The sequence below is a fragment of the Callorhinchus milii genome, unplaced genomic scaffold, assembly GCF_018977255.1.
Source record: "Callorhinchus milii isolate IMCB2004 unplaced genomic scaffold, IMCB_Cmil_1.0 Scaffold2, whole genome shotgun sequence".
Classification (NCBI taxonomy): Eukaryota; Metazoa; Chordata; class Chondrichthyes; order Chimaeriformes; family Callorhinchidae; genus Callorhinchus; species Callorhinchus milii.
Window position 1 is genome coordinate 11,540,221 of NW_024704743.1, and position 69,964 is coordinate 11,610,184.

The 69,964-nt window shown below is 43.8% G+C and overlaps 1 protein-coding gene across 1 annotated transcript; it reads right to left on the bottom strand.

The window, feature by feature from the left end:
* Nucleotides 1-6,048: 6,048 nt before the first annotated feature.
* On the bottom strand, nucleotides 6,049-41,794 carry LOC103190033 (xylulose kinase-like). The gene is made up of 5 exons (XM_007910639.1): nucleotides 41,710-41,794; nucleotides 32,767-32,825; nucleotides 31,039-31,126; nucleotides 28,805-28,890; nucleotides 6,049-7,290 (listed from the first exon to the last, which is right to left on the bottom strand). The coding sequence occupies exons 1-5, from the start codon at nucleotides 41,792-41,794 to the stop codon at nucleotides 7,222-7,224; spliced, it is 387 nt and encodes a 128-aa protein (XP_007908830.1). The 3' UTR covers nucleotides 6,049-7,221.
* Nucleotides 41,795-69,964: the final 28,170 nt, after the last annotated feature.

Consider the following 69,964-nt stretch of genomic DNA (forward strand, 5'->3'; position numbering starts at 1 on the left):
CCACCTCTCAAAGCCAATCAGGAACCTCGGGGTTCTGTTCGACCCTGAGCTGTCCTTTCTCCCTCATATCCGCGCCACAACTGGCACCGCCTTCCATCACCTCCGGAATATCGCCAGACTACGGCACTACCTCACCCCTCACGCGGCTGAAACTCTGGTCCACGCCTTTATCACCTCAAGGCTGGACTATGGGAACTCTCTCCTCGCCGGCCTTCCCGGCACCTCCCTCCACAAGCTGCAGGTCATTCAGAACTCTGCAGCTCGTGTACTGTCCTGCACCAGGCTTCGCGACCACATCACTCCCACCCTCGCTCGCCTCCACTGGCTCCCCATCCCCCAGAGGATCGAATTCAAGATCCTCACCCTCACCTACAAGGCCATTCACGGCCTTGCTCCCCCCTACCACTCCGACCTACTATCCCCCTACTTACCTGCCCGTACCCTCCGTTTCTCTGGCTCCGGTCTGCTCCACGTCCCCCGCCCCAACCGCCCTACCATCGATGGCCGGGCCTTCAGCCTCTCAGCCCCGAGGCTCTGGAACTCCATCCCCCAGTGCCTTCGCCGCCTCCTCCCTTTCCTCCTTCAAGGCCGGTCTCAAGACCTTTCTCTGTGACCGAGCCTTCAGCTCCCCTCTCGACTCTCTACCCCCTCCTCACTCCCTCCCTTCCCTCCCCTCACCCTGACCATTTCCCCCCTGCTCGGGTCCTGACCCAACTGTACAGCGCCTTGGGATGTCCTCCCGACGTGAAAGACGCTCAATAAATGGAATCTTGTTGTTGTTGTAAGTGAAAATTTATTTTGTCCCGGATTAGTCTCTAGAAATTTCCCCACAACTGACGTTAGGCTGACTGACCTGTAGTTCCCAGATCTTCTGCCTCCTTTTGTACAGGGAGTAACTATTCCAAAGCCCTCCTTGCTGGTCTGTAGTTCAGTGCCTTGGGAAGTCCTCCCGTTGTGAAAGGCACTACACAAATGTAATTTTGTTGTTGTTTTTGTTGTTCATCTCCCAGCTCCACCATACACAAAATCCAGTTAATTTAGAACTCTGTTGCATGGTTTAGAACCTGCACGAAACTCTGTGCCCCACCTGCTGCCTCCGCTCAGCCGGCTCCAGCCTCCTGTTTGTCCCTTGTGCCCTCCGTTCCACCATCGGTGGCCGTGCCTTCAGCCACTGTACCCTGAAACTCTGGAACTCTGTCCCTTAATCCCTCCATCTTGCCTCCTCCCTCCCAACCTTCAAATCCCACCTAAAGACCTTCCTTTTTGATGGTGCTTAGTCTCCTCCTCTCTCCACCATCTCAGTCTTGGTCAGACTATCAAGCGCTCTGGGACGCTACCCCATGTGAAGGGCACTATATAAATGCAAGTTGTTGTTGTCAACAACTGAAGCGTTACTTTCCTTTCTCCATAGATGCTTCCCCACCTGCTGAGTGTTCCCAGCGACTTCTGTTTTTATTTGTAATTTATCATTGTTGAGTTTGTGAGGCCAGAAGTTTTGATCTGTTTTTCCTGTGTTTGTGGTGCTTGCCAGTGACATGAGAAGTTGCCAGATCCACGAGGATGATCCAGGCTGACCTTCACTATGAAGGGTTTCTAACTGAGATGCAATTGCTCCAGCTTTATTGAATGCTAATCCATCTGGAATACTGGGAATCAGTGCGTGCTATTAATAACACTCAGCGTAAGAGTTACAAAGTCAATATATATTATTTAATAACATGAATCACTGTAAAGAACACGTCAGCAAGCCTCTAATAGTACAAATTGTGGATCAAAGCTCTCTGCCTCCACCTAACAGGTAATGACACATGGAGGGCAAACATCTGAAAGACCTGAATGTACATTCGTTCCCAGTTATATAAAACAAAATAGCACCACAGGATCTTTAAAGTCGACCAGTACCAGCAAATAACACCTTGGTTTAACGTAACATCAGAAGGATATGAGCAGACAGATCAAATCCATGTCACATTAGTGCTCCCCATCGGGTTACGGTTCCCCCTCAATACGGGCTCCTGTGGGGTGTTGATTGGGAAACGCTGAGGTTTTCAAAATTTGAAAGGGTAAACAAGGGATTTGATAAGGTGAACAAGGAGAAACTATTTCCACTGGCGGGTTGGTCAATAACCCGAGGATACCGACTTAAAATAGTTGTTGAAAGAAACAGAGAGGAGGTAGGAGAAATGTTTTCACACAATGAGTTGTTCGGATCTGGAATGCATTGCCTGAAAGGGTGGTGGAAGCCAATTCAATAACAGCTTTTAAGAGAATTAAATAATTATTTGGGGAGGACAAATTTGCGGGGGAGTGGGATTGATTTGGATAGGTCTTGTCACAGAGCCGGCAGACACTGTGGGCTGAATGGCCTCCTTCTGTGCTATATAATTCTATGATTCTATGAATCCAAGAGTATCAAAGTCATGTCGGGGTGAAAAACAACCCAACTAAAGCAAACAGCTTAGCTACAATTTATTGGAGCAATTATTCAGCATGTTGGGACTGAACAAACACTGAGCCGCAGAGTCCGACACTCATTACAGAAACCTGACTCGTCTCTCTCTCAGCCTCAGAACTGCTGTGCGCAATTGGCCCACAAAATATAGTCAATTCAACAATAATACCTTGCATTCATATAGCACCCTTCACGCGAAAAGGAAGGTCTTCAGTCATGATCTAAAAAAGGGAAAACAGTCGGCAAGTTGGAGGGATTTAGTCAGAGATCCAAAGCTTCACTTTACAGTATATTATGTGAAGCGCTTTGAAGTGTCTCAACGACATGATAAAGCGCGAAATCAAATGCAAGGATTATTATTATAGAACCGTTTACAATTAAGGCACAATTCAGAAGTGCGGGGCTCTAGAAAAATTCTTAAATTCAGTCTCAATCCCCTCGCCATTTCTTTCTCCCCGACGTTTTTAAAATGAACCAACCTCCGAGTTAAAGCTGAATTAATTTTTTTTCCCGATGTCTGCACAATGTTAATTTTTAAGATGATCCATGATGATGGATTGTCCTGGCCACAATCCCAAAGAGAAAGGAGTTTCTCCCTGGTGTCCTGGCCACAATCCCAGATAAAATTGGTCATTCTCTTGGTTCTCATGGTTGTTTGGGTCACATTGCTGTATACAAATTGTCTGCTGCATTCATCCAGATTCACACATCACTATACTTTACAGTAAATACTGTGAAGTGTTTCGAGACATCCTCCTGATGTGAACGACGTGTAGAAAGGTAATCTGATTGTCCAGCAAGGGTTACTGTACCCATTAGGGCTTTGGCTTCCATTGTGAACAAGAGCTGAGTAGGAAGAATCCCTGTCCCCAGTGAAGATTGAGAACCTGATGAAAGTTCACATAACTTTCAGCATCAAGCAGTCTCGATACAGGTGACACCAATTAACAGAAACATTCCTTTATTGGGAGATATTTGCTCAAACACTAATCGATATACCTGCTGCCTTTCCATCAGCACTGTCGGGAAACAATCTGATAACTGAGACAATTTAATTCTCTGCCGTGCCTGCCAATTAGTACACTTCAACCCTATGGCATGCTATCAGCTCCCAGTTACCTCGTAGCAACAACATGCCTGTCACAAAACTAGAGGCTTTTACATTGACGAGCATTTTACACCTAATGCTACATCTGAGCTGGGAACTCTGTCAGGAGCTCCAGCTACACAATTAACACCAGGACATAAAACAACATATTGATCAATTGAGAACACATTAATTACCACTGTTCTAATGCACAGGAGCATACCTTCATCAGTCCGGCTCGATTCCCAAGTGAACTTGTCAGTTCAAATAAGCTTCAGACTGCATTACGCCTCCATTCTAACCCTTTTATCGACTGGTCTGGGCTTACATTTTGGGCTTGGCTGAAGTGTGGCTTAAAACAGACTGTTAGACAGCTTTCAATTTATTAATGACAAACATAAGGGATGTCAAGATACTATTCAAACCATGATGTTTCTATCACCCATATATGATCTATGGTGGTTAAGTGACTGTGATTTCTTGTAATAATAATAAACCTAGCATTTGATCTAGCGCCTTATCACATAGTAATAAACTTATATAATAATTACATCTCAAATTATTATTATATACATTTATTACTACGTGATAAGGTGCTATGTCAGTAAGACTGATTTCTTGTAATCCTGCAAGACTCTGATTTTTGGTAATCCAGTGAGACAATGATGTTTCAAAAATTTAAGAGACTGTGATTCCTATTAATCCAGTAGACTGAATTCTGGTAATACAGCGAGACCGGTTTCAGGTAATCCAGTGACTGTGATTTCTGGTAATCTAGTGGAGACCTTCTGATTTCGCACAGAAACCATCCGGCATCCAGTAAAATTGATTTTTTGATAATCATCCATTTTCTAGTATTGTAGTTTCAGAAAATTCCCCCTCATTTTCCAATGATGCTCTGCACTAGTTTCCAACATCAAATTGCATTTATATAGCATCTTTCACCGGGTTAGGGTCTTGGAGCGTTTCATCTACTTATTATCCAATAATAATAATCCTTACATTTGGTACACAATGCACCTTTCCAGTAATGGTCTGCGCCGATTTTTAATGAGGTGTTTGTGTGTGTGTGTTGTTGCAGGGGAGTGTTCCTCATTTGGGTGTAGGTATACCACCAGTCTCAATAGTTGAGGGTTGTGAGCTGGATCTTTCTATGTTGCCGTGCAGTTTATTGGGAATTTATCTGAATTTCTCCCAATAGCTTCATGACTAGAATGTGACATAGTTCACTTACTGTCAGACCTTGATATCTGACAGCCAAGCAGTTCTGGAATCAGTGGACCTGGCAATGCATCACCTCACAAACGTGTGCAGATATCACCCAGCTGATCGAGGTACATACAATGCTGGAAACTGATTTGACATTATCACTGACCTTGGCTCAGATGAAGGCCCTTCGACCTCATCCTTCCAGAACACCATTCATACCATCCCATCACAGCATCAAGCTGTTTTTTGAATGAGTCCAGTGTTCTGGCCTCAGCCATCTCTCCCGGCAATCTGTTCCAGTCACTGATTACCAACTATGTATATTGTGAAAGTGAACATAGCCATTAACTTCTAAAATGTGGAGTCATTCCAAACTATTGCATATTAAATGATATACATGTATCTTCACTAGTGTTGCGTGTTTTTTTCTTAATGCATGTTCGGCTTAATGCATATTGTTGCCCTTCCTCCCCTCCTCACTTTGTGTCTATGTGTCATTTGTGTGGATGCTTGATGCACTGCACTGCTCTTGCCTGCGTTTAGCATTCATTGAACATTTATCTTCATCCAATGTAAACCATTTTAACACACTCTATTTCTTAGCTGGGCAGCAAATCGTAGCAGATCTTGTAAGTGCCCAAGAAAAATAGCCTTTTTAAGTGGGAGGAGCAATGGGTGAGAGAGTTGTTCAAGTAGCACAGATATTGAGGTGAACGAGAGACAGGCAATAGCAATAGTAATTTAGCTCAAGGATCTGGGTCTGTAGAATGATATAACATAAAGCATTTGATCATTCATCAGAACACCACCAGGGTCAACCGGACAAAGAGAACAGTAGAGGGCCTACGAGATATGAGTCCTGCATTCAAACTGCAGAGTCTTAACTAAAAGAGAAATTGCTGGAAAATATACATATGAAGGATAAGATTCCGCATTGTTATCATGATAATAATAATCATTGCATTTGATATAGTGCCTTATCACATTGTCACGACATCAAAGCGCTTCACATGATTTTACTGTGAATTGTAGTGACTATTTGTTGTCAACCCCATTGCTGCATGGGATGCCTTGGCAAAAATGGCCATTGAAGCCAATTACATAACATTCAAAAGGGATACAGGGGTATAGTATTATATCATACACAATGCATCCATACATAAGATGGATTGAATGACCTTCTTCTGTGCTGTATCGCTTCTATGATAATAATGATCTAGCTTTCATATGGAGTGAGTGCTTCTGCATGTCCATAGGCAACAGGAAAATTTATCACAACCCACTACAAATATTGAGGCCATTTCCTTATTGAGATGAGGGAGTTTAATGTTAAAAATAACTACAAAAATCTTTTCAGCTAGAATTTTTTAATTTAACAATAAATTGAAAATAAATCATGTGAAACAACAGCCAGTTAATATAACACTAAAACATTTTAACTTTCAAGCAAGAACCATAAAATCTGCTCTTAAATAAGTTGGAACATTAGTAAATGTCCAGGTCATTTTAGTGACCTTGGAATGTGATCAGTCATTGAAACAAGTTTGCTTCAGAAGCATGTCTGGTTGTTCCCCAGTGTCATTTTGAGTTGCTGCAACATGAGAATTCTAGATAAAGGCAGGAAGCAAAGGGTGGTGGTGGGCTAATCAGATTGGCTGTAAGAATTTAATGTGTGTGTATACATAAATTTAGAACTGCTCATCATAATGTATCTTGGATTACACAGTACTAAAAGACACAGCGAGGGTTTTACTGAATCTCTACATAAAGGGGAAAAGTGTGGTCCCTCAAGTGGAAGTAATGGATTAGTCTAATTGGCATCTTGCAAGTCATTCTTCTATTTTGATTCACTCTTGCTGAATTCAACACACCATGAAATATTTGGGACAAATCTCCCTTCTTTCAAATGAATTTCATATTTTAAGTGTAATTTTCCTTGATGTCAGGATATCCAAGTTGTTACAAGTTACTCAGGAGTGATTAATTGGTAGCAAGAAAGCCACCCCAGTAGTCTGACCAAACATGTTTAGTGTTTAAAATCATTAAGATGCCTTAACATTAGCATCCGCTTCTCTTGTGACTGTCTGATACACAGGTTAGTATTTTGCATCGATGTTCTGTGGATAATGGCTCCCTTCACCTATTGCAGAAAACAAGGATCAAGGCTAATATTCTCATGCAGAAGGAAGAGAATGGGATTTCATGTGGAAAATGTAACACGGCATATAGCATCTCATCAACTAATAAACTGCTGTGTTATTCGATAAAGTCTGAATAATAACCAAGTTAAGGGCTGAGCTTTTCCAAGGGTAGAAAATATACAGAAAATGTACCAAGGAAATACCAGACAAAACATAGCGGAAAAATATGTAGTGTACAGGAATGTATTATCTAGAAATGCTAAATTGAATTCTCATTTAACTATAGTTTAACTATAATTGCATCAAGTAAACAATGAATATTCTCACAGAAATCATTCTGGCATATCACAACTGTGCATAATTGAATGCTCCAACATTTGAAACCGGCTGACACAATATGCCTGGATAAAAAGGGAAACAAAGGGGAAAAAAAATTACTTCCTGTTAATGATACAGTATTCCTTTTGCAACATCTTTCTAGATTATTTGCTCACTAAACATAAACTTACATTTATATATCACCTTTCACAAAAAATAAATAGTCTTTAATTGATAATGTATAGTTTGAGTTGGGGTAATTTTATTTCTCCAGCTATAGAACAGAAACCCATCACCGTGTTAAGATTAAGAGTCCCATGGAAATTCCTGCATATTGAAATGAAATGTGCACTCAAGAGTATTAGCTGCAGTTTGGCAAGAGCCAAGGTTTGGAGACCCTAAATTGTGCATGGGGCACTGCTATAGTCTAACCATCTAAAACGGCATAGTTTGTAATGGCACTGTCCCGCAAACTTTCCTACTGCTTATCCAGTTAGGACCACCCGACCTGTTAGGGCTGTAGCTTGCAAGGTTATTAACAGGAGCTGTAGGGCGCTATATAAATGCAAGTTGTTGTTGTCCCAATGACTAACAACAATAATAATAAATTGGTAATTTTCAATTGATGACTGTTTGTGGGACACTGCTGTGCGCAATTGGCTGCCGCTTTCGCCCACAAATATACAGTCAATTCACTTTACAGTGTGTTCTGTGAAGCGCTTTGGGACATCCTCCCGATGTGAAAAGCGCTATATCAAATGCAAGGATTATTATTATTATTATAATGTATATTATCTATGCCACTTTGAATGCTCTTCTAATAAAAGAGGAAGATAGTTTAACATAGCGTATATCAGCATGGTCCAACTGTGTCCAAAAGCATGTGGGCACCAGCAGCCTGGCAGATGATTTTATGGGGCCCGAGACCATTTCCACCAATCCAACTTCTACTCCCTCCCAACGTCCTCCCAGGGCAAATGGCAGAAGCCGGCGGTTGGAGGAGGGGGGAGAGAGTTGGGGGAGAGAGAGGAGGGGTGAAGAGAGAGAGGAAGGGAGAAAGAGGGGGAGAGAGAGGAAGGGAGAAAGAGGGGGAGAGATAGGGGGAAGATGCTGGGAGAGAGAGAGAGGGGGGAGGGGAGAGAGAGGAGGGAAGGGGGGGAGAGAGCGTGGAGGGAAGAGGGAGTGAATGTGAGGAAGAGAAAGAAACAGAGGGGGAAGATTGAGAGAGAGTGATTGAGAGAGTTTGAGATGGTGTGTGAGAGAGAGAAGGGGGGGAAAACAGAAGGAGGGGAGGAGAGGGGGAGAGAGGAGAGGGCGTAGAGGAGAGGGGGGAGAGAGAAGAGAGGAGAGGGGGGAGACAGGAGAGGGGGGAGAGAGGAGCAGAAGAGAGAGGAGAGGGGAGGAGAGAGAAGAGGGAGGACAGAGGAGAGGGGTAGAGAGGAGAGGGGGGAGAGAGGAGGGGAGGAGAGGAGAGGGGGAGAGAGAGAGGAGGGGGGGGGGGGAGAGAGGAGAGGGGAGGAGAAAGAGGGGGAGAGAGAGGTGGGCGAGAGGAGAGGGTAAGAGAGTATAGGGGGGAGAGAGGAGAGGTGAGAGGGGAAGGTGGAGTATGAGAGGGAAGAGAGAATGTGAGAGAGAGTAATTGAGAGAGTGTGTGTGAGGTGAGAGGAGCCTGAGAAAGAGATGTGTGAGAAAGAGTGTCCTCTCCATCCCTGTGTAGATGAGATGCATAGAACTCTCAGCCAACTATGGTGATAACCATCATTTTCCAGAAATGCCAGACATCTGGCTGACCAAAAAAACCTAGGATAAAGGAGATATAGCTAATTCATGATTTCTAAAGGTATCCCAGATTCAAATAATTATATTTAATGTTGCCTCCCTATTGTAACACTTCCCTATTGCTTGGTTACCAGGGAGTAAGAGGACGCCATGCATGCCAGGCTGTGATTGTCTGTGTCATTTGCCACTTACTGGAGTTTTCCAGGGATGATGCACAAATCCTTCACAATATTTCAGCCCACCTGAATTCCCTCTCCCCCAATATCCAACTCTATTATTGTTCGTCTCCTGGAATTACAACCCCCACTGAACAAACTTTCAATAGGAAAAAGATATAAAAAGGACAAGTAAAAATCTTTGACCCATTAGCCTTTAGTAAGTTGAACGTTCGCCCACAAATATACAGTCAATTCACTTTACAGTGTGTTCTGTGAAGCGCTTTGGGACGTCCTCCTGACATGAAAAGCGCTATATCAAATGCAAGGATTATTATTATAACGTTCTGTGACTGTTGAAATATAGGTTAAAAAGTCATGATCTTAAAGCCTTCTACGGTCATGCTCCTCCCTAACTCTGTGATCCCTTAAAACCATACCAACCTGTCCGTTCCCCCATTCAGCCAGCACTGACCTGCTTGATTTTCCTTGCCCTGCCCGCTGGGCCTTCAGGTTTTTTGTCCACCACCCTCTGGAACTCCATCCCCAAATCCCTCCGCCTCTCCCCCTCCTTCGCCTTCTTCTAGGCTTGTCTCAAGGCCTTCCTCTTTGACCGTGCCTTTGGCCACACTACCCCCCCACCACCTCCCTCCTTATTACAACCCCCAGCTCAGGTGCAAATTTTTAAATGTCCAGTGCCTTAGGATGTCCATCTGATAAGCGCTATATAAATGTAATTCGTTATTTTCTTATCAGGTCCATAACAAAACCCATTTCAGGGCAAAAAAGGCTTCAGTTGGGCCAGGGAATGTACTTCACTTGGAATGTAGTACTTGTAATGTTTACATACTGTCAGTGTTTAATATTATTAAAGTTCTTACTTTTAAGATTTTTTTCACAATATAGTCTAATGGAAATTCACTTCTGAAATATTTTTAGAGGACATACACTTTGTATTTTACAGGATATTCCGTGAAGCACTTTGAGACGTCGCAAAGACGTGATAGGCTGCAGATCATCCAGAATTCTGCATCCCATGTCCTCTCCCGCACCAGGGTCTGCGACCCCATCCTTGCCCGACTCCACTGGCTTCCCATCACACAGAGGATACAGTTCAAGATCCTGGTCCTTACCTTCAAAGCTCTCCGAGGCCTTGCTCCCCCCACCTTTGCAACCTTCTAACCCCCTACCATCCTGCTCGCTCTGCTCAGTAGGCTCAGGCCGGCTTCATGTCCCCCGCTTCACCCACCCCACCATTGGCAGGCAGGCCTTCTGCCACTCTGCTCCCACACTCTGGAAATCCATCCCATAGAACCTCCGCCTTGCCCCCTCCATTGCCTCCTTGAAGACTCATCTCAAGACCTTCCTCTTCAACTATGTCTTCCATCACCCTTCTGCCCTCCACCTTCCCCAATCCCGACCCACAGCTCGGATCCGAAAAACTGATTGTCCAGCGCCTTGGGATGTCCTCCCGATGTGAAAGGCACTATACAAATTTGATTTTGTTGTTGTAAGACGCTATATCAAATGCAAGGATTATTATTATTAACATTAGAAGAACCATTTCCACACAGAACGTGTTAGTAAAAGGAATGCTGAGTCACAAGCAGCTGTTAAAGCTGAGAGATTTAAGATTAAATTAATACACGTCTGAAGAGAAGGAATATAAAAGGATGTGAGGAAAGGGAAAATAATTCAGATTACACTTGTTCGCTCAAATGCTTGATCTAACACCACTTTAATTTGGGCCAAATGGTCTACTCCTATGCAGTAATTTCTATAAGTCTATAATAGGCTGTAAAGAGACACTTTATGGAAACCTGATCCAAGTTGTTAAAATCATGAAGAGCATCAATACGACAAAATGCAAAGTTCTTCATGCTGTCTGATAATTTGGGCTGTAACCTCATCAAAAAAATTGACTACTTCCAGGATTTGGCATTTACAAATCTTTTTGTGAATCATTTTTCAACGTCACACTATAATAATAATCCTTGCATTTGATATAGCGCTTTTCACGTCGGGAGGACGTCCCAAAGCGCTTCACAGAACACACTGTAAAGTGAATTGACTGTATATTTGTGGGCGAACGCGGCAGCCAATTGCGCACAGCAATGTCCCACAAACAGTCGTAGATTGAAAATGACCAATTTATTATTGTTTTTGGTTTTGGAGGGATTATTATTAGGCTCTGTGTGGAGTAAGGAAACTTGCCCAAGGTTTCGCCCTCTGCCTGGAATTGAACTCAGGTCTCTCACTTGCAAAGCGAGTGCTCTAACCACTGAGCTACAGGACTTAAGGACTAGATATGGTTAAAGTATTCAAAACAAAATGAACGGATTCATAATTTTTATACAATTCATAATCATGTAGCTATATGATGGTAAGTCACTTTCAAACGTTCTTGAAATACTAAATAATAAATCACAATCCTTATACTGCTCAAGCAGGAGGACATTCTAGCGCTTCATAGGATATACAAAAGTGGAGTAACACTTTGTATTGTGGGTGAACATGGCAGCCAATTTGTGGAGCAGAGGAAGAATGGCGAGTAGGGCACTGAAATAAGTGTGAAGGAATGTAGTACTTGGTGAAATATCTTTTGGAAGTCCAAATATACAATAACAACAAAATGACACATTTGTATAGCGGCTTTCATGTCAGGAGGATGTCCCAAGGCTCTGGACAGTCAGAGTACTAAATTATATGGCTTCCCACAGACAATTTGGACTGTCACCTCATCAAAAAAATTGAGTACTTCCAGGATTTGGCATTTACAAATCCTTTTGTGAATCTTTTTTCAACGTCACACTTAAGGACTAGATATGGTTAAAGCATTCAAAACAAAATGAATGGATTCATAATTTTGCAGATGTGCAAAATTAAATATTTAATTGTACAAAATATGTGAACAAATATGTGCAAAATTTAAATATTTTAAATGTACTGCCATTTATTGATGCGTGCACTGCCATATTTGTATGCCTGTGCCGTTACATTTTGGTGTGGAGTATTTTTCAAATATTCTGGTACATTTTCAATTTTTGTGCAGTTTTTGGTGCAGTTTTTCAGCAGATGGAAAATATTATAATTACAGGTTACCACATTGTCCATCAAGCCTATTCTGGTGATAACATCTCCACGATGTATGACATTACTTTAATGTTCCTGCTCTACCTCTGCTGACTTTTCATCCTTCCATTGCTCCCTCAACCTCTTCCTCCACATCCACTCTGCCACCCACGTCCAGCCTCTCAACCTGGTGATCACTCGGGCCTCACCATCTCGAACCTCACCATCAATGACAAAACCATCTTGGACCATTGCTTCATCTCCCTTAACTCCACAGTCCCTCTCCCCACCACCACCCAACCCACCTCCATCTCCTACAGCCTCAGGAAAAAAATCTCCCCCCATCTTTCTCTCCGCTGGTTTGGTAGTCATCTGAACTCCTCCCCCTTTGGGCTTCCTCCCGTAATGAACTATCCTCTTGGTCACTCTCAACTCCCTCTCCACCACTCCCGATGCCCTTGCTCCCCTCATTTCCCGAACTGTTTCCTACTCACGCAAGTCACCCTGGTACACAAGCCACCTCCACTCCCTTAAAGTACAGGTGCGTGCCGCTTAACAGTCTATCGGCTGATCTAGTTGGACCTTATCAAATCTTACCACTCCACCCGCGCATCCACTAAATCGTCCTTCTACTCCAAGACAATCTTGGAGGCCAAGGACAAAACCAGGATTTTCTTCTCCATCGCCAACCAACTCCTCCGTCCACCCTCTCATGCCTCACCCATCCTCTTCTCCAATGCCAACTGTGATGTGATGCTGGACTTCCTTGAAACCAAAGTCGAGGGGATGAGCTCAGCTGCCTCTGCTCTTGTGTACTACCCCCTCCCCATCTCCCCCGGCCCCTACCCAGCCCTCCCACTACACCTCCGAACTTGTCTCCCACTCCTGACTCATCACCACTATAACCCGCATGAAACTGACCACCTGCTCTCTCGACCCCATCCCTACCCCACTCCTTACCTCCCAGCTCTGTCTCCTTGCCCCTCTACTCACAGAGATCATAAACCTCTCCCTGTCCACTGGCACCATTCCCACTCCTTTAAAAATGGTCATCACTCTTATCCTTAAAAAACCCTCCCTGGACCAATCTCTGCTCTCAAATTACCGCCCCATCTCCAACCTCCCTTTCCTTTCCAAGGATCTGGAACGAGTCGTTGCATCCAAGCTTCGCTCCTTCCTCTCCCACCACTCCCTCCACGAACCCCTACAATCGGATTTTTGTCCCGCCCACAGCCCAAAAACAGTTTTGGTCAAAGTGAAAAATGACATTTTGTCTATCTACGACCAGAGCTCCCTCTGCCTCCTCGTCCTCCTTGACCTTGACCTTGCCTTCAATACCGATGACCACTCTAACCTCCTCAATCGCTTCTCCTCTCACCTCAACCTTCATGGTTCTGTCCTTGAATGGTTCAGATCCCACCTCTCACACCATCTCCACTTCATCTCCACAAACGGTTTCTCCTCTAGCCCTCGCACCATCTCATGCGGCATTCCTCAGGGCTCCGTCCTTGGTCCCCTCCTCTTCAATATCTACATGCTCCCTCTTAGTGACACCATCCGTAGACATGGGGTCAACTGAATTCCGATGACACCCAAATGTACCTCTCTGCCTCCACCTTTGACTCCAGGACCACTGCTGTCCTGACAGAATGTCTGTCAGACCTTTTTTCAGCTGAACGTCAACACGACCGAGGCTCTCCTGATTGGCTCCCGTCAACGCCTTCACACCTCAGGCGCTGACAGCATCACTGAACTGTATCCTCCACCTCACTGAGCCAGTCCGGAATCTTGGCGTCTTGTTTGACCCTCAACTATCCTTTCTACCCCACACCCAGGTCATGATACTTTGACTTCCCCCAACTCCGCAACATCGCCCAGCTCCGCCATGTCTCACACTGCAGGCCGCCGAAACCTTCATACACACATTCATAACAGCTAGGCTTCACTATGCAAAGTTCCTGCTTGTCGGCCTCCCCATCTCCTCCCTCCATATGCTGCAGATCATCCAGAACTCAGCAATCCGTGTCCTCTCATGCACCAAGCTCCGTGACCTTATCACTCCCATCCTCGCCCGATTCCACTGGCTTTCCATCACACAGAGGATACAGTTCAACATCCTGGTCCTTACAACAACAACTCGAATTTTTATAGCACCCTCCATGGCGGACGGCATCTCAAAGAGCTTCACAATAACGGATCCAAGGGCTAAGCCAGGGGGAGGGGGAAGAAGGTGACCAAAGGCGCGGTTGAAAAGAAAGGTCTTTAACTGAGACTTGAAAGTAGGAAGAGAGGGGGCGAGATGAAGGGAGTGAGGAAGGGAGTTCCAGAGCCTCGGGGCGTCGTGGCTGAAGGCATGGCTGCCGATGGTGGAGCGGAGCATTCAGGGGACAAGGAGGAAGTCAGACCCAGTGGAGCGAAGGCAAAGGGCACTGTTGTGAGGAGAGAGGAAGTCAGAGAGGTAGGAGGGTGCAGAGGTGTGGAGGGATTTGAAGACAAGAGTGAGGATCTTGAAATCGATCCTCTCTGGGACAGGCAGCCAGTGCAGTCTAGCAAGGACTGGGGTAATTGGGGAGCGGAGTTTGGTACGGGTAAGAATGCAGATGGCAGAACTCTGGAGGGGAGACCGGCAAGGAGGGCATTTGAATAGTCCAGCCGAGAGGTGACATGGACCAGGATTTCGGCAACTTTTGGGGTGAGATATTACATAAGAACATAAGAATTAGGAGGAGTAGGCCATTCGGCCCTTCGTGCCTGCTCCGCCATTCAATAAGATCATGGCTGATCTTCTCACCTAACTCTGATTACCTGCCCTATCCCCATATCCCCTAATCCCTCTATTTTTCAAGAATCTATCAGTCTCAGCCTTGAAAATGTTCAAGGACTGAGCATCTACAGCCTTCTGGGGAAGTGAATTCCATAAGTTCACTACCTTCTGAGTGAAGAAATGTTTCCTCAACTCTGTTCTAAAAGACTGACCCTTAATTTTAAGACTGTGACCCCTGGTTATAGATTCTCCTACCAGGGGAAACAGTCCCTCAGTGTCTATGTTATCCAGCCCTTTAAGAATCTTATAAGTTTCAATAAGATCTCCCCTAATTCTTCTGTACTCTAGAGAATACAGCCCTAGTTTATTCAGCCTATCCTCATAGGTCAGTCCCCTCATCCCAGGAACTAACCGAGTGAATCTACGCTGCACCCCCTCTAGGGCAAGTATGTCCTTTTTTAAATAAGGAGACCAAAACTGCACACAATACTCCAGGTGCGGTCTCACCAAAGCCCTATACAGTTGCAGCAAGACTTCCCTACTCTTATATTCTAAACCTTTCGAAATGAACGCTAACATGCCGTTCGCCTTCTTAGTTGCTTGCTGCACCTGCAAACTAACTTTTTGGGACTGGTGTACAAGGACACCCAAATCCCTTTGAATACTAACACTATCTAACTTCTCCCCTTCCAGAAAATAATCTGTTCTTTTATTCTTGCTACCTAGGTGAATAATTTCACACTTGCTAACATTGAATTCCATCTGCCACCTACTTGCCCACTCCCCGAGCCTATCTATATCTTGTTGCAATCTTTTTGCATCATCCTGAGAGCTCACTCTGCTACCTAGTTTAGTATCATCCGCGAATTTAGACACATTACATTCAATGTCCTCGTCCAGATCATTGATGTAAATGGTAAATAGCTGAGGCCCAAGCACTGATCCTTGTGGCACTCCACTAGTTACATCCTGCCAATTCGAGAATGATCCGTTTATCACTACTCTCTGCTTTCTACCCGATAGCCACTCTTCCATCCATGTTAATATTTTCCCATTAATCCCGTGGGCCTTGATCTTGAGTAACAGCCTTTTGTGTGGCACCTTGTCAAATGCCTTCCTAAAATCCAAATATACCACATCTACTTTTCCCCCTTATCCAACCTGCTGAATACATCCTCAAAAAATTCTAAAAGATTAGTCAAGTATGACTTCCCTTTTGTAAAGCCATGTTGACTCTGCCTAATCTTTTTTATAGTCTTCCAGGTATCCCATAACTACGTCTTTTATTAAGGACTCAAGAATTTTCCCAAGAATGTAATGTGTCTAACTGGTCAATAGTTTTCCCTATTTTCTCTCCCACCCTTCTTAAATAGTGGAGTTACGTTTGCAATCTTCCAATCAATGGGAACTTTTCCAGTATCCAGACTTTTGGAAGATTATAGACATGCCATCCATTATCTCAGTAGCCACCTCCTTTAAAACTCTCGGATGCAGGCCAGGGGATTTATCGGTTTTAAGACCCGACAATTTACCTAGAACCATCTCTTTACCAATGTTAATCTCCCTAAGTTGCTCGCTAACCTTGTCTTCTTGGTCCTCTATTTTTGGTATGTTTCCAGTGTCTTCTACGGTGAACACTGTAGAAAAATACTTTTTTAATGACTCTGCCATGTCTTTGTCCCCTATTATAATTCCTCTGGTCTCTGCCTGTAATGGACCCACATTCACCCTCACTAGCATTTTCCTCTTTATATATTTGTAAAACCTCTTGGCGGAGACGGGCGATTCGTCGGAGGTGGAAGAAAGCAGTGCTGGTGAGAGACCAGATGTGGGTGAGGAAGGATAATTGTGGGTCGAACCTGACGCCAAGGTTGCGTACAGGTTCGGAGAGTTTTAGGGGCAGGTCGGGTAGGTGGAGGAGGTGAGAACTGTGTGATTGAAGACGTTGACGAGAGCCAGAGTATGGCTTCCATCTTGTCAACATTCAGCTGATGGAAATTCGCGCTCATCCAACTTCTGATGTCTGACAGGCAGGTTGACAGAACATCAGAGGACTTACCCTTAAAGCCCTCCATGTCCTGCTCCCCCCTACCTCTGCGACCTCCTAAGCCCCTACCAACCTGTCTGCTCCCTCTTCAGCAGGCTCATGCCTACTTCACCATTGGCGAGCAGGCCTTAAGCCACTCTGCCTCCACCTTCTGGACCTCCATCCCACAGTCCCTCCATCCCACAGTCCCTCCATCCCACAGTCCCTCCACCTTGCCTCCTCCCTTGCCTCCTTCAAGACCCATCTCAAGACGCTCCTATTTGACCGTGCCTTTGATCACCCTCCTTCCCCCAGCTTGATGAAATGTTGATTGTCCAGCGCCTTGGGACGTCCTCCCGACGTGAAATATATGCAATATAATTTTGTTTTTGTTGTTGTTTATAATAGCAAATTTAATAATAAAGAGTGACTGAGACATTCCAAAAGTGTATCCACATTTGCCGGAAGAAAAATAGTGACAACTTTGTCAAAACACGTTTGGAATCGACATGTACTTAGTAAATGCCATACCTTGAACAAAAGAAGGCTCTCACACGTAGCAATCTGTTTAGTTTAGATTCTTAAGTAGAAATACATTCGTAGTAACTGCACTAGAAAGAGCCCTAAAACAGGTTCTGCAAGAGCTTATGCTCTGTATGACTATTAGGTATATGAGGTGGGGTGTGAAGGTCTATCTGTAATAACTCTAAACCCATTTGCTTAATTAGGTGAATAGTAGCACTATGTAGATTAAAGCAGATGACTAAAATCTCCCAAGTGCCAACATTTATATTTAATTTATCCTTCTCGAGTCTTCCTTGCAGTGAACCAGATAGTTACAGAACAATTAGGACTATTGAAACTGGTTGTTTAAAGATCTGGTGTGCACATGATGTGTGTTATTGACGTATTGTGTACTCGTGAATTCAAGGAATCTCTGTGATCCAGTAACTCATTGAAAAGAACAGAAAGGTTATTTCATAGCTTGTACTGCTGTACCTATCTATCCCATTCTGTTTGATTTTCTGAGATAATTACAGCAATTTAGAAGAGTATAGTTGCAAAATTATACCCACCTTATAAGCACAAATCCTTTAGTGGATAAACCACAGCCAAGACTCAATCACAGATAACCATACAAATAAACATTTTATTTTTTACATAAATCTGCTGTACTAATGGTTGAATTTTTAAAAATAATTTAAATCATCAAACTAAGCAGAGAATGTTGAAAGCCTATTTGAAGAGGAGACTAACAACAAGATTAAATTTGTATAGCGCCTTTCACATCGGGTGGACGTCCCAAGGCGCCATTGAGTATACTAAACATTATTGATGAAATGTAGCTATTTCTGGTCAGGTACAAACAAGTGTCCAAGATGGCTATTTCTTGATTTTGTTGGGGAGTAGATGGATGAGGGGGAACAGCATCTAATTTAATGCATTTTTGCACCAAGGTTTCCTTAAACAACGCTTTGAGTAGTAAAATTAACAGACCAGGATTACCCACCTCAAATCAGCACACCTCATATCTCGGAAGCCTTTTCTTTTTGACAATATTTTACACCGATCATTAATTATTTCTGCTTACCTCTCCTTTTCTATATCAAAATCAAGCTTCAAGCTGGGTTCACAGAACACCAGCACTTTCTGCAGTACTCTCGCTCTCTTTCTACATTCGATTGCACCGGTGCATAAATTTGTGATGAAATTGGACCTAATGGTTTTAATGGTCTATTGCCTACAAACCTTTGACAGGTTGCAATTTCATGCTGTCCACAGCCCCGAGCAAAGCAAAGCAGCACAAATTAGGCTGTAACAATGTAGTTTCTTGTGAACAAAATTTATTAAAAAAAATCGGTCTGACATCTTTCTCCTCCCCATTCATTTGCTGGCCACCCAATTACCCCTGCTTTGACCCGCTAGCAAATACGGTCAAGCTGTCTCACTCTTCCAGCAGTGCAGTCTACCCCTACAATACTGCAGTCATCACCCGTCCCCTCAAAAAACTTAAGCACATAAGGATTTGCTAGACGAAAGAAGTTCAAGTCTATCCAGTTCACATTCCATCATCCTGGCAGTTGCATGCATATGTCGTGTCCCAAACTATATACTGTATCCCAAGATATTGTTGCCTAACAGAAATCTATCTAAAGGCAAAGTATTGCAGATTCTGGAAATCTGGTATAAGAACATAAGAACTAGGAGCAGGAGTAGGCCATTCGGCCCCTCGAGCCTGCCCCGCCATTTAATAAGATCATGGCTGATTTTCTAACCTAATTCCATTTACCTGCCCTATCCCCATATCCCTTAATCCCTTTAATTTTTAAAAATCTAGCGTTCAATGACTGAGCATCCACAGCTTTCTGGGGTAAAGAATTCCATAAATTCACTACCCTCCCTGTGAAGAAATGTTTTCTCAACTCAAAAAAAAGGGCTAACCTTTAATCCTTTAATCCTGAGACGATGACCCCTAGTTTTAGATTCTCCAACCAGGGGAAACAGTCTCACACTATCTACCCTGCCAAGACCCTTAAGAATCTTATAGGTTTCTATAAGATCACCTCTAAGTCTTCTATATTCTAGAGAATACAGGACTAGTCTCCTCGTAGGTCAACTCCCTCATCCCTTTCTTGATTCTTTCAAGAACAAATTAGAGAAAGAATGAGGGAGTCAGAGAGCGAGTGAGTGAGAGAGAGATAGTGTGAGTAAGTGAGTGATTGATTGATTTCTAGTATAAACACAGAGTCGCTGACAACGCACAGCATATCAAGCAGCATCCATGGAGAGAGGAAAATTAGTTAACATTTCATGTTTGTGACCTTTCAGTAGTTCTGATGAACCATCATAGATCTAAAACGTTAAATCAGTTTCCTCATCCATGGATGCTGCCTGACATGGTACGTGTTGCCAGCGACTTCTGTGCTTATACTAGAAATCTAACCCCTTTTTTTTTTGAAAGAATCAACACCATCGGCAGTCAGGCCTTCTGCCCCCACCCTCTGAAACTGGAGTCCCTTCACCTCTTCCCTTCTTCAAGTCCATCTCAAGACCTCCCTCTTTGACCGTGCCTTCGGTCATCTTCCTTTCCCCAAACCATTTGCCCCCCAACCCTTCTGAATCCAACTCTCAGCTCGGATGAAAACCCTTAGCTATCCAACACCTTGAATGACCTCTTGATGTGAAAGGCACTATATAAATGCAATTTGTTGTTGTCTGAGGAGGCATTATTTCCACACAGAGAATGTACACTAATTTTAGGCTGGAAGAGGATATAAATTCAATAGAGAAACATTGCTATTGGTTCAAGAACTGCATGAGGTAATTTTGGAAAAGTTTAGTAAAAAAATACACATTAATCATACAAGTGTCATTACAAACACGTGACTGACAAGTACACTAATGGATGAAAGAGCAGATTAAGAATCTTCCCAATAGGCTTCTACAGAGTAAAGTTTAAGACTTAGTGGATGTCACAAGTTAAATTAGCAAGAAAAGCTCATGGGACACTTATCAGTGTCCAATCATGAATGATACATACTCCACCGTCAAATCTGTAAGAAAATTAATATTCAGTTCGTAAGACTGTCTACGAGCCTGATGGAAGGCTTATTCTTTTACCAGTACAGCTTCTAGATGAAGAATAAAGCTTAAGACTGCAGAAATATAACCTCACCATTTATTCACTGTGTTCCATAAATGAGAAACTATTGTATCAGGATTTAATACCATTTATGACAAATAAGGAACACCCATGAAACAATGTGAGCATAGATTAAAAAATAAAATCATCTATTCAAGAATTCACTGTATAAAAAAATTATCCATTGATAATGCAAAGAAACATTACAACACAGCCAATTTATATGTAAACTTGAACTTACAGGAGCAAACAAGACATCTTCGCTATTCCCCAAGTAAAAAAAAAATCTCTATTTCTCGTGCTGCTTAGAAATATAGGAACACGATCCGTGAAATGCTCCGAGATGTTATCTTAAGTAAATGGCGCTACTCTGATTTGAAGTCTATTCCCCCTCACAACTATTCCCTCTACCGAACGGGAGAATCATCCACTACATCCACTGTCAAATTAGTCATTATTTGATTATTTGAAACACTTCAATCAAATGACAACAACAACAAATTATACTTATACAGTGCCCTTCATAATAATAATCCCTCCAAAAAACAAAACAATAAATTGGTCATTTTCAATCCATGACTGTTTGTGGGACATTGCTGTGCACAATTGGCTGCTGCGTTCGCCCACAAATATACAGTCAATTCACTTTACAGTATATTCTGTGAAGCGCTTTGGGACGTCTAGAAGACGTGAAAAGGGCTATATCAAAATGCAAGGATTATTATTATTATTATTATTCATGTCGGAAAGGCATTGGACAGTCAGGGGTGTTTGGACCCGAGCTCAGAGTTGGGGTCAAAAGGGGTGAAGGGCAGGGGGCGTGAAGGTGGCCGAAGGCATGGCCGAAGAGTAAGGTCTTTAGACGGGAATGGAAGGAAGCAAGAGAGGGAGGAGTTGGAGGGATGGTGGAATAGAGTTCCAGAGTGTGGTGGCAGAGATGCTGAATGCCCGACCACTAATGGTGGGATGGAAAGTGCTGGGGACCTGAAGCAGGAGGGAGCAGACAGGCTGATCTGGGGTTAGGAGGTCGGAGAGGTAGGGGTGAGTAAGACCTTGGAGGACTTTGAAGTTGAGAATAAGGGTTTTGTACTCGATTCTCTGAGGGATGGGGAGCCCTCTCATCATAGCTAAGGCTGTCAGCCAAGGTATTAGTCTTGTGAACTGTGACTGGATATCCTACGAAGTAAGTATATCCTTCCTAAGATTGGATGCCAAACTGAACAAGGTACGACAAATAAGGTCTGACCAGTGCTCTCTATAGAGGTGGAGAAGAACTTCTTTGCTGTTACATTCCAGACCTTTTTTTGAATAAATCGCCGGGACTATTTGCTTTATCGAAACCCTAGTTCCCTCTGCTCATTTGTTCCTGTTAGTGCTTCCCCATCCAGAACACACTGTTTTACTTGACAAAGGTTGTTTGATGTTTCCATTTTTTTAACAGCATAGTTGCCTTTAATGACTGTAAAAATTGTCAAATTAAACTGTTTCAAAACAGGATGATAGTAAATGCTGGTCTCAGAAAATTGTCTCATTACTGATCCAAGACTATTATGCGATGTTGTATGTTTTTTTAATTTGCTTTGATATTAAGACAGCGTACGTCCTCAAAGAGTTCTTGTCATTTCAGATTAAATTAGCTCGACCCTACAGTTCCAGCTCTGGCTTCACTCGTGGTTCCTGGAGCCTTATCTTTCACCGACCAGACCTTGCATCACATCTTAACCTATGTCGTGAAACAACCTAAATTATCAAAGTACATCTATCTAAGTCAATTGCCCTAAAACTGTCTCATTTCTTTTCACATGGATACAAGGCCCGGGAACTAGGGAAAACAGCTGCTCTGTAACAAAGGCCATTGTACCAGCATAATCCTGCCATCATTTGAATTCCTCCACAGTCTTGATTTTAATTAAAGCAAGACATCTCTGCCTGCTTTAATAATAATGGAGCAAGGAGCATTTGGAATATTTATTCTTTGCTTCATCAAGAAATTAGGTTAATTAATTAGGGGAGAAAACAATAGCATAAGGCAACTAGGATAGCTGTGTACTTTACCAATCTAACACGTATTTCTGGAAATTTGAATCATATAGGGAAATCAACCTCAACTGGAAGTACAAACTTGGTCTAATTAGTCTGTTGTTACTAGCTTCTCTCTTTTAGCCCAAATGGACAGGCCTACACAATTCATAAAGGTAGGATTATAGTTTATAACCTGTACAATGTTAATTTTACAAGAATCTAATTCAGATATGTAAATTATTTTATATTATCACAATTTTCAGCACAGTAAATATATCTTCCATATTTCATAATACTGGGACATGGGAGAATGAGCAATATCCCAATTTGAAGGTATTAATACATTTCATTTAGACTTTAAAATGCTACTGGGGTCTAAAAGTGCTCTAACTGATTTACCCGAGTCCATCATCCTGGGGCCAGCAGTCAGATTTCAAGGACAATAAAATCTCAGGCCTGCAAAAATCTTGTGACTCCACTACTTTGAGGGCTTTCTATGGAGCAAACGCTCCATACAGCAGAGGAGCTTTTGCCGGCAGCCACGTTTATGCTCCACTACCTGTATTCCCATACTGCCCAGTACAGGAACACGGCAAACTCCAATCCACAACAACGTACCTACTGCTGACAGTAAGTTATAAACACAATCAGAAATTAGATTATTCAAATCTACTACATTTAAATAGCCAAATCAAAGTCCATTATCTAATCTATTGAAAATAATGAAGTGTCCAAAGTTACCTTCACAATTTCACTACAATTTGATAGTGACAGCAACAGAGTAATTGTGCCAACATCAGGATATTCCATGGAAGGTGGGCAAATTAAAAAGATAAGTTTATTTTCTAATGTTTTTGTCAATTGAGATGAATTAATTCCATATTGGAGAAAGCTACCAAAGCAGGAAAGAACATAAAATAAATCAAATATTTGTAGATCAGTGATGCCACGCATTATTTTGGAAGCCTGCTGTCACTTCCTGAACATACAGTACAGGAACTGAGGTTTGCTCAGCCAGGTGTCTGATAAATGCAGAAACCTATCACCATGCTTAATAGTATCCAAACCAAGCTGAGATTCCCATCTACACATGGAAATCCCAAAGATAGATTGTTGGAATTGAATGCTCACTCTCTCCCTGGAGAGACACATCCTGCTTACCTAATTCCGGAAAGTATTAGGCACAGGTTGGCAAGAGCCAAGGCTTGAGGACCCCAGAATGTGCGTTGGGGTACTCCTGGAGTCGAACCAGCTAAAACCACATAGCTTGCCATTGATATTGCTGTATGGCAAGCTTTCCCGCTGCTTATCCAGCTAGGACCACGTTACCCGTTAGGGCTTTGGCTTGTAGGATTAAAATGAGCTGAGTGGGATGACTCCATGCCCCAGTGACTGGTCTGCCCTTCCAGGTCCTGCAGATGAACTGTGCTGTCATCAACAGGGCCCTGGAATACTGCAGACCCACCTACTCAGGAAACGGATTTGGAGACCATCACAGAGGGCTAAAGAGGGCTGAATTCTTATGTTCCTTTGTCAGGCACGTCACCTTGGAGCCAGTTCAGCTCCAAGGAGACCACCCTTACCTCCCCACCAAGAAGGATAGTTGGGTATGTTTAGTGTGGGAAGATGGTTAATCAGTGCCGGAAGCCAGGTGTAATGCATTTCTGGTTAGTGCAGATTCAAAGGAGGCCCAAACGAACCTGCGCTCAACGGGGTCACATTCTAATTGTAGTTAGCAAGCTTCAAAAAAATATAAGACACTGTTAAGTTACCAAACCAGAACGAAAAGCAAAAATAAGGCAGGAATAGAGCAATACTGTTCAGTGCCATGGAGTCATGCAACATATTTGATACTCCACTGCTTTCAGTTTATAATTTGAGTTTTTACTGAGCAGGTCCAACAGTACTAATCACAATATAGCTTTGACAAGAGAGTGAACAGAGAAAACTGCATTGCTTTATGATCTATTATAAACAACATTTAGAATGTCTGTTTATACCACTCATGTGAAATGTTTTGTTAAAAGAATAGTTTTTAAAATTGAACTATTGATTTTTCTGTCCTGAAATGGACAGCAAACTGAGCAGTGACATTACTGCTTCTATGTGATGTTATAATCATGAATATGAACTTTTGGAATAATCGCACGACTTTGGCTCACCGACATGATCCTTTTTCTGCAACCCAACATTCCAACTCTTACCCTTCACTCTCTGACTTAGAATTGTGGTTTGTTCCTCAGTTCCACCATCACTTTCCTAAAACCACTCTGCGTTTTAACTCCACTAGAATCAGAATTATACAGCACAGAAGGAGGCCATTTGGCCCTTCGTGCCTGTGCCGGCTCTTTGCAAAAGGTACCCAATCAGTCCCACTCCCCTGCACTTTTCCCATGTCCTTGCAAATGTTTCCTCTTCAAGCACCTATCCAATTCCCTGTTGAAAGTTGTTATTGAATCTGTTTCCACCATCCTTTCAGGCAGTGCATTCCAGATCGTAACAACTTTCTGTGTAAAAAAAATTCTCCTCATCTCCCCCTGGTTATTTTGCCAATTATCTTGAATCTATATCCCCTGGTCATGACCCACCAGCCAGTGGAAACAGTTTCTCCCTATCTACTCTATCAAAACCCCTCATAATTTTGAACACCTCTATTAAATCTCCCCTTAACCTTCTCTGCTCTAAGGAGAACAATCCCAACTTCTCCAGTCTCTCACATAACTAAAGTTCCTCATCCCTGGTACAATCTGGTAAATCTCCTCTGCATCCTTTCCAAAGCCTTGATATCCTTCCTAAAGTGTGGTGCCCAGAATTGGACACAGTACTCCAGCTGAGGCCTAACCAGTGACTTGTAAAGGTTTAGCAGAACTTCCTTGCTTTTGTACTCTATGCCTCTATCTCTAAAGCCAAGGATCCCATATATGTTTTTAACAGCTCTATCAACCTGTCCTGCCACCTTCGAACAACAACAAGATTACATTTGTATAGCGCCTTTCAAGTCGGGAGGACGTCCCAAGGCGCTGGACAGACGCATTTCAGACCCGAGCTGGGGTCGGGAGGGGAGGGGAAGAGGGGTGGCCGATGGCATGGTCGAAGAGGAGGGTCTTGAGGCGGGACTTGAAGGAGGCTAAGGAGGGGGCGAGGCGGAGTGACTGGGGAATGGAATTCCAGAGGTTGGGAGCAGAGTGGCTGAAGGTTCTCCCACCAATGGTGGGGCAGGTGGGTCGGGGGACATGGAGCAGGCCAGAGCCGACTGAGCGGAGGGAACGGGCAGGTTGGTAGGGGTTTAGGAGGTCACAGAGGTAGGGTGGGGCGAGGCCATGGAGGGTTTCGTATGTGAGGACCAGGATCTTGAACTGATCCTCTGAAGGATAGGGAGCCAGTGGAGTCGGGCGGGTGTGAGGGAGATGGGATCGCGGAGTTTGGTGCGGGAGAGGACACGGGCTGCAGAGTTCTCGATTATCTGCAGCCTGTGGAGGGAGTTGGAAAGGCCAACAAGCAGGGCGTTTGCATAGTCGAGCCTGGAAGTGATGAAGACATGAACAAGAGTTTCAGCAGCCTGAGGGGTGAGGTGGTGGCGGAGTCGGGCAATGTTACGGAGGTGAGGGAAGGCAAAGCGGGTCAGGGCTTGGATTTGGGGGAGAAGAGACAGTTGAGGGTCGAACAAGACACCCAGGTTCCTGATGGCTTGGTGAGTTGAAGTGAGCAACCATGGAGGTTGATGTTGCCAGAGCCTGAGGTGCAGAGGCGCTGGCGTGAGCCAATCAGGAGGGCCTCAGTCTTGCTCACATTCAACTGTAGGAAATTTGCCCTCATCCAGGACTTAATGTCTGACAGGCAGTCTGTCAGGACAGCAGTGGTCCTGGAGTTGAGGGTGGAGGCAGAAGATAAGAGTTCGGTGTCATTCACATATATATGAAAGTTGACCCCATGTTTGCGGATGATGTCACCAAGGGGGAGCATGTAGATATTAAAGAGGAGAGGGCCAAGGATAGAGCCCTGGGGGACACCAGATGTGACAGTGCGGGGGCTGGAGGAGAAACCGTTAGAGGCAACGAAGTGGAGACGGTGAGAGAGATAGGAATCAAACCAGACAAGGGCAGGTCCGTGAAGATTGAGTAAAGCGGAGAGGCGGTGTATGAGAATGGAGTGGTCAACAGTGTCGAAGGCGGCAGTGAGGTCGAGGAGGACAAGGAGGCAGAGGGAGCCCTCATCACAGATGTTCAGAATGTTATTAGTGATTTTGACCAGGGCTGTTTCCGTGCTGTGGGCAGCGCAGAAGCCGGATTGGAGGGGTTCAAAGAGGGAATGGCGAGAGAGAAAGGAGCGGAGCTGAGACTCGTTCCAGAACCTTGGAGAGGTCAAAGACCCATGTATGTGAGCTCCCAGGTCTCTCTGCTCCCGTACCCCCTTTAAAATTATACCATTTATTATACATTGCCTCTCCTCATTCTTCCTCCCAAAACGCATCACCTCACACTTATCTGCACTAAACTTCATCTGCCATGTCTGTCCATTTCACCAGCCTGTCTTTGTCCATCTGCAGTCTGCTACCATCCTCCTCACTGTTTACTATGTTCCCAAGTTTTGTGTCATCTGCAAACTTTAAAATGTTGCTCTCTGTACCCAAGTCATTCCCATATATCAAAAGGAGCAGTGGACCTAATACTGACCATGGTGGACACCACTGTGTATTTTCCTCCAGTCTGAAAATCAGCCATTCACCACTCTATTCACTACCATTCTATTGTTTCTACATCTTTCTGAAATTTGCTTATAGATTTGCTCCTCTATCTCCTTCCCACTATTTGATGGTCTATAGTATACACTTAGCAGCGTAACAGCTCATATTCTGCTCCTTAACTCGCACCAAATATATTCCATCTTTGATCCCTCTAGCACAACCAGGTGATTTTACGTAGCCTGCGCCCATTTCCACCATTCCAACTTCTACTCCCTCCCTCCCTGGCGAACGTCCTCCCAGGGCAGCGCATTTACTGCAGTCTGTCAGAAATGCAAGCGTGTTTCGTACCAACCACCAGCTCCTGCACTGCAGATAGTGACCCATGCTTGAGAAACAGATTGGGAGAGAGAGGGATTGAGACAGGGGGAAGAGAGGAGAGAGAAGATGGGGGAGAAAGGAGGGCTCTCTCACCCACACTCTCTCTCCCCCCCTCTCTCTACCAGTCTCTCTCCCCCCTTCTGTTTACCAATCTCTTTCCCCCAACCTTCTCCCAATCTCTCTCCCAAGTGCAGGTCACTATCCGCAGTGGCAGGAGCTGGCAGTTAGTTGCTAAGGATGCGGTTGGTAACAGATGAGCTTGCTTTCCTGGCAGACTGCAGTAAAGGCTCTGCCGCTCCTGCCGCTGCCCTGGGAAGACGTTCACCAGGGAGGGAGGAAGTGGGTTGGAATGTTGGAAATGGTCTTGGGCCAGATATGGCCCGCGGGCCGCTAGCTGGCCCACACTAGATGCGGCCGGCAGACCTTTCTCAAATAGATCAATGCAGCCCGCGGCAACCATAAGGTTGGACCAGTCTGCTCCAGCACAGCATCCCTTTCCAGGGCTGAAACAGTATATTTGATCAATACTGACACCCCCTCCTCTTTTTCCTTCCTTATCCCTCCTGAATACATTGTAGTGAGGAACATTCAGCTCCCATTCCTGTCCTTGTTTGAACCAAGGCTCCTTTATTGCCACTACATCATAACCTCATGTGGCAACTTGAGCCTGCAGCTCACCAACCTTATTTGTCACACTCCTTGCATTTACACACATGCACTCCAAGACTGCCTTTATCTGCTTTGCATTTCTCCTGTGTCTGATCCCTCCTCTTTCTTGACTACTCTTTATTCCAAAGTTACTTGTCTCTCCCAGTCCACTATGTTCCTTGTTTCTCCTCTCTAATGTTACATCCTGGTTCCCTCCCCACTGCCAAATTAGTTTAAACCCTTCCTTCAAAAATATCCTAAAATCCTACTCTTTCAACCAAACCTTTGGCCAACATCTTTACATTTATTTTCTCTTAACTCTGTCCACCACATCATTTGTAAAGCACTTTGAAATGTTCTTTTAAATAAAAGACATAATGCAAAAATACAATGAGACTTTTTCAGGTTTCTCTCCAGATACTCTACCTTCTCTGATTCAGGGCTGGGTCTTACTACAAGCTTTGGTTCTGGTCCCGTTTTTATAACATCTCTGAAGGCCTTCCCTGTCGGCCCTGAATCCGAAACCAAAGAATATAATTTAAGAACAGGAGCAATTAGATAATCACATGACCATGTTAGTTTGCTGTGCATTATGAGCTCAACTTATATTCTTATTAATATCTCGGGATATAATATATAGTTTGGGACATGACATGTCATGCAACTGCCAGAATGGTGGAAGGGGAACTGGATGGACCTTAGTCTTCTTTCACCTAGCAAATCCTTATGTTCTAACCCTGCATTCACAAATTAGCTTCAGGTAAGATGGCAGCCACTTTCCTTCATAGTACACAGTGTAACAATTGGTCAACATTTTGTACTGCAAACTGATAGGTACACATTTCTGAGGAAATGGGAGCCACTTACTCAGTAAACAACAACAACAACAAGATTCCATTTATGAAGCGCCTTTCACGTCAGGAGGACGTCCCAAGGCGCTGCACAGTTGGGTCATGACCCGAGCAGGGGGGAAATGGTCAGGGTGAGGGGAGGGAAGGGAGGGAGCGAGGAGGGGGGAAATGGTCAGGGTGAGGGGAGGGAAGGGAGGGAGCGAGGAGGGGGAAGAGAGTCGAGAGGGGAGCTGAAGGCTCGGTCAAAGAGAAAGGTCTTGAGACCGGCCTTGAAGGAGGAAAGGGAGGAGGCGGCGAAGGCACTGGGGGATGGAGTTCCAGAGCCTGGGGGCTGAGAGGCTGAAGGCCCGACCACCGATGGTAGGGCGGTTGGGGCGGGGGACGTGGAGCAGACCGGAGCCAGAGGAACGGAGGGTACGGGCAGGTAGGTAGGGGGATAGTAGGTCGGAGAGGTAGGAGGGAGCAAGGCCGTGAATGGCCTTGTAGGTGAGGATGAGGATCTTGAAATCAATCCTCTGGGGGATGGGGAGCCAGTGGAGGCGAGCGAGGGTGGGAGTGATGTGGTCCCGAAACACGAGGTACTCGTGTTTTACTGACTTACCCCAGTTACATTCCAGATGTGTTCAACATGAGTACATCATACCCATGTATCAAATTGTTGGGTGTTCAGCTTTAGCCAAGAGAAAGCTTAATTTCATCAATAATAACAATGATAATATTTAACTTTGAAATAAATTACTTGATTCAGTTCACTGTCCTAGCAAGCAGAATACCATCTATGACAGTCTGACTGATCATCTTTTCAGTGAGAGGGACGATGTATATATAAAAAATATTTCTACCTCACTGATCTTTCCTCTCATATTCGGAGAATGAATTCAAATGTAAATATTAGTGTAACAAGACACGTTCTAGTAGAAACAACCCCAGGATTCCACTAAACATGCAAAGAATACACTTGTTCACAGTTAATTTGGGAGCTGTGATCATCTGTTGCTGCTATTGCACCTGTAAGTGAATTTACCCCTGAGATCTATTGAAATAAAGTCCAAGTATGCCGTATTAACACTCCTGCAGTCCTCTGCTAAAGCTGGAGGAGTACCTCTTCTGATATGGCATGATTTTATAATCGGTAATAATAATCAGGTTAATCAGATATTTACATTTCTAACTCTCTTTGATGAGCCCGACAAATGCATTCTTCTGAGGAAGAAATATCACTCAAACAACACTGATATGAATGACCTTTTTTATATATGAAATATAATGTATTTTTCCAATGGGAGCACTTGAACCAGGCCTTAATTCTCCTTTTAAAGTGATTTTCCAAAGTGAACAGTGAAATCGTCACAAACTGAGTAAATCACTTAAAATGAATTCACGTAAGCATCGTAAGGCTATGTCTCAATTGAATGCAGATGTTATTATAAATAGCAAGAGGCAAGGTCCATTAAAATTACATATTCTAAGAATTGCATAACCATACAATAAAAATATTTTTCCAAACATTAAAGTAAATGCATTAAGATAAATATAAACATTAAGATGAATTGTGAATTTACAGAACTTCATAACCATTTATAATAATCAAATGCTAGTATTATTATTATTATTATAATGATTACAAAAGGTTATAAAAGGGTACTGTAAATTCACAATTATTGAGAACAGAAAAACAGACATAGATTTAAAATATAGATTTAAAGATACATTTTCCTGGATGACTTGATCTTAAATAAACACATCGATATTTTATTTCCTCACAGCACGATTTGACTCATTACTAAGGTTAGTCATTATTCTTCATACCTTGTTTTGCTCTGAAAGCACTTCCCAAACAAGCTGAATCAGATGTTTTGATTGTGTACACTGGAGAATTGAACACATCCGACAGAACCTACGAAATAAATACAAACATTTGATGGAAAGGTATTCCCATTTGCTGCTGATTAATTGTGCAATCCTGCAGCAGGTACCCACACCACACACAATCACATTAGAACCATGGCTGGCGAGAGTCAGGTGACGCAGCAGAGATTTGTCATTCTTTCAGGATTGCAGCTTGCAAAAACTGCAAGGATGAACATAAAACAGAGTAGAGATTAATTGGATACAAGGGCCGGACAGACTCCTTCCCTTATTCATTGGACGAAAGGAAAATACTGACCAAGGATTTAAAGAAAGTATATTATGAAGAGTTTGACGTGAAAATGATTGTAGAATGACTGATTAAAAGCACATTCTTCTGAGAGGGTAGAGGTAAGAGAATATTAAAACCAGTAGCGAGGCTACAACATCACCACATTGGCACTCTGACATAATCCTGTCAGTGACACACTGTTTAGAAGGGGTTAATAAAGGGCCAAAGGAAAAGGTCAGCAATGCTTCAATGTCAGTGTGTTTCTGTTTTTTTGTCTGCCTGCCACTGATTGTGTTTGGCTATAAAATGACAGCAAGCATAAAAAGGTCAGCATAGGTTTAACTGATCTCTGGTTTCAATGGCTAGTTGGCTGAGTTAGGTTCAGCCTACTAGCCATTGTAGTAGGCTAGTCATCTTGTAAACTTGACGACTAGAGGTGTGAAATAGGCATCTTGTTAAATCTGCGAGCCAAAGAGCCATCAAATAACAACAACTTGCATTTAAGAACATAAGAATTAGGAGCAGGAGTAGGCCATTCGGCTACTCGAGCCTGCCCCGCCATTCAATAAGATCATTTATATAGCGCCCTTCACCTGGGGCAGCTTCTCAAAGCGCTAAATAACCAGTCTTACCTGGAAAAGTACTGTGAATTTACCAGCATTTTGCACTTGTAATTGACAGTCACTATTGTATTATTTTATAGACCTGGACTAAGCATAACTCAGGGGTAATTAGCGCACTTCTGCTACATTTAACCTGATGCTCCGACAATCAGAAAAGTCCTGTCTTTGGTAGCAGCACTACTGCCAAGCTAAGGTGTCACCAGAGGCACAAAGACTCACCTTAGGAGATGGTTCTCGCAACACTTTCTGAGGTAGCAGTGCTGGAGGCAGCAATATAATTAGCTAATCACTTGCTGGAAAATTAATTGTGATGTTCACAGATAATTTAGTGATGACTAAAACTCCATCAGCTGGGCTCAAAATGGCCACTTGTACTAGGAAGTGCAGGTTGGAGATAGGTTGGTAGCTGAAGAGCATGGATGAATCACATGAGAACTTCTGGAAGGGTTGGAGGGGTAATAATGACAATTTTGAAAGGGATACTGTACAATGGAGATGGAGCAGCTGGGGAGTTCAGCAAGCATGGAAATGGGTGCACCTCTGGAGTCGCTGTGCCTCTACCCCTCGCCCCACATGACAAGCCTGCCTTTCTTTTGATCACCCACCACCCCATACCCTTTCCGAGCTCCCCATACCTCTGAGCTCAGACTCCCTGTCAGCTTGGTGTAGCACTTTGAGATGTGAAAGGAATTATGTAAATGTAAAATTTATGTTATTGTTGTACTGTAACCCTTCCCCGATCCAGAACTGCACGATTGAGACCGGATATCCTACCTGCAGTATATCCAGGTTCACAGAAGCCCCACCTGTCGCCAGCACTTTGCTTTCCTTCCCTGAAGAAAAGGCAGCAATAGGATCAGATGTAAAATAACCGTTCAAACCTCAGCTCAAGCAGAGATATTGGTTCTCAACCATTGCTTTTTAGTGCAATTGTATACTTTACTTTTGGAAATCCCATGGTTTCTGTTTTTCATTTCACGCATTCACATGACACTTTATCCACGCACAAGACCCAAGGATTTTCTCGATCAATTAATAGAGAAATAATGGTAGTCAACTAGTAGAAGTAGATGCCTAAATATCAAGCAATGCTTTTCTGGCCTTTCCCCACCCAATTATGGTATAATGTCATCACATTGTCTAGATCAGTAGCAAGTCTTTTAATTTTTTGGATGGCACCAATTCGCTGCCAAGGCAATGAATAACCAAAGGGTCTGGGTAATTGCAGCAATTTGTGCCATTGACTGAAGTTAAATATATCCACAGAGTATTAAAAAAAGATATTTGATATAGCAACTCATCACATTAAAAAGTCGCAAACAGTTTACACAATGAGTTACATTGAAGTGTAGTTATATAGTGGCAGGTATTAGCTAAGGGAGAAGCTGAAAGGGTGTTAGTTGACTCTTCACTTACTATATCTAAACAGGACACAAACAAGGATGCTAGGCTACATTGCTAAATCAGTTGAGTTTAGATCCCCAGATATCATATTCAGGCTGTACTCTGGTCAGACCGAAACTTGAATACTGCTTACAGGGTGGGTATTCTAGAATGATGAGTTTTAATGGAGACTGGAGGGTTCATCCAAAGACTTCATCCAAACCAATCTTATGATATTGTGAAGTTTAGAATCAAAATAATATGAGCTCTCCCCCACACCTCAGAATCGTCTAGGCAATAAATAACTTTTATTTGATATAGTAACTTATCACTTCAAAAAGTCTGATTTTGTCTTGCCATTATTCCGAAAATGGCCATTAACATGAACAATGAAATTAATGGTGATACGTTTTGTGAAATAAAAGTTATATAAAAAAAGCCACTCGTAAATTTGCAACAATCAATGCACATTTTGACTTTTATTTAACAGAATGTAAGCCAATTTATTGAACTTGGTGATATCTACCTTGATTTTTATATAGTTGCAGTTCACAATATCAATATGCATAGCAAAATAACTTTTGTATAATTTAGTAGAACCTGGAACATACTAGATAACACATCCTAATAGAACCTTAACCTGTGTTCCTTTGTGCAGTGGATTAAATCTGTGTGTTGCCTTGTCAAAACTCATTTTAAAATACGAGTAAAGATTTATTTATGTGGAAAATTGAGAATAGGAATATCTTCCAACCAAAAAGTGACATAGAATAAACAAAACACTTTTTTTAAATGAAGGGAATAAAAAATATTTTCTCACTGTTTTCACTAACATCTCTATCAAAATCATTTTTGCAATGATATACAATTCTGGATCATTCTTGATTTAATTCTTACATTTGAATATTTATATTGATCCTTATATTTCCTTGAGGACACAATGTATTTTGTTTATTTTAGGTCAGTTGGGTGTTTGACACATACAGAAACTAATCACCATGCTTAAGAGTAGCCAAACCAAACTGAGAGGTCCATGAATCCCACCTTCAGATGGAAATCCCAGAGATAGATTGTTGGAATGGAATGCACACTCTCCCTGGAGGGATGTATTTTGCTCGTCTAATTCTGGTAAGTATTAGGCACGGGTTTGCAACAGCCAAGTCTTGGGGACCCCAGAGTGTGCATTGGGGTACTGCTGGAATTTAACCAGCTAAATTTGTTTTAATCAACCCCATCCTATATTTAGATGTGCTGCTACTGTAAAAATGTATTGAGGGACATTTATGATAGGAAAAGGAGCAAAGATTGCAAAATGCGTTTTTAAGAGATGAAAAGAGGTTACAGTTTTTGCACATCAAGAGAAACAAAATCAACACCTCCAAGAGAGGGAAGAAGGGAAAAAAGTGGCCAATTTCTAAAATATCATAACTCCATCCATTACAATAGAACGCATGAAAGTGGCTGGCAGTTACAAAAATGCTTTAGCTGGTTTACAGCTCACCTCTGGCCTTTGATTTCTGTTTCTCCAATTAGCAGGCAGCCCACAGCTACAGATAAACACAAACTTTATCATACTGACTTCCACTGCCTAAACTTGAATATCTTTGCAATGGATAACCACAGAAAGGGCAATGAAATGGAAATCTGCAGCACTGAATGCTCAAAATTACATGCAAACTAGGGAAATGGTGTGGATGACCTTGTCAAATGAGGTCTCAGCTTGTCTCCAACAGATAAGGAATTATTCAGGATGCTGATGAATGATGACCAGGAAACTGCGAGGCATGTTGACAAAACATTTTGGGAAGGGGGTAGCGAGAAACAGAATAATAATCCTTGCATTTGTTATAGGACCTTATCACGACTTTGAGACATCTCCACATAGTTCACAGAATATAGTGTAAAGTTAATTGACTGTATATAGTGTGGGCTAAACGTGGGAGCCAATTGCGCACGGCAGGGCCCCACAAACAGTCATGGATTGATTAACCAAATTATTATTTTTGCAAAAAAAAGTGCAAGGAAAAAAGGGCCATATGCTTAAAACTTGACCTTTCAGCAACACAGAGGGCAAGGCCCAAGATCTTGCACTGTCACCAAAGTCACGTTGTATGTATAAATGCAGCCAATGAAGCATCTGCTGAGAGTTGCATCTGAAAGGTTAATTGACAGATCAGTCTTTTGCACTTTATCCCACTGGAATTTTCCTATAAAGTACACTTGCAAAAAATTGAGTGGGATCATCCAAAATTATCCTTACTGCAAGAATCATAGATGGTGTGATCTATCCCAACTTTGAAATCATACATTAGCACCATCTCTGGCAGCAAAATTAGATACAGTTCTTCATTAAAAAGCTGCACATTCGTGCTATGACCTGCTCTGCCCTCCCTCACCTCCACAACATCACCCAACTCCGCCACTGCCTCTCCCCTCAGGCCACTGAAACCGTCATACACGCAGTCATCACATCTAGGCTCGACTTCGCGAACTCCCTGCCTGTCGGCCTTCCGAACTCTTCCCTCCACAAGCTGCAGATAATCCAGAACTCTGCAGTTCGTGTCCTCTTCTGCACCAGGCTCCGTGCCCCTATCACCCTCACCCTCGCCCGGTTCCACTGGCTCCCCATCCCCCAGGGGATAGAGTTCAAAATCCTTGTTTTTAAAGCCTACCATGGCCTTGCTCCTTCCTATCTCTCTGACCTGCTAACCCCTTATGAACCTGTTTGTTCAGCAGGCTTCGGTCTGCTCCACGTCCCCCGTCTGGCCTATCCCACCATCGGCAGTCGGACCTTCAGCCTTTATGTCCACACCCTTTGGAACTCCATCCCACATTCGCTTCATCGGCTCAGTTCCAGTCATTTCAAACTATACATTTCCTTCAACAACTAGCTTATCTTGTGAATTAGCGCACCAAAACCAACAACATCAATCTCAGCATCACTTCCAGACAGATCATATTTGGCTATGGCATTCCCAGGAGCATCTCCACTATGGCAATTCTAGCAATACATTCTGTGTCACTCCTGGTATCATGTCCGACTGTGTAACATTCCCAATAATACATCTAGGTTACTTTAGAGGTCTAGTATAGAATACTAAATGCATCAAAGCAAATATGCCTCTTTCAACACAGGAAACCTGGCCCATTTGGGATAGTCTGTTCCCATGGAATTATTTATTGCTATGGTTCATACCACAAGGGACAGCACTGCGGTGGCTCTCATCTTAAACAATCTCTTCTTGATACGTTCCATCATGTTTTATGATTTGATACAAAGTTTTATCCCTGAACTCTCTTTAAACTGTTCACCTTTACTCCCCATTGACACTGCTAAAATGATAGTCAATTCGGGTTGCTTGAAAAATGTCATAACACTCTGTGCTTTGATGTACTATTACAACAAACTGCATGAGTATTTACAACTAGCAGATCCCAGAAATAAATAAGTCCTTATTTATTTAGAAGAAACATGCCACTTTAAAATCATTGGACAGATTTTTTCATTTCTTCACTTAAAGAAGCCATGTGAGCATGTAAGATTTACAATAAGAATAAATTGTTAACATATTCAGGTTGTCCCAGAAGATACTTATTTATTTTCCCAGCAAAAAACAGTATTACAAACCTGATTCCTTCTCCACTAAGGGTACTTTTTTCGTAAGAATAATTTAAAGTTAATACAAGTAGAGTAACAAACATGATACTAAGCCTGTCGACATCTATCCATACACGAAGGACTTACCTGGATAATGGAGGCCAGGCTGCAAGTTGATTGTAACAAAGAATTATAGATTTCTTACTGAACCAATCTAAAACACAGACCTGGCACAGGTGTGCTCTTTTATGTTTAAATATTTATCTTTACAAAAAAACATTGTGCGAAAATGTTCTCACCTCCTCCTCTCCTGAAAGAGAATACCCCACCACTTGGTGGGTTCCATTTCCACAGACTCTTTTACCTTGTTAAATTGGCCATTCTTCGTGTGTCTAGACAGTGTGTTTCAGCAGCTATTTGACCATGGGATCAGGCTGTTACCTGAGGGCTACATATGCACCTCAGATAGGGTTACTGGACCTATGACTATGACTGATTTTCACCTCTAGTTCAGGAGCACTGAGACAAACTGTATTTCCCCACCAGTTCCCCTCGTGAGATCAGTTAATTCAGCCCATATCAAACCTGGGACATTATGGTCTTTTCTATATCACTTAATATACATGATGTAGTACAGTAAAACTCGCATAAGTTTGTTTTGTATAAATTGGTTAATTGCTTAAGTCGTACATCTGCCCACGTCCTGTTCAAGAGTTTATATTTTATGTTTGACATAACTCATACTTCACATAAGTAATATTAAATGTATGGTACCAACTGATTCGACATGCAAGATTTACTCTACTTTAAAATATTTTCCCCCAAAGCATACAACCTAAAATTATATACAGCCTTTCATGTAGGAAGAACACCCGAAAGGTTCCATTTCTGTTGCTCTTCCTGCAGCTTTTGTAGCTGAGACAGCAGATGGGTGCTAAGCTCAGAGTCGCTATGTAGGTTAGTGCAGCCATCGTGGATAGATGTAGCAATGTAACCCGCTAAGGGGATGAATTTAATTGATACTGAGGCTGGTTTCCAACCTGCTCTCATTGTTCAACATCATAGACCAGGTGCTGAAATACAAACTGTGAAAACTGTTGACTTGGCTGAGACTAGAAACTTGGCTAAGCTAGGAAAAGTAGTAAACAGTGAGGAGGATAGTAGCAGATTGCAAGAGGACATAGACAGATTAGTAACATGGGCCGACATATGGCAAATGAAGTTTAATGTGGAGAAATGCGAAGTGATGCATTTTGGGAGGAAGAATGAGGAGAGACAATATCAGCTGATGGTAAAGGAGGTGAAGGAACAGAGAGACCTGGGGGTTCATATAAGTAAATCTTTGAAGATGACAAGACAGGTAGATAAAGCTGTTAAAAAAGCATATGGGATACTAAGCTTTATAAATAGGGGCATAGAATACAAAAGTCAGAAAATTATGATGAACCTTTATAAAACACTGGTTAGGCCTCAGCGAGAGACTGGGTTCAGGAATGAGGGACTTCAGTTATCAGGAGAGGATAGAGAAGCTGGGATTATTCTCCCTGCAGCAGAGAAGCTTAAGAGGAGACTCAATAGAAGTCTTCAAAATTATGAGGGGATTTGATCAGGTGAACAAGGAGAACTGGTGGGTGAGTTGGTTAATCCGAGGAGACCGATTTAAAATAATTGTTAAAAGAAACAGAGGAGAATTTGTTTCACACAGCAAGTTCAGATCTGGAATACATTGCCTGAAAGGGCGGTGGAAGCCGATTCGATAACAACTTTTAAGAAACAAGTAGATAATTATTTGGGAGGTCAAGTTTGCAGGGCTATGGGGAGAGAGCGGGGGAGTGGGATTTGAATTGGATAGCTCTTTTCAAAGAGCCGGCGCAGACATAATGGGCCAAATGGCCTCCTTCTGTGCTGTATAATTCTATGAAATGAGTTGTTGTCTACTGGAATTAACTGATATTTGGAATGTCATCTGTGCTGTTGAGCCAATTCAATGACATTTGTGTTCTGCCCAACCATATAGAATTTTGTTTGGAACCCATCAGGCATGAGAAGGGCTCTTGGTCAGTGCTGCCTGAAATGGTGTCAAATCATTAGAAGTGACAACAGAAGTCCCTCTTGAAGTCCTTAGTGACCCCCAGGTGGAACAACAGTCAACATTGCTCTTTCAGCTCCATTCAATTTCTTTGAACAATTTATTTTCCCTCCTCCAGCACTGGTTGCTGCACATAGAAGCACTTGGAGCTGCTTAAGGAGTTAAGTAGTCAATAGAATGCAGCTGAAATATCCATAATGAGGATTCTTGCTGTGTCATATTTCTATTATTTTCAAAGCTCATTTGTTTCTAACGGGATTTTAGTTCCCTTTGCCAATGCTGGGAGTATTTTCTCATCTTCATGCTCTCATTCGTAACAACTGATGCGTAAGCCAAGATTAAAAGTTCTACAGACCTTATAAGGTGTACACTGCAGGGTACCATCCAAGCACCAAAATTCTTGTACAAGTTCCTTTATTTATGTATCATGCACCCAGTATGGATATTTGTATTCCAAGGGGTGCATGATTGTTAAGCTTATGTTTTTGTATCATGTCATGATCCACAGAGAGTCATGTACTCATTCAGTCCTCTTATTTAGGAAACCTGTCCAAGTACTCAGAATAAAGGACTAATGAGGAGAAATTACTAGTTACCTGCAGGACTATAATCCTTCACATTTGTTAATGAATTGAGGGAATAGTATCCCTGACAACTGATGCTGCCTAGAATGTAGGTCTTCTATTTTAACTTGTGTGCAGTTTACCATACCAGCAATGATATAAAACACATTTCTGAACTCACAAATATGGTAAAGATATGGTGGACATCTGCATTTAACCGTTCCTTAGTCATGGCATAGAATTGGACTTATAGAAGCAATTTTAATGGGACAAGAAACTTTCTTGTATATTTTTGTCAGATTTTCCCCTGCTATTACTGTCTTTTGATTAACGCGTAACATTCTCTTGGAACAATTGTGTGGAGAGTATGAATTTGCAGGATTACTAATGATTGGCATTAGCACCACTTGGTCAATACGTGCCAGTTACTTTGATGCTTTATAGGTTCAAGTTCAATGCTACCTACTCCATTTCCAGCAACAGGCAACTATCCTCCAGAGGCAGGTGGTGAGCAGGATCTTCTCAGAATACACAATAACCCTCTGTGGTGGTCTCAGTAATGAGGTTCTTAAGACAGGTGTGCTAAACTCCATGGCACATGAGAGGGGCAGACCAGTCACATGGGGTAGGGATTCTTCCCACTCAGCTCCTGTTAACCCTGATAGCCAAGCCCTAAAACGTAGTGTGGTCCAAGCGGGAAAGCTTGGCAGACAGTGTTTTCAGTGGCAAGCTATGCAGTTTTAATTGGTTAAAACTCCAGCAGTACCCTAATTCACACTCTGGATTCCCAAGCCTTGACTCCTGCAGCTGTCTGTACATGGAATTTTCAGTTCGGTTTGGATACTCTTAAATACAGTGATTGGGTTCCACCACACTGCTTCATCCTGGACTTCACAAATGGGCCAAAGGAAACCCCTCCACTACATACCTTGGTGTTCGGAACCATGAAAAGCTGTTGAACACACGTCTTATACAAAACCGCAACCTGCCCCACACTGCTCATGAGAACAGAATCCAGTCAAACCGCAGGACCCCAATGCATCTGATTTAACACTTGCATTTGAGCAGTGGCTATCTGAAGAACCATGTTAAAAACCACAGAAATCAGTGAGATTCCTCAGTAATTCTCAACTTCATTAATGATTCTTATGGGTAGATACCATCATTTCACTCTGGAATACTGATGGTCTGTGTGCACCTCAGAGAGAATCCTATTGAACAGTCTTAGAAGGGCAGCTCCAAACTAAGCTGACAGTTCCTGGCATTGATGTGTAAGAGCCCCCCGCCATGCTCCGTCCACTCTCTCAGAGCAGCTTTTATGAACTCAATATTAATACAGTCTGCATCTGCTACCTTACTATTAGCAATGCCGGATGCCACTTCCTCCCAGTGGACTGGATCATTAAGATCTTCAATCTGCTCAGCACTCCTGCCAGTTCTTTCACCCACCATCCAGATGAATCTCTTCTACAGCCTGTTTGTTGGGTCAGTTGCCAACTATCCTTTACCCTCTCTGGACTTTACTTTTTTTAGTTAATCCACTGATTTTCTTTTGGTCAGCCAAATATCTGACGCATGTGGAAACTATCGCTGTGCTTAAAAGTTTCCAAACCAAACAGAGTTCCATGTCACCTACGCATGGAAATTCCTGTGTCTCGAATGGAATAATGCTCTCTGCTAACCTATTTCTGGAGAATATTAGATGCAGGATGACAAGGGTCATGGCTTGGTGCCCCAGAATGTGCATAGGGGTAACTGTTGGGAGTTAACCAGCTCGAACCGCATAGCTTGCCATTAAAAGCACCGTCTGTCACTGCTTGTCCAGCTAGTTCTATCCTTCCTGTTATGACTTTGGCTTATAGGGTTAAAGGGAGTTGAGTAGAAAGGACACTTCTCCCAGATGGTCCTCCAGAGCTCAGTGGCTTTTGAGGAATCCAATAAAACCAAGTGTTGATCCTCTATATCAACCTGAGCCGCTTCCTCTGAAAATGTTCCTAGTCCTACCTCCCACACTCCGCTACTCCCACTCTGTCCTTTTCTCCCTTCTCAACTTTTCTCTCTTCTAGATCCCACCATTACCTCACTCTGCTCCAGCCTGGGCATCCTCGCCAAGCCCATTATGGCTCCCGGCGTTGGTTGTCCCAGAGCAGCCACCCAACTTGTCACCATTGCTCACTCTCTCTGCACCAACCGCTTGAAAAGCAAACAGCCCTTCCTCATAACAACCCTCATCCATACCCTCTCTAACTCTCCCCCCTCCTCAAATTCCACGGTCATTTCTCCCCCACAACCTCCCTATATTCCCTATACCACTCTTTCCTCCATCCCACTCAACCAGCAAGCCTATGCACATTTCCCTCCAAAATGTCTGCTCCCTCTCCAATAAAGCCCTTAATATCCATGACCTTATCCTGGATGAGCACAGCGATATTCTTGGGTTGCGGAAACCTGGCTCTCCCCAATGACCCCGTCAACCTTGTTGAAGCCTCCCCTCCTGGCTACACTTTTCACCACATGCCCCACTGGGGCCCTCATCTCCCAAGCTTCCCTTGGTCTATCCCCCTATTCTTTAGGCTGTTTCTCTCTGTTCCTTTGAGCACCTCACCCTCTATCATCCCTCCTTTTTCTCACTCGAAATTCTCCTGGTAAAAACCCTCTGGCTCCTTCCTCTCCGATATCTCTGCTCTCCTCTCCTTCCTGTCCCTCTGCTCAGAACACCTGCTCATAATGGGCGACTTCAGTCTCCACCTAAACTCCCCCTGCACCACATCCTCAGATTTCACTGCCCTCCTCTCCTCCCTAACCTCACCCTCCAAATCAAATCGCCAATTCACAACCGTAGCCACCCCTCGACTTCGTCATCACACATGGCCTTCACATTTCCGACCTGTGCATCACGGACAAGGCCATCTTGGACCACTTCTTTATCTCCTTCTCCTCTCGATCCCTCTCTCCTCCATCAAACCCTCAACCACACTTTTCCGCCCATGGAAAAGGCTTCCCCCCCCCCCCCCAAGACCCTCACAAAGGCTCTCTCATCCTCAGATCTCCTATCCTTCTGGCCTTCCACCCGCAGCAACCCTGAAGCAGCTGTCAAGCTGCTCAATGATCGCCTCTCTTCCACCTGCAACTCTGTCATCCCCCTGAAATCCTCACTTGGTTCGAGTCCTACCTTACAAACCGCCAGCACTACATTTCTGCAAATGGCTTTTCTTCTCGCTTCCACCCGGTCACCTGCGGGGTACCCCAAAGATCCATCCTTGGCCCCCTTCTCTTCCTCATCTATATGTTCCCTCTCAGTGATGTCATTCACAGATACAGGGTTAATTTCCACATGTATGCGGATGACACTGAACTCTACTTTTCCACCTCCATCTGTGACCCCCAGTCCCCTGATGTTCTGTCACCTTGTCTGTCGACATCAAGAGCTGGATGAGTGCAAATTTCCTGCAGTTAAACATCAACAGCACCGGAAGCCATACTCTTTGGCTAGCGTCGATGTCTTCTGTCCCACAGTTCCGACCTCCTCAAACTACCTGACTTGTCCTTAAAACTCTCCGAAACCGTGCGCAACTAAGGCCTCAGGTTCGATCCCCAGTTATCCATCCTTCCCCACATCCGGTCCCTGACCATAACCTCTTTCTTCCACCTCTGCTACATTGCCAATCTCCGAGAATACCTCACCCCAAAAGCTTCTGAAACCCTTGTCCATGCCTTTGGCACCTCTCGACTAGACTACTCTAACACCCTCCTCGCCGGTCTCCCCTCCTCTACTATTCACAAAATTCAGCTCATTCAAAACTCCGCCGCCCGCACTCTCACCCTCACCAAACTTCGTACCCCGATTACTCCAGCCCTTGCCAAACTCCACTGGGTCCCTGTCACAGAGCAGATCAACTTCAAGATCCTCACTCTAGTGTTTAAACCACTCCATTCCTTGACACCCCCCTATCTCTCCAACCTCCTCTCTCCCCACAGCAGTACCCGCAGCCTCCGCTCTACTAGGTCCAGCCTCCTCTTCGACCATGCCTGCAGTCATCTTCCCCCTCACCCTGGCTCAGCCTCGGCCATTGTTAAGCACTCTAAGATGCCGTCCGGCGTGAAGGGTGCTAAATAAATGCAAGTTGTTGTTATTGTTGTTAAGGCAGGCAGAGGGACTTCAGGGTGGAGTTCCAGAGAGTGGAGACAAATTAGCCAAAAACTAGGCTAACACCAACAAATTTATATTTATATTGTACCTTGCCTGTTGGGGAATATCCCAAGGGGTTGATGGCCACCCCACACTGGTGGTGGGTTGAGCGTGGACATGAAACAGTTCGATGCTTCATGCATCATTTGGTCTCAGAGAACAATGTCAGTAAGCTACCTGCCTGCTCTCTGTAAGGCTTATTGCCGGTTTTGCATCCTGACGGCAAATGCAAACAACAACAACAAAATGACATTAATAATTACAATTAATAATCCCTCCAAAAACAATAATTAAATTGGTCATTTTCAATCTACGACTGTTTGTGGGACATTGCTGTGCGCAATTGGCTGCCGCGTTCGCCCACAAATATAGTCAATTCACTTGACAGTGTGTTCTGTGAAGCGCTTTGGGACGTCCTCCTGACGTGAAAAGCGCTATATCAAATGCAAGGATTATTATTATTATATTTATAGAGCACCTTTCACGTCTGGAGGACGTCCCAAGGCGCTGGACAGTCAGGGGTCAGGACCCGAACATGGGGGAGGGGTGGGGTAGTGGTGAGGGAAGGCAGAGAGATGGAAGGGTGACTGAAGGCACGATCAAAGAGGAGGGTCTTGAGACCGGCCTTGAAGGAGGCAAGGGAGGAAGCGAGGCGAAGGGACTGTGGGATGGAGTTCCAGAGTGTGGGGGCAGAGAGGCTGAAAACCCGTCCACCAATGATAGGGCAGGTCGAGCGGGAGACATGGAGCAGGTCGGAGCCCACTGAACGGAGGGAGCGGACAGGTTGGTAGGGAGTTAGCAGGTCAAAGAGTCGAGCAAGAGTGGGAGTGATGGGGTCACGGAACTTGGTGCACAAGAGTACACAAGCTGCAGAATTTTGGATGATCTGCAGCTTGTGAAGGGAAGAGTTAGGAAGGCCGATGAGGAGAGAGTTTCCATAATCAAGCCTCGATGTGACGAATGTGTAGGTGAGGATTTCGGCAGTCTGAGGGGTGAGGCAGTAACGAGAAACTGTGCCCTTCCTCGCAATTGTCAGTACAAAGAGCATCCACTCAGAAGGGAATTACTGGCTATATGAGGAGAATTTTCAATACATTTTTTGTACATTCAGTGAATACTCAAGAGTCCTGTCCTGCATAGGGTGATTTACAGCTGTGCTGAGGAGAAAAAAACTTTCCTTTGACTATTTTTATTGCAGTTTTATACTATTTCATCACAGTGTTGAGAATTTGTATCAACTTTTTGCTGTTATCACTAAAAGTCTTTTAGCAATAGGAAATACACTTACCACTCAAGCAGAAAGCTATAATGTCTGGGTGGGGCGGACTGGAATATGGTATAGCAGGTGGAACCTACATGATTGCATTGGTAAACTGTCATCAATATTTGGATTATTGCTCTTTCCTTACTGGAGAGGAGGATGGTCTACCATCCTCTACCATTTCTCTACTCCTCATTTTTTAAATGTGCAGATCCAAAGTGTTGAGACCAAACACTGTTTAGTTTAGATAAGACGTAAATGAAAGAGAAGCATGTTATTTGATTTTATCCAGAACTGCAGGTTTAACAGAGTCAGATCACTGGCCTTTGGATTACTCACAATTTACTATATATATTTTTAAAACTTTACTGTTTAGGTTTCCTTAGGATAAGCATATATTTGTGAAAAAAGAGGGATGCCAAGAACAATGTTTTCATTTATTTGGCTGTAAGAAAGTTTATGGAATCGATCAGGATAACTTTTTCTCCCACCCCCCACCCTGGATCTGGCCTAACAGGAGCTCATATCATCATGAGTCGCTAGTGTAAACTTGGTTCCTTTCTGTTTAGTCTCAAGTCAATATCTAATTTTGTTATGAAACCTATTTTTTTTCTGAAAGCAGGAAATATGAGAAAGTTGTTTCAAGTGGTACTTTGTTCGGGGCCAAATCCCTGACTGTCCAGCACCTTGGGACGTCTTCCCGATGTGAAAGGTGCTATACAAATCTAATTTGTTGTTGTTCAAGTGTCTTTCTTTATATGGAGATCCATATCAGTGATTGTTTATGACATATAGATTAATGACAGTAATTGTTAGCAGGCTATTCAATTGTGGGTGCAGGGTTTTAGTGCACACTAAGTCAGAGATCTGGTAGTCACTATTTGGTATTCGGAATATATGCTAAATTGGTTGATATCAGCAGAACAACAGCTACACTGCTTCATTTGACCTAAATGTTCCTGGGTTAGGGGGAGAAAAAGAAGTCTCTGCTGCATATGTGTGAACACCCATCTGTGAAACTTCTGAGGTTGAATGGCATGATAAATGGTAACACTCACTAGTTATGTTCACACATAAAGAATGACCACTTGAGCAAGATATCAAAGAGCAGATGGTGTCTGAAAATCACTATCCCAGTATGTGCCAATATCTTTTGGGGAGGAGAGAAAAATCAGATATGGATAAAGCAAAACGAAAAATCCACTTGCTCAGTAGAGAACATCTTTTTCTAAGACAGACAGACATGTCTAGCTAGTGACCAATCAGGCAATTTACTGCACCGGTGATTTTATGTATCTGAGTCAAACTGCAAATCTGCCATTGAAGACAGTTTATTTATATAGACATGCAGTAGGCTGTAAACATGTGACTTTATTGTAGGTTCCTTACAAACGTTCAATGTCTGCCTTAACTACATAAGAACAGGGAAAATAAAAAAAAGATAAGGGACAATTTTAAAAAACTTTTTTGAACAAAAATGCCTGTAGAAAATGCTTTAAGTCTAATTATACAGATCAGACAGCCAATAGGAAGACTCATTACAATTAATTTAAGATTAAATTCTACCCTCCAACTCACTCCCTACCTCACCTCATTCAAGGTCCATCTCAAAGCCTACCTCTTTGACAGTGTTTTCAGTCAACTTTGCCCACCCTACCCCCATCCCCAGCTCCTTGGGACATCCTCCTGACACAAAAGAAGATATAAATGTAAATCTGAATTGTATCTTTAGCAGAATATTCAATAACAGCTAATCTGAATAATCTTTATTTCTGTTACCCTGAAACCCTGCTACTCAATTTATTTTAAAATATTTTCATCACTTATGAAGATAAGCTCTAGAAATACTCTCATCCTTCTTGGGTAAAACTCGAGAAATACTATCACACCCTCTAGACATAAATTCATGTAATTCTCTTTCCTTGAAACATCTGGATTTCTGAAATGTTAAAAAAAGTCAGTAAGAGGCTTTTCAACAGTCACCGATGCTGGCTTCCAGCAGAATGTATGAGATAATACCGTTAACATTGGTCAGTATTTTGGATTTTCTGAATATTTAAATATCTAAATTCCATTCAGTCCAACAATATTAAAATTGAATTATACAAGAAATTATTTTTGTTATATTGTTTTTAAAGTCATAGCCTAATTATCAGACATAATTTAACTAAACTTAAGCTCGCTGTTCAATAAATTAAACTGATATGACTCAATTCAGGTCCTGCTATTGATAACCACAAATCATCCTCTTGAAAGGTGTAGATGATGTGCCAATTCAGTAATACAACAACTCGTAAACAGCCAATCATTCAGTTAAATAAAATAATAATTTGGTCACTCAATCCACGACTGTTTGTGGGACACTGCTGTGCCCAATTGGCTGCCACGTTTTGCCCACAAATATACAGTCAATTCACTTTACAATATATTCCGTGAAGCACTTTGAGATGTCTCGAAGACGTGATAAGGCGCTATATCAAATGCAAAATTATTATTAATCATTCTGGAAAAGATGAAGAAAAACTGCCAATGCTAGAAATTAGAAAAAAAAGAGAAATTGCATTGCAGCCAAACAATAATCCAAAAAGAGACAGCAATTCGCTAATGTAAACCCTATTTCTCCATCCGATAGACAATCAACTCACCTGTTATGTACCCAACTGCCCTTACTTCAAGTTTAAGATATCAGTTAATATTAGAGCCTAAGAGCCAAATATCTCCCAAGAAAAAAAGAGAAGTTTGAGTTGGGCTTTGCTGGAGTAGCACAATAGGTCCAGAGTAGAAGACAGAGGGAATTGAAGTCGCAAGCTTCGGGTCTGTCAATATGTAAAGAATAGAGATATGGTCATAAGCAACAACAAATCACATTTTTTCAGTGCCTTTCATGTCGGGAGGACGTCCCCAGGCACTGGACAGTCAGGAATTTGGACCCGCACAGGGGGTGGGTATCAGTAGGGGTGGAGGGGAGGGAGGATAGGAGGGTCACTGAAGGCGCAGTGAAAGAGGAGGGTCTTGAGATGTGCCTTGAAGGAACCAAGAAAGGGAGCAAGGTGAAGGGACACTGGGATGGAGTTCCAAAGGGTGGGGGCAGAGAGGCTGAAGGCCCGACCGCCGATGGTGGCGGGAGCTGGGGATGTAGAGCAGGCCGGAGCCTGCTGATTGTGACCATTATGAGATACACTAAGTTAGAGAGTACTGGGTTGAGCTAGCTAGGGCTAGCCTGCCCTAAACCTAATGGCCAACTAAACTTGAGACTTCTCCTTTGCTACACAGAGTTAACAACAACTTTCATGTATATAGCGCTCCTCACACACGGTAGGTCCCAGAGCGAGTAACAGTGATGGAGCATGACGCCGAGCCGAAAGGAAGGTAGGCGCGATCAAAGAGGAAGATCTTCAGGATGAAGGGGAAGGAGGAAGTGTTCCAGAGTTTCGGGGTGTATTTATTTATGGAAAATAAAAATCACATAAGCGGCAGACTGCTGGTGATATGATATTTTCAATATCTATGAGGGGTCAACGAGTGCCAATCTGGTTAGGAAGTTAGAGTCATTGGTCAATTTTGCCAGTTTTTAGCCTGGCCAATACATTGAGCACATATAATGAGCAGAAGCAATGTGCTCCACTTCGATTCTTGGGGACAACCTGAATAGGTTTTTAATGTTTTTTGAAAGTTATCAGAAGCAAAGTGAAACTGCAGAGAAGCATTCCTCCCATTGGCCTCCCATCTCACAAGACATCTGAAAGCGCTTCATAGGATATATGCTAAAGTGGATTGACTGCGTATTTTGTGGACGAAACAGCAGCCCAGTTGCACACAGCAATGTCCCACAAACAGCCATGGAGTTAGTGACCAAATTTTTTTGGGGATTGTTGGACAGGACACAGGGAGAAACCTCATTACAAATTGCTCTGTCAAAGAGCCGGCACAGACTCGAAGGGCCGAATGGCCTCCTTCTGTGCCATAACATACTATGAATCTATAAAAAATAGTGTCATGGGATCTTTAAAGTCCACCTGAAGAGGCAGACGAGACCTACAGGTATTACATCTCATCTAAAGAATGGCACCTCCGAAAATACACCACACCATCAATACTGCATTGGAGTGTCAGATTATACTGTGTGATTCCAAGTTGGGCTTGAACCCACAACCATCTGACACAGAGGAGAGTGCTACCCACCGAATCAAGCTGCCACACAAAGCTCAAAATACTGCAGATGCTGGAAATCTGAAACAAAAATAGAAGTTGCTGGGAACACTCAGCAGGTCAGGCAGCAACTATGGAGAAAGGAAAGTGAGTCAACATTTTGTGTCTACGAGCCTTCGTCAGAACGGTTCTGAGTGTTCCCAGCGACTTTTGCTTTTGTTGACACACAGCGGTTGAGTTTGTGGTAACTATTGCTCCAATTTGTCAGCGAATACAATAAAAAAAAGGCCAAAAAAGAGCCCTAGAAAAGAAAACACTGAGAAAACAAGCAACAAATAAGAGAAAGCAATAAATACAGAAGCTAAACAGAAAATGGAGGGAAAAACAAAGTGATAGAAAGATGTTAAAAAATCAAACTGAAGATGAATGCATGAATAGCATCCAGCAGAAGCTTTATTATAGCCATGAAAGAGTTATATCTTTGGAAAGAAGTACAAGGCAACAAAACAACACATTTTTTATGAATCCACACGAGCTGGTCACATTCCAGATTCTAGCTTAAGGCTGCAATGATAAATTATATGCTTTCAAGTAATGATTTTTTAAAATTGATTTGTTGCTTTCCTTTGCTTTTTTTTCAATGATTAAAGTTTGTGTAGTGAGAGATGGGGAGGGGAGGGGAGCGCGGGGAGAATCAATAGGAAGATAGCTGGGAGGCAAGATCTGATGAGGTACTGATGAGATTCGCTATGGCACTCCAGCAAGCTGTGGGAACATTGTAGCTGTGGGCAAAGTTGAAGCGAGATCCCAGTGCAGAATTCTTTTTTTAAAATGATTGCATATGCTTGTTGATACAAAAATACTACTGATGTACAAAACTACTAACTAACATCACTAAACAGTTTTCTCAATAAAAATGAACCATGCAATAACCTGGAGTTGGGAGCTCAGATTTTGGCATTCCTCATTTCTATGTAAAGTATCTGGCCTAATTAAATTATCCTAATGGCTCTAGCCCCAATACCTTACTGAGTTATGGAATTATAAAATATGTCTCACAGCAAAGTCAATGACTAATTACTGTTGCTATCAAACTGCAGGAGGGAAAATCTGAGCTGTTTTTATACAAATGGTAATTGCAATTGACAGCTTAATTGCTCTCCTATTATTTTTACTATGAATGCTCCACAACCAGCTTTCTTTCCTTCCCTGAAACATAATCAATTTTCTTTCCACAGATGCTTTTCAGTGAGAACAGTAGTTTATTTTATAAATCTTCACATGGTTTTCTCAGCAAACAGCTGCAAAATGAACTCAGTTTTGTACCATTCTCAACTCCTGATAAATAATCCCCTACCATCTAATGTTCAGAGCCAATCAATGTGATCTGTAATCTCAGGTAGTTAGGGAAACCAATGGATTTGTTTTATACTGTACTTTCCTTTATGTTGAATATTCTACACTTGCTTTTATTTATTCTCATTTCATGCCAAGTGGAAAAATCACAGGGGAAATATAATGTAAATTTGGACAGCCACCCACAGGATAGTGAAGGAAAGGCTTTCTGTTCCAACTCTCCATTTCACCAATCACATTGTAACTGTCTCTGTAGTTTGTGGAGTGTGAAAAAGCACATTATTTTGAGCAAAATTTCCAATAACTGACCAAACTGAAAATTTGTACATTGATACAGTAGACGCCCAGGATATATTGACTCAATCAAAGTCTCACTCACCTGTATTTGAATGAATACTGGTGACTTTTAAGAGGACAACAGGACATACTCGGAGGTCACCAAGTTCGATAGGAATGCTTCCATTGTGTTGAAACCAGTCAAAACTGCAATAACAATAATTCTCTGAGGGAGGTGGGGGAGATGACAACATCTTAAAATCGTTTCCAATATAGCCTCATTCACCGCCTCTTCTCTCACCTCAACTTTCAAGGTTCTGCCCTTAAATGGTTCAGATCGTACCTCTCACACGGTCTCCACTTCATCTCCACAAATGGTTTCTCCTCTAGGCCCGCACCATCTCATGCGGCGCTCCTCAGGGCTCTGTCCTTGGTCCCCTCCTCTTCAATATCTACATGCTCCCTCTTGGTGAAATCATCCGCAGACATGAGGTCAACTGTATGCGGATGACATCCAACTCTGCCTCCACCTTTGACTCGAGGACCACTGCTGTCCTGACAGAATGTCTGTCAGACATCAAGTCCTGGATGAGAGCTAACTTTCTTCAATTGAACATCAACAAGACTGAGGCCCTTCTGACTGGCTCCCGTCAACGCCTCCACACCATGGATGCAAACTCCACCTTGCTAAGCCAGTCCGGAGCTTTGGCATCTTGTTTGACCCTCAACTATCCTTTCTACTCCACATCCATGCTATGACCCTCTCTGCCTTCCCCCACCTATGCAACATCACCCGGCTCCGCTACTGTCTCACACCGCAGGCCACCAAAACCCTCATATATGATTTCATAACATCCAGGCTTAACTATGCAAACTCCCTGCTTGTCAACCTCCCAAAATCCTCCCTCCATAAGTTGCAGATCATCCAGAACTCAGCGGCCAGTTTCCTCTCCTGCAACAGGCTCCGTGACCCTATCACCACTATCCTCGCCCGACTCCACTGGCTTCCCATCACATACAGTTCAAGATCCTGGTCCTCACCTTCAAAGCCCTCCATAGCCTCGCTCCCCACTACCTCTGCAACTTCCTAACCCCCTACCAACCCACCCGCTCCCTCTGCTCAGCGGACTTCAGCCTGCTTCACGTCCCCCACCTCGCCCGCCCCACCATTGGCAGGCAGATCTTCAGCCTCTGCCCTCACTTTCTGGAACAACCCCCAACCTCTGGAACTCCATCCTGCAGTCCCTCTACCTCGCCCCCTCCCTTGACTCTTTCAAGACCAATCTCAAGACTCTCCTCTTTGACCGTGATTCCGATCACCCTCCTTCCCCCCGCCTGCCCTCCACCCTCCCCAATTCCGACCCCAAGCTCGGATCCGAAACACTGACTGTCCGGTGCCTTGGGACGTTCTCCCGATGTGAAATGTATACAAATGTAATACTGTTGTTGTTGTTTCACACAGTTGAATGGAAGCATGAGCTTGGGAGGAGATGGTCCAAAGTGCAGTCGATGAGATAGGTCTTAAGTCCGGGTTTCAAGGCGGGAGGGAGAAGGTAAGGAGTAGGGACTCGGACTGCAATTGAAAAGTGTAGGAGCAGAATAGGTGAAAGCATGTCACCCATCCTGGATCAGAGTAGGTGGGTGACGTGAAGCAGGCCTGTGTTTATTGGGCAGTGGGCAGAGAGAGGGCAATAGGATTGCAGGATGTTGTAGAGGTAGGGCCTGGCAAGGTTGTGAAGAGATTTGAAAGTGAGAACAAGGATCTTAAGTTTGTTCTACTGGAGACAGGGTGCCAGTAGAACCAAGTGAGGTTGGAGGCGATGGCTCATTGAGCTTGGTGCAGGTCAGAGCATGGGCTGCAAAGTTCTGGATGGAGGAGCTGGGGAGTCAGGGCATTGGCAAAATAAAATCTAAAGAGATGAAGGCATTGATGAGCGTATTGGCAGCCCAGAGCAGAGGTATTGGTGGGCAATGTTGCAGAGGTGATAGAAAGTTGAGAGTGAATAGGTTAAGGCACTTTAAGACAAGACAGGTTAAGACAAGGTTCTGCACTGACTCTGAGGTAGAGTGTGCATCTATGCAGGTTGATGCAGTCAGTGCCTGAGATGAGAAGCCATTGACAGGAGCGAAGCAGCAGAACTTTGGGTCTTGTAGACATTTAGCTGTAGAAAGTTAGAACTCATCCAGAAATTGATGTCTGACAATCGATCAGAGCAGCATTACTCTTGGAATCAAAGATAGAGGCAGAGATAAAGACTAGCTAACTACTGAAACTACACCCTTCTAGCTGTGCATGGCCAAAGGTTTTTTCCTAACATTCAAAACTTAAAATACGGTCCTGTAGCACCACCTGGTCTTTAATTTTAAAAGTGATTAAATAGAAATTAAAAGTGCAGGAGAGCACAATCGCGTTCGTGCTGGCTCTTTTAAGAACAATCTTTTCAGTCCCATTTATCAGCCTGGCGTAATGGTAGCAATCTCGCCTCTGAGACAGAAAGTTATGGGTTCAAACCCCGCGTCGGGATTTGGAATCACTTAGTCTAAGATGACACTCCAAGGCAGTGCGGGAGGGAGTTGCATTGTTGGAGGTGCCGTCCTTCAGATGACACGTTAAACCAAAGTGCCATCTGCCTGTTCAGTTGGATGTTGAAGATCCTATGGCACTATTCAAAAAGAAAAGGGAGTTCCTCCCAGTATCCTACCAATAATTGCCAGAATTGGTCACTCGTAATTGGCTGCCTCGTTCGCCCACATAATAGTTAATCCACTTTACAGTTTATCCTACCAAGCGCTTTGAGATGTCTTGTGATAAGGCACTATATCAAACGCAATAATTATTATTATTAATTTTTAAGCTTAAAAAGATGGCTTCATAGGGATTGCAAAGCTGAAGTTATTTTAGACTCCACTTTGAACAAATATCGATTTTGTATAAACTGCACATTTCCCTAGGGTTTCCATGTTAGCACAGGAAAACTGAAGCTTGTTTTCACAAAATCTACAATATAACTGGTTCATGATATAATTAGATCCTATTTTTCTGACCATATCATCAGACCGTCAATTTATAAACAAGTATACTGAAAGACACATTACCACAATTTAGGGGGAAAAATCCTGAAAATATTGACTAAATGACAGAATTGATGAATGCAACCACTGAAAGGAAACGTCAGCTGTTATCACTCTGCCACTCCAGTCGTCATTCTTTCATTGCCAAAATACCCACTCAAAACTTATGTGAATCATTTCCATCTAAGTTGTTCAGTTGCTAACTCTCCAAAGAGATAGTGATCTTTGGCTCATGCTTTTCCTTTAAAAGACTATTCTCCTTGCAGGGAGAAATACTGGAATGCCAGTATGTCAGGCATTGCTGATTACAGACCAGCCAGACAAGTTCATCAGCAGGACTTAGAGGGGCCGGGTTTCTTCTCACTCAGCTAATATCAAACCAGCAAGCCAAAGCCCTAACATCCTTCCGCGAACAACATTGTAGGGGATTCGAGTGAGAGATCTTGAATTCAAGATTGTGACTAGGAAAGTAAAAGGAGAGATTTGAATTTTTTTTTATTCCCATGCAGTTTTAGAGTATGAATGATTTGCTAGGGGTGCAAGATAGCCCCGAGTCAATTGGGTGCATTTAAGAGAGGTGCTGAAGAGAGCGGGACAGGTCCAGGAGCAGAGATCGCAATAAGGACCAAACCCAAAACAGAAACAAAGACAGGGTCTGGGGCAGAGAGAGGGAATGAGAACACAGGGAGAAAAGCAGAAGTGAAGAGCCAGAAAAAGACAAACAATCAGAGGGAGGGAGAGAAAGAAAGTAAAAAGCCATCGATAGAGGGAAAGAAAGAATATAAAAAGAGAGTGAAAGAAGATGAAGACGCCAGCGAGTGGAACCGTTGAAAGCAGCAGCTGAGCTCTAAAGATGCCCCTCAGACACTTCTTGCCAAAGAAATATTATATGAATGTAATAATCTTCAAAGGAGTTTGAAGATTACATTACATGGACCGTTAAACAATGCTGGAAATAATCTGAAATAATACAATAAGAAGAATGTGGGCACTCAATCCACGACTGTTTGTGGGACACTCCTGTGCGCAATTGGCAGCCACATTTCACCCACAAGACACACAGTCACTACACTTCACAGTATAGTCTGTGAAGCGCTTTGAGAAGTTTCGATGATGTGATAAGGCGCTATAACAAATGCAAGGACTATTATTATTATTTGGACAAATATATGTAGAGGAAGAGTATTATAGTATTCAGAGAAAGAATGGGAAAATGGAACTAGGATGGATTATTTTTAAACGAACAAACATTACACGAAAAAATGGGCCAAATGCATCTTAAAGCTTTTCCATTTATTGTTAATAATTAATATATCACCCCAACGATAGATACCATGCTCCAATCATTTATGATCAGCTGTTCTTGAGTTAAGTTTGTTCCCTTTTTAGCTTTAAAGCAGGAGTATTAAATATAGTTTAACTGATATTTTCATTCTGTACTAAAACTAGTGCATAAAGGAGACGTATTTACTGAAGAAATGTCTCCCAGTTACGAAGACAGTTTGCAATTCAAAGGTCCTGATAGGTCACAAAAACAACACCTTGAGGCCATTGCAGAATTGTTTTCAACATTCCCATCAAGTCTGTCAGAACAAATCCTGTAACAAATTGCAAAATCTAATCCAGACCTGTCTGTTTGAATGCATTAATTAGGGTTGCAGTTCAACTTGCTCCATACTTTCCTGAACTAGAAAGGTAAAGCAATGCTCACACATATTCCCTTGTGAAACATGTTGATGGAGAGGTTGTAGATATCATGCAAAGAACACTCAAGGGAAAGAAATACACACAACATATGTGTGCATAGTAGTAAAAAATACTCAATTCAAAAAAATGTCAGGCTAACCAATATGTGTTTCAATATGTTTTTTTTTCTTATTTTGGAGTCCTGTAGCTCAGTGGTTAGAGCACTCACTTTGCAAGCGAGAGACCTGAGTTCAATTCCAGGCAGAGGGCGAAACCTTGGGCAAGTTTCCTTACTCCACACAGAGCCTAATAATAATCCCTCCAAAAACAAAAACAATAATAAATTGGTCATTTTCAATCTACGACTGTTTGTGGGACATTGCTGTGCGCAATTGGCTGCCGCGTTCACCCACAAATATACGGTCAATTCATACTCAGTGTATGTTCTGTGAAGCGCTTTGGGATGTCCCCCGAAGTGAAAAGCGCTATATCAAATGCAAGGATTATTATTATTATTTTATCTTCATGAAAGGCACTACACAAGTTGTTGCAATTAATTTCTCTATAACATCACCTTTTAGGTGGTTTCATGATTGTGACTCCAGCACAATTCGTTGTCTGAGGTGGCATAGCCTCTCTTGTCCAAAAATCAGCTCATTGAACAACAGTGTTCAACTTTCTGAAAATATTCAAACCTTAGAATGTTTAAATGGGTTCCCAGTGAGCAGGGTGAGCCCCATAGGGGAGAGAGTACATAATTCACTGGACTTTCCATGTATAACAACAACAAATTACATAGGTGGGATAATGTTTAAAAAAATATATAGAAAATACATGGAACTCTATCTGGTTTGAATAATTGTAGCATGGTGGTGAGTTTCCATAAGTGTCCGACCCCAACCAAAAATAAAATTCTCGATGACAATTTGTAGAACATTGCAGGCATCCTCAGGTTTTGGATTTGCTGGCATGAACTCTTCACCGCTATAAATTATCACTTAGAAAAATCTGGTTTAATAACGGACAGACGACATGGATTTGTTAAAGGCAAGTCGTGTCTAACAAACCTAATAGAATTTTTTGATGAAATGACTGAGAGGGTGGATGAAGGTAGTGCAGTAGACGTAGTTTATCTAGATTTTCAAAGGGCATTTGACAAAGTGCCACATAAGAGATTTAGAAACAAAATAAAAGCCCACAGTATTAAAGGGACCTTGGCAACATGGATCCAGAACTGGCTAGGTGACAGAAAGCAGAGAGTGGTAGTAAATGTTTGCTTTTCTGACTGGAGGGAGGTGTGTAGTGGCGTCCCTCAGGGGCCGGTATTGGGACCACTGCTCTTTCTGATCTATATTAATGATCTGGACCTGGATATAGGGAGCACAATTTCCAAATTTGCAGATGATACCAAGCTAGGAAAAGTAGTTAATGGTGAGGAGGATAGCACCGGACTCCAAGAGGACTTAGACAGATTGGTAAAATGGGCAGAAACGTGGCAGATGAGAGTTAATGTGGAGAAAGGTGAAGTGTTGCATTTTGGTAGAAAGAATGAGGAGAGGCAATATAAGCTGATGGTACAATCTTAAAATGATACAATCTTAAACAATAATAAATTGGTCATTTCCAATCCACGACTGTTTGTTGGACATTGCTGTGCGCAATTGACTGCTGCGTTTCGCCCACAAATATACGGTCAATTCACTTTAGAGCATATTCTGTGAAGTGCTTTGAGATGTCTAGAAGACTTGAAAAGCACTATATCAAATGTAAGGATTATTATTATTATTATCTTAAAGGGGGCAAATGAACAGAGAGACCTGGGGGTCCACATAAGCAAATCTCTGAAGGTGGCAGGACAGGTAGATAAAGCTGCTAAAAAAGGATACGGGATACTAGGTTTTATAAATAGGGACATAGAATTCAAAAGTCAGGAGATTATGTTGAATATTTATAAAATGCTGGTTAGGCTTCAGTTGGAGTACTGCGTTCAGTTCTGGGCACCGCATTTTAGGAAAGATGTGAGGGCATTGGAGAGGGTGCAAAGGAGGTTTACCAGAATGTTAACGAAACTAGGATTATTCTCCCTAGAGCAGAGAAGCTTAAGAGGGGATTTAATAGAGGTTTTCAAGATCATGAGAGGATTTGATAGGCTGAACCGGGAAAAACTGTTCCACTGGCATGTGGGTCAGTAACCCGAGGACAAGAAACAGAGCGGAGATTAGAAAAAAAAATTCACCCAGCAAGTTGTTCGGATCTGGAATGCTTGACCTGAAAGGGAAGTGGAAGCCGATTCAATAACAACTTTTAAGAGAGAAGTAGATGGGTATTTGGGGTGAACAGGATTGCAGGGCTATGGAGAGAAAGTGGGCCAGTGGGATTGAGTTGGATTGCTCTTTTAGGAGCCGGCGCAGACGTGATGGGCCGAATGGCTACTTTCTGTGCTGTATGATTCTATGATTCTATGGCAGTGGCTCTCATATCTACATTTATATTTATATATTTTTTAAAACATTATCCCACATCAGCACTAAGCCCTGACATCTTAAAACTATGCTTTATTATCAAATGTCAATTCCCCCTTTCAGACCACTCTGTTCCAGTGAATAAACCTGGAAGGAACTTGCATTAAAATTGACCAGTTTATCAAGAGTGACCATTAATTTGGGCAAAAGCATCTGAATATCGGCTTTGGGTCATAACAATAGCTGACGATTTGTTTTCATGCCTGAAGCAGAAAGCTAAAAGCAAGATTTTACACAAGGTTATTTTCAAAACCTGAAGTGTCAAAATATTAGTTCTCTGGCAGTTTTAATTGCACTCTTAAACAAAGTCCTTGCCATCCATGACCTCATCCTGGATGAGTATTTGCCATCCTACGGCTCACAGAAACTTGGCTATCCCCCAATGATACAGTCCCCTTCATGGAAACCTTGCCCCCGGCTACACTTTCCAACCCAGCCCCCCACCGCCGCTCCAAACTTTGCGGTAGTGGGTGGCCCTCATCTTCCAAACCTCCCTTGTCTATCCTACTCCTCTGACTTTTTCGCCTCATTTAAGCACCTCACCCCGTACCATCCCTCCTCTCTGTCCCTCAAAATTCTCCTAGTATTTGACCCTCCAAACCTCCTGGCTCCTTCCTCAAAGATATCTACCTTATATCCCCTCTCATTTCTGTCCCTCTTCACTGAACGCCTGTTCATCAAGGGCAACTTCAACCTTCACTTGAACTCCTTCTGCCCATCTATGCTGCTCTCCTCTCCACCCTGAACCTCATACTCCATATTAATTCCTCCACCCACAACAGCGACCACCCTCTTGACCTCGTCATCACGCACGGCCCAGACAACTCTGGTCTGTCCATCATGGACAAGGCCATCTCTGACACTTCTTCATCTCCTTCTCCTCTCGTATCCCCCTTCCCTCCTCCAAGCTCTCTACTATCTTTTTCCATCAATGGAGAAAGCCTCCGCCCGAGTCCCGCACAAACGCCCTCTCATCCATGGACCTAACACCCTCTGGCTTTCCACCAGCAGTGATCCTGATGCAGCCATCGAGCTGTTAAACAATCACCCCTCCTCCACCTTTAATTCACTTGTCCCCCTGAAATCCAGGATCATCACCAAACCTGTCCACTCCTCCTGGTACAATAGTCAACTCTGCTCTCTCAAATCACAAACCCGGTTGCTGGAGCGCAGATGGCACAAAACCAGCTTCATGGTTCACCGCTAGCTCAAACATCTTCACACCAAACGCCACTCCCTCTCACAAACCAAAACTGCATTCTACTCAGGTCGTTCTGGAGGCCAAAAACGACTCCAAAATCCTGTTCTCCACCATCCACCACCTCCGCCCCGAACCCCATCAAGCACCTTCAATCCTAACATCAAATGCCAAGTGCAAAGAAGTCTTGGATTTCTTTATCTCCAAGATAGATAACATCCACCTGGCCGCCTCTTCCTGCTGCCCCATATCCCCCACCACCATTCCCCATTCCTTCTCCATCACCCACTCCTCCTCCCATGGGCCGCAACCTATATTCCTTTGCCTCCATCCCATTCCGACCTCTCATCCTCCATCACCTGCTGCTTTTACCCCCTCCCCACCCAGCTGCTGGTCGCTCAACTCTCTCTCCTCACCTACTGCTGGCAGACACAATAAATCAGTCCCTCTCCACAGGCTCAGTCCCACTCCTCCTCAAAATAGCTATCATCACTCCCCTCCTTTAAAAGCCTATTCTCGATCCCTTCAACCTCAAGCACTGCTGACCTGGCCAAAGCCCTGGAACACGTTGTTGTAAACCAACTTCGCTCACAACTCAACCTCCACTCCCTCCTCGAACCTCTCCAGTCCGGTTTGCGCAAAGCGCAAAGCCCACAGGACAGAAACAGCGCTCGTCAAAGTAACAAATTACGTCTTCTCTCTCTAACAAATGATGTCCTGTGAGCAGGCCTCTGCCTTCTTGTCCTCCAGGACCTCTTTGCATTCAGCAGTCAACCATGCATACTTCTCCACCGCTTCTCCTCCCTCATCCACCTCAGTGGGACCGCACTAGCATGGTTCAAGTTCTACTTAACCAACTGCCAGCAATTCATCTCGGGAAATGGTATTTCCTCTTGCCCCGCCCGCTTTTCCTCATTTACATGCTCCCTCTCGGCGATGTCATCCGCAGACACATGATGGGTTTCCGCATGGGTCAGACATAGGCTGACAAAAAGGAGTCACTGGTTGCTCATTAAACATCTGACATCTGATTTAAGCTCTAACTTGGTTAATAGCAGATACCAGGGATTTTATGTGAGTCAAATGATGAGCAGCACAACTCTGCATGAACTGTGTGAGTATATTGCTATCTACCATCTTCCAGGACACAAACCACTACCCTTGTGGTTTGGATAGATGAACAAATGATCATGAACCAGTTCAGGTAACTTCTTCTAGTAGCTGTTGTCCCAAGCCTTAGGGTTTCCTTACCAGTTATCAACAGAATCTGCCTTCAGTGTGATGGAAGGACCTGTACAAGAGAGTTTGTGAAGTGCCAGCAACCTTGATGTTCTGGAGTCCAAGTTCTTTATTTTGGTCAGCTGAATGTCTGACACACGTATGCGGATGTCACCCAAAACTACTTCTCGTCCTTCAGCTGCGACTCCCAGTACATATGTACATCAAGGCTTGGCTAAGCGCAAATTTCCTGCAGCTGAATGTCGCAAGAGGGAAACCATACTCTTTGGCTCCGGTTAACGTCTTCTCTCCTGCGGGTCTGAACTCCTCAAACTCCCTGGACTCTCCCTCAAACTCTGTCAAACCCGTACGTAATGTAGGGGTGAGATTTTATCCCCAGCTCTCCTTTCTACCACACATTCGCTTTTTTCCACCTCTGCCACATTGCCCGCCTTCGTCCGTATCTCACAACCGACACAGCTGAAACCCTTGACCACGCTTTCGTCACTTCCCAGCTGGACTATTCTAACGCCCCCCTCGCTGGTCTCTCCAGCTCCACCATACACAAAATCCAATTATTTCAAATCTCTGCCTCCCAGTTACTCACCCGCACAAAACTCTGTACCCCTATCACACCAATCCCTGCCAAGCTCCAACTGGCTCCCAATCACGGAACGGATCGATTTCAAGATCCTCTCTTGTTTTCAAATCCCTTCGTGCCTTCCCAACCACCTACCTATCTGACTGCTTAATTCCCACTCCACCACTTACTGCCTCTGCTCGGCTGGCTCCGGCCTCCTGTTTGTCCCTTGTGCCGTCCATTCCACAATCAATGCCTGTGCCTTCAGCCACTACACCCTGAAACTCTGAAACTCTTTCACTCAATCCCACCCCTTGCCCGCTCCCTCCCCACCTTCAAATCCCACCTGAAGACCCTTCCCTTTTGATCGTGTTTATGGTTACCTGACCTTCCCTCTCCCTTTGACTTGTTGTCAGACTCCCGGATGCAGGATGCGTTCCTCTGGGGAGAGAATACGCATCCAAACAGAAATTTCCATGTGTAGGTGGCATAAATGGAATTCTCAGTTTGGTTTGGTACAAAGTTAATGATAAGACTGACAGCAGTTAATACAAGTTAGCAACCTGATTTAGAAAGCTTAAAAGTAAATCAAACGGAAATTTCAAAAACATCATGGAGACCTACAACAAAGTAGGAGGCCACTTGACCAATTGAATTTGTGTTGGTGTTTGCTTCTCCAATGAAGCCATCCATCTCAATCCCGCTGACCAGGACAGCCTTCCTCCATCTCTGCCACACTGTCCGCCTCCAACCGTACCTTACCTCAAAGCAGCCGAAACCCTCGTGCATGCGTTTCTCACCTCCCGCCTGGATAAATCAAACGCACTCCTTGCGGGGCTCCCTCAGCTCCACTATTCAAAAAATCCAGCTGATTCAGAACTCTGCTGCCCACATACTTATCCGGACCAAACTCCGTCCTTCCATCTCAACAGTACGAGCCAGGCTCCACTGGCTCCCCATCACCAAACGGATTGACTTCAAGATCCTCACACTTCCATTCACTCCCTGGCACCTCCCTACCTCTCCAACCTCTTCACTCCCCAATTCACCCAGTGCCTCCATTCGACTGGCACCGGCCTCCTACTTGTCCCTCACATCCTTCTCTCCACCACCGGAGATCCCACTTTCAGCCACTACGCCCCAAAACTGTGGAACACTCTCCCTCAATCCCTACGCCTTGCGCCCTCTCTCCCCTTTCTCATGTCCTGCCTGAAAACATTCCTTTTCGACCGTGCTTACAGTCACCTCCCCACCAACCTCCCAGCTCGGAGTCAGACTGTTAAGCACTCTGAGACGCTACGCTGCGAGGAGAGCACTATATAAGTGGAGGGTACCAGGAATGAGGGACTTCAGTTATGAGGAGAGGCTTCCCTTCCCCTCCTTTCTCGCTCCCTGACCCCTGATGTGAAAGGTGCTATACAAATGTAATCTTGCTGCTGCTGTTGTTGAGGCAAGAGAAGCTAGGATTATTCTTCTTGGAGCAGAGAAGGTTAAGAGCAAACTTAATAGAAGTTTTCAAAATTATGAGGGGATTCAATAGGGTGAATAAGGAGAAACTATTTCCATTGGCAGGTGGGTCGGAAACCCGAGGGCACCGATTTAAAATAGTTCTTAAATGAAACAGAGGGGAGGTAAGAAGAATTTTTTTCACGCAACGAGTTTTTCGGATCTGGAATGCATTGCCTGAAAAAGTGGTGGAAGCCGATTCGCTAACAACGTTTAAGAGAGCAGTAGATAATTATTTGGAGAGGACAAGTTTACAGGGCTATGGGGAGAGAGCAGGGGAGTGGGATTAATATTGATAGCTCTTTTAAAAGAGCCAGCACAGACACAATGGGCTGAAAGGCCTCCTTCAGCTCGGGTCCGTAACTCTGTCTGTCCAGCATCTTGGGATGTCCTCTCGACATGAAAGGCGCTATACAAATGTAATTTTGTTAGTGTTGTATAATTCTATGATTCTATGAAGTGCAAGTTGCTGTAAGCAGGGGGGCAGCTTCCCTGCTCAGTCAGTGCAGAGCTTGCAGTGACTGAGGCATTAAAAAAGATTTTTTAGCTGACCAAACAAGGCATATTTTGATTGACAGAAAATTGTCAAACGTCATAAGGTGAACTGCAAATAAAATTGGTCATTCACTCCATGGCAAGTGCATTCGCCCACAAATCATACAGTCACACCATTTCACAGTGAATTCATTGAAGCACTTTGATACACCTCAGCAATGTAATACAGCACTATATCAAATAATAATAATCTTTGCATTTGATATAGTGCCTTATCACTTTGTTGGGATGACTCAAAGTGCTTCAAGGAATATATTGTAAAGTGGATTGACTGAGTATTTTGTGGGGGAAATGCAAGGATTATTATTATCATAAAGTTTTTGATCAAAAAGTCTAATGAAAAAAACTAAGTTTCAAAAACAGAGAAACACTGAAATAATCTTAAAAAACACCTTTCTATGTTGTCCAATAAAAATGAATCCAAGCATGTTGATTGGCCTTGAATCTAATTAGAATAATTCCATCTATAAAGCCCCTCTGAAAAATCAGTCCTAATAATTGTTACAACAGGGCCTCAAGCTAAAATTATACCACTCATCCATATTGCTAAATCTTTTTTTTAAAATAAATCAATCGTTAATTTTTAAGACAAGTGCATCACTCACTACTTCCATACAATTCCCACTGGGTGCTTTACACTGGGAACACATAGCACCTGTTGCAAATAACATCACTCCATCACAGCAACGAACAAGCTGCAGACCAGATCGCCACATTATAAATTGTTTCACTCTGTAGGTATCAGCCTTACTCAGTTGGCTGATTCTTGTATGCTTCAGAAGTTGTGGGTTCAAACCCCATGTCGAATTTGTAACTCACAAAGTCTAAGATGACTTTCCAATGCAGTGCTGAGGGAGTGCTGAATGTGATGTCCTTCAGGCAAGATATAAAACCGAGATTCTGTCTACCCATTGATGTGGATTTTAAGGAGTTCATTGCACTATTCAAAAAGAGAAGGGAGTTTCTGTCCTGGCCAGCAATTTCCCAATAAAATCGGTTATTTTATCGGTTATGCTGTTTGTGAGACATTGCCGTGTGCAAATAGGCTGCAATGTTTGCCTACAACAGCAACTTGCATTTATATAGCGCTCCTCAGGGAGGGTAGTGTCCCAGAGCGTTACTAGATACTACAGTGTAGTCACTACACTTTACAGTAAATCCTGTGAAGTGCTTTCAGCCACCTCCTGATGTAAAAAGTGCTATATCAAATGCAAGGACTATTATTTAATCCAAACCATTTTCTTCATGGCACAGCAGGACAAAGGGTTTAAAATAACATTAACATTGTTAAAAAAGAATAATGTTCGTGCAATGTGACATACAGATTAGATAGCCTCTGCAATTTGGGGAACATCTTATCGGCTGGCAGAGGAAAAATACTAGCCCTCCAGTTCAGATATGCTAGTGACTCTTTCAGTTTGAAAAGAGTTTTCTTTTAGAGATAAGGGGAATGAATTAGAAACTTTGGTAATCTTTACTACAGCTGACAGGATGAGGTGACATGAACAAGCTGGGCTCTAACATAGTTTCCTTCCTATCTCATTTAGAAGAACAGTGTTCTTTTACCTTCTAATTAAGAGCTATAACAGTGCAGAACAATTACTCATTTCAAACTTTGAGACCAGTCAGACAGACCTCAATAAACTGTCCAGTCTCATACATTCCTGTACTCCCATGTTCTGGTGGCAAGACTCGGCTTTTCATAACCAAGTTAAAAGGGACATGATGCAGATTTAACTTTATATGGTGCATCAACATTACCGTAGCATACTAGATATTCACAATTTAATTTATTGCTGAAATAACATCACATTCAAAATGTCACTACATCCTGTGAGTTGTTTTGCACAACTTATTGTGGAAGTATATGGATTTATGTTTAACCAAAGATATTACAAAAAAATGAAAGATTGCTGTGTGTACATTAACTGTAATGTTCTCCTACAACTAGACACGCTTCACAGTATAACCTGTGAAACAGAGATGTCATCCTGACATGGAAGTCACTATTTCAAGTGCAAGGATTATTTCATGGTTTCTTATTAAAAAGAATGACTGTAATGGAGAGGAGAGAAACAAATTCTTTCAGAGGGTGTTTGGAAAGTGGAATCTCAGCCATAAACCACTGTTTAGGACGATTCCATAAGTAGGGAATTAAAGTATGCTTGAAAAGGTGAATTACATGGTTTGAAGAAGCAAGCGGAACAGCAGGTTTAGGTGGAGGAAATGACCAGCACAGCCTTTATGCTGCAACATTCTATGATTCTCTTTGGTAACTGCTGCTCTATTCCTTTCCCGTTCTATATTAGGTCTCCTAATCTTTTTTCATCTGCTTCTTTAATAGTCTTAAAAGTCTTACCATCCTTTGCACTTTACAAATCTTCCTTTTTTCCCCCAGATATCAAATAACTGATGAGGAAACTCTTGAGGCTTGGGACCACAGCTGCTGGAAGGCATTACCTGCAGTCCAGTTTGTGACCCACATGCTCATACATCCAGGGCTTAGTATCTACCTTCATTGGCGTGCAGAGGCAAGCAGCTGCTGCTGAAGCTCTTTACTCTCACTGGTAGAAGTAATGTTCACTCAATGGGTAATGACAGACATCCAAATTGTGTGCAGGATTACTCTCACACAATTGTGTGGCATTACTCTCACACAATTCATGTTCAGTTATGCTGTTTGCAAGCAGTTTCCTGGTGCTTCCTAATGAGGGCTCAAACCTGGGTCTGTCAAGGCTCAAACCTGCACTTGTTTGGTTTCAAATTTCCAACTAGTGACTAACCCCCTTTGAGGGAGCGGAAGGAGGGGAGGTAAGCAGTGTCTCCTGGGGTTGAGCTGACTCCAAGGTGAAATCAAGTCAATCCTTTGGGATGTGTCAGGTGGGGCATGTACTTGGCACGCATATTTACAACATTTTGAAGAACATCTGTTTATTTATCTTGTGGAGTTCGCCTCATCACCCGGTGTTTGTCGCTAAACTCAGTCCTCATCTACCTAAAATTGGTCAGTGTAAAAGGTGTATGCTAAGGTATTGTTTCACAAATCAGAGTGAACTTTAATGTGCAATGTTCACTATTGACTAGTAGCTCAGTATAACACGAGATTTCCGCACACCAATTATCTTAATTTCTATTTAACTGCATTGATGTTCCAATGCAGAGTGAGAAGAGGATGATAACTCCTAATGTAATTTTTTTTTAAAGTTTGGACTGCAGCCAATTTGTATTTGTGGATCTATATTCACCCAGAAAATACAGTCAATTCACTTTACAGTATATTCTGTGAAGCACGCAAGACATCTCGAAGATGTGATGAAGCGCTATATCAAATGCAAGGATTATTATTATTATGCATGTCCAATAGTCCACACTGCTTGTTTATCAGCAATAGAACCCATCCCAAATAGCACAGATAATCAATTAGTCCAGACCAATCTTGTGTGAAGACAGAAATTTAAGTTGTAAGGAAAACTGAATTTCAATGAAGCAACTTAACTGTCTGAAAAAACAATTGGAGCCTCTAAATGAATATGGCCTGCCCTCGTGTGGCAAGTTCAAATTACTGCATCTAGAAAAATTCCAAGATCAGAGGTTCACTGCTGCAGACCCAATCTGATTGAATAATAATCCTCCTTGCATCTTTCACTTCAGGAGCACATTTCAAAGTGGTTCACAGAATATACTGTAAAGTCTGATATGGATAGACTGTATTTTATTGATGAAATGTGGCAGGTAACATTGCACAAACAAACATAAAGTGAATACCAATTTTATTTGGAGGTTGTTGACCAGGATACCAGGAGAAACGGCCTTCTCTTTTGGAAAAGTGTCAGAATCATTAATGTCCTTAATGTCCAACATTAATGTTGACCCGAGCCCCCTCACCCCCTCCCTCCCTCCCCCCTCCTCTCTCCCCCCAAACCCTCCCCCCTCTGCATCTCTCCCGCTCTCTCCTCCTCTCTCTCCGTCCCTCTCGTCTTCTATCCCCACTTGACCCTCCCACAACCTCCCTCTGCTCCAGCCTGGGAATCCTCCGCCGGGCTCACCGTGGCACTCGGCGTTGGCTGTCCAGCAGCAGCCACACCGACTGCCCCATTCCCCACCACTCTCGCCAGCCACCCCGGACACAGACCCGGGGAGTCAACCTCTCCTCCCTCATCCCCATTCCCCCACCCCTGCCTCACAACCTGGACCCCCCTCCCCTCCCACACACCCTTCTGTCAACCGCTCCCTCCACATCGGACTGCAAAATGTCCGCTCCCTCTGCAACAAGGCCCTGGTCATCAACGATCTCATCCTTGATGAGAACGTTGATATCATGGCCTTAACAGAAACGTGGCTCACCCCAGGCGACACCTTCCCCCTCACGGAGGCCACGCCACCCGGCTACACCTCCCACCACATCCCCCGCCCCAACCGCCGTGGCGGTGGTGTTGCCCTTATCTCAAGGACACCACTTGCCCTATCTCCCTACTCCACTGGCTCTTTCCCCTCCTTTGAGCACCTCACCCTCTCCCACCCCTCATTCCTCTCCCTTAAAATCCTCCTCCTCTACCGGCCCCCTAAAACCTCTCCCACCTTCATCTCTGACATTTCAACACTCCTCACATCTCTTTGCCTCTCCTCTGATCGCCTCATCATCCTGGGCGACTTTAACCTACACTTCACCCCCTCCTGCTCCATCTCCACAGACTTCTCTTCCCTGCTCTCCTCACTCAACCTTTCCCTACACATAAACTCCCCCACTCACAGTCACGGCCACCCACTCGATTTGGTGATCACCCGGGGCCTCAGTGTCTCGGATGTCACTATTACCGACAAGGCCATCTCCGACCACTACTTCATCTCCTTCACCACCTCCACCCCCCTCCCCACCTCCACCAGACCCACCACCATCTTCTACCGCCCTTGGAAGAAGTTACCCCCACAATCCCTAACCGATGCCTTGGAGTCCTCTGAACTCCTCTCCCTCTGGCCTTCAACCCTCACCGACCCCTCTTCTCCTCTCTCCCTCCTCCACAATATCCTCTCCTCCACACTCGATACTCTTGCCCCCATCACTTCCCGCACTGTCTCCTACTCCCGCTCCTCCCCCTGGTACACCACCCACCTCCGCTCACTGAAATGCCAGGTGCGGGCTGCTGAGCGCACCTTTGTCAAATCTGGCCTAACGGTCCACCGACAAATCTGGCTGGACCTCCTCAAAATTTACCGCTCCACTCTAGCCTCGGCCAAGTCGTCCTTCTACTCCAGGATAATCCTGGAGGCGAAGAACAACCCCAGGCTACTGTTTTCCACCACATCCCGACTCCTCCGTCCCCCCGCCACCCCGCGCAGGTCATCTCCTCCAACCTTCACTGCGAGGAGATGCTGGATTTCCTTGAATCCAAGATCAAGGGAATCCGCTCCGCGGTCACTTCCCCTCCAACTTCCACCCACCACCCACCCCTTCCCTCCCACACTCCGACTCCTACCCATCCTCCCCTACACACCTTCGTACCCGTTTCCCCACCCTCTGTCACTGAACTCATCCTATCCCTAAAACCAACCACCTGCTCCCTTGACCCCATCCCCACTCCACTCCTTATCTCCCAGCTCCATTTTCTTGCCCCACACATCACTGACATCATAAACCTGTCCCTCTCCTCTGGCTCTGTCCCCATTCCATTAAAAACTGCCATCATCACGCCCACCCTGAAAAAACCCTCCCTTGATGCGTCGCAGCTATCAAGCTACCGGCCCATCTCCAACCTCCCCTTTCTCTCCAAGGTCTTGGAAAGAGTTGTCGCCTCCCAACTGCGCTCTTTCCTTTCCACCCATTCTCTTTTTGAACCCCTTCAGTCAGGTTTCCGTGCTGCTCATAGCACAGAAACTGCCCTGGTCAAGGTCACCAATGATATCCTGACCATCTGTGACCAGGGCTCCCTCTGTCTCCTCGTCCTCCTCGACCTATCGGCAGCATTCGATACGGTCGACCACGCTATCCTACTCCACCGCTTGTCCTCCCACCTCAACCTTCAAGGCACTGTCCTTGAATGGTTTAGCTCTTACCTTTCCCACCGTCTTCACTTCGTCTCAACGAATGGCTTCTCCTCCACCCCCCGTACTGTCTCATGTGGTGTCCCTCAGGGCTCTGTCCTCGGTCCCCTCCTCTTCACCCTCTATATGCTCCCCCTTGGTGACATCATCCGCAAACATGGGGTTAACTTCCACATGTATGCGGATGACACCCAACTCTACCTTTCCTCCTCTACTCTCAACTCCACGACCACCGATGTCCTGACAGCCTGCCTGTCCGACATCGAGTCCTGGACGAGAGACAACTTTCTTCAGCTCAACGTGCGAAAAACCGAGGCCCTCCTGATTGGCTCACGTCAGCGCCTCCGCACCTCAGGCGCTGACACCATCAGCATCCAAGGCTGCACTCTCCACCTCTCAAAGCCAGTCAGGAACCTCGGCGTTTTGTTCGACCCTGAGCTGTCCTTTCTCCCTCACATCCGCACCACAACTGGCACCGCCTTCCATCACCTCCGGAACATCGCCAGACTACGGCACTACCTCACCCCTCACGCTGCTGAAACCCTGGTTCACGCCTTTGTCACCTCAAGGCTGGACTATGGGAACTCTCTCCTCGCCGGCCTTCCCGCCACCTCCCTCCACAAGCTGCAGGTCATTCAGAACTCTGCAGCTCGTGTACTGTCCCGCACCAGGCTTCGGGACCACATCACTCCCACCCTCGCTCGCCTCCACTGGCTCCCCATCCCCCAGAGG

Excerpts from the sequence above, each read along its gene's own strand:
- LOC103190033 (XM_007910639.1), bottom strand. The coding sequence starts at position 41,794 with ATGGTGACAAGTTGGGTGGCTGCTCTGGGACAACCAACGCCGGGAGCC. Across the intron at positions 32,826-41,709 it reads GATGCCCAGGCTGGAGCAGA|GGAAGGAAAGCAAAGTGCTG; the intron begins GTGAGGTAATGG and ends CCTTTTCTTCAG. Across the intron at positions 7,291-28,804 it reads CCAGCCCTGAATCAGAGAAG|GCATATTGTGTCAGCCGGTT; the intron begins GTAGAGTATCTG and ends CTTTTTATCCAG.